This window comes from Taudactylus pleione, unplaced genomic scaffold (assembly GCF_031769625.1).
Source record: "Taudactylus pleione unplaced genomic scaffold, aTauple2 ptg003434l, whole genome shotgun sequence".
In the NCBI taxonomy this organism is placed as follows: domain Eukaryota; kingdom Metazoa; phylum Chordata; class Amphibia; order Anura; family Myobatrachidae; genus Taudactylus; species Taudactylus pleione.
Window position 1 is genome coordinate 52,343 of NW_028287785.1, and position 72,089 is coordinate 124,431.

The window sequence follows — 72,089 nt, forward strand, 5'->3', positions numbered from 1 at the left end:
AGGAGCTGCTCTCTGTATAGTGAGATGATGGGTAATCTGGTTCTAGTACTTACCCATAGTACTGGTATATAGGGGATAGTGGTTCTAGTCATAGGATAATAGGAGCTGATCTCTGTATAGTGAGAGGATGTATAGTGAGAGGATGGGGAATCTTGTTCCTAGTCCTTACCCATAGTACTGGTATATAGGGGATAGTGGTTCTAGTCATAGGATATAGGATCTGCTCTCTGTATAGTGAGAGGATCGGGGAATCTGGTTCTAGTCCTTACCCCTTGTACTGGTATATAGGGGATAGTGGTTCTAGATATAGGAGCTGCTCCCTGTATAGTGAGATGATGGGGAGCCTGGTTCTAGTCCTTACCCATAGTACTGGTATATAGGGGATAGTGGTTCTAGTCATAGGATATAGGAGCTGCTCCTTGTATAGTGAGAGTACGGGGAGCCTGGTTCTACTCATTACCCATAGTACTGGCATATAGGGGATAGTGGTTCTAGTCATAGGATATAGGAGCTGCTCTCTGTATAGAGAGAGGATGATGGGCCTGGTTCTAGTCCTTACCCATTGTACTGGTATATAGGGGATAGTGGTTCTCATCATAGGATATAGGAGCTGCTCTCTGTATAGTGAGGGATGTGGAGCCTGGTTCTAGTACCCATAGTACTGGTATATAGGGGATAGTGGTTCTAGTCATAGGATATAGGAGCTGCTCTCTGTATAGTGAGAGGATGGTTGCGTCTGGTTCTAGTACTTAACCATAGTACTGGTATATAGGGTATAGTGGTTCTAGTAAGAGGATATAGGAGCTGCATTCTGTATAGTGAGAGTATGGGGTAGTTTGGTTATTGTCCTTACCCATAGTACTGGTATATAAGGGATAGTGGTTCTAGTCATAGGATATAGGAGCTGCACTCTGTATAGTGAGATGGGGAGCCTGGTTCTAATCCTTACCCATAGTACTGGTATATAGGGGATAGTGGCTCTAGATATAGGAGCTGCTCCTTCTATAGTGAGAGGACGGGGAGCCTGGTTCTAGTCCTTACCCATAGTACTGATATATAGGGGATAGTGGTTCTTGTAAGAGGATATAGGAGCTGCTCTCTGTATAGTGAGCGATGGGTAGCCTGGTTCTAGTCCTTACCCATAGTACTGGTATATAGGGGATAGTGGTTCTAGTCATAGGATATAGGAGCTGCTCTCTGTATAGTGAGAGGATGGGGAGCCTGGTTCTAGTCCTTACCCATAGTACTGGTATATAGTGGATAGTGTTTCTAGTCATAGGATATAGGAGCTGCTCTCTGTATAGTGAGAGGATGGGGACCCTGGTTCTAGTCCTTACCCATAGTACTGGTATATAGGGGATAGTGGTTCTAGTTATAGGATATAGGAGCTGCACTCTGTACAGTGAGATGATGGGTAGCCTGGTTCTCGTCCTTACCCATAGTACTGGTATATAGGGGATAGTGGTTCTAGTCATAGGTTATAGGAGCTGCTCTCTGTATAGTGAGAGGATGGGAGAGCCTGGTTCTAGTCCTTACCCATAGTACTGGTATATAGGGGATAGTGGTTCTAGTCATAGGATATTGGAGCTGCTCTCTGTATAGTGAGAGGATGAGCCTGGTTCTATTCCTTACCCATAGTACTGGTATATAGGGGTTCTAGTCATAGGATATATGAGTTGCTCTCTGTATAGTGAGAGTATGTGGAGCCTTGTTCTTGTCCTTCCCAATAGTACTGGTATATAGGGGTTCTAGTCAGAGGATATAGGAACTGCTCTCTGTATAGTGAGAGGATGGGGTAGTATGGTTCTAGTTCTTACCCATAGTACTGGTATATAGGGGATAGTGGTTCTAGTCATAGGATATAGGATCTGCTCTCTGTATAGTGAGAGGATGTGGAGCCTGGTTCTAGTCCTTACCCATAGTACTGGTATATCGGGGATAGTGGTTCTAGTCATAGGATATAGGAGCTGCTCAGTGTATAGTGAGAGGATGTGGAGCCTGGTTCTAGTCCTTACCCATAGTACTGGTATATCGGGGATAGTGGTTCTAGTCATAGGATATAGGAGCTGCTCTCTGTATAGTGAGAGGATGTGGAGCCTGGTTCTAGTCCTTACCCATAGTACTGGTATATCGGGGATAGTGGTTCTAGTCATAGGATATAGGAACTGCTCTCTGTAGTGAGAGGATGGGGTAGTATGGTTATAATACTTACCCATAGTACTGGTATATAGGGGATAGTGGTTCTAGTCGTAGGATATAGGAGCTGCACTCTGTACAGTGAGATGATGGGTAGCCTGGTTCTAGTCCTTACCCATAGTACTGGTATATAGGGGATAGTGGTTCTAGTCATAGGTTATAGGAGCTGCTCTCTGTATAGTGAGAGGATGGGAGAGCCTGGTTCTAGTCCTTACCCATAGTACTGGTATATAGGGGATAGTGGTTCTAGTCATAGGATATTGGAGCTGCTCTCTGTATAGTGAGAGGATGAGCCTGGTTCTATTCCTTACCCATAGTACTGGTATATAGGGTATAGTGGTTCTAGTCATAGAATATAGGAGCTGCTCTCTGTATAGTGAGAGGATGTTGAGCCTGGTTCTTGTCCTTCCCCATAGTACTGGTATATAGGGGTTCTAGTCATAGGATATAGGAGCTGCTCTCTGTATAGTGAGAGGATGTGGAGCCTGGTTCTTGTCCTTCCCCATAGTACTGGTATATAGGGGATAATGGTTCTCTTCATAGGATATAGGACCTGCTCTCTGTATAGTGAGCGGATGGGTAGCCTGGTTCTAGTCCTTACCCATACTACTGGTATATAGGGGATAGTGGTTCTAGTCATAGGATATAGGAGCTGCTCTCTGTATAGTGAGAGGATGGGGAGCCTGGTTCTAGTCCTTACCCATAGTACTGGTATATAGGGGATAGTGTTTCTAGTCATAGGATATAGGAACTGCTCTCTGTATAGTGAGAGGATGGGGACCCTGGTTCTAGTCCTTACCCATAGTACTGGTATATAGGGGATAGTGGTTCTAGTCATAGGATATAGGAGCTGCACTCTGTACAGTGAGATGATGGGTAGCCTGGTTCTAGTCCTTACCCATAGTACTGGTATATAGGGGATAGTGGTTCTAGTCATAGGATATAGGAGCTGCACTCTGTACAGTGAGATGATGGGTAGCCTGGTTCTAGTCCTTACCCATAGTACTGGTATATAGGGGATAGTGGTTCTTGTCATAGGATATAGGAGCTGCTCTCTGTTTAGTGAGATGATGGGGAGCTTGGTTCTAGTCCTTACCCATAGTACTGGTATATAGGGGATAGTGGTTCTTGTCATAGGATATAGGAGCTGCTCTCTGTATAGTGAGAGGATGGGGGAATCTGGTTCTTGTCCTTACCCCTTGTACTGGTATATAAGGGATAGTGGTTCTAGTCATAGGATATAGGAGCTGCTCTCTGTATTGTGAGAGGATGAGGAGCCTTGTTCTTGTCCTTCCCAATAGTACTGGTATATAGGGGTTCTAGTCATAGGATATAGGAACTGCTCTCTGTATAGTGAGAGGATGGGGTAGTATGGTTATAGTCCTTACCCATAGTACTGTTATATAGGGGATAGTGGTTCTAGTCATAGGTTATTGGAGCTGCTCTCTGTATAGTGAGATGATGGTAAGCCTGGTTCTAGTCCTTACCCATAGTACTGGTATATAGGGGATAGTGGTTCTAGTCATAGGATATAGGATCTGCTCTCTGTATAGTGAGAAGATGTGGAGCCTGGTTCTAGTCCTTACCCATAGTACTGGTATATCGGGGATAGTGGTTCTAGTCATAGGATATAGGAGCTGCTCAGTGTATAGTGAGAGGATGTGGAGCCTGGTTCTAGTCCTTACCCATAGTACTGGTATATCGGGGATAGTGGTTCTAGTCATAGGATATAGGAGCTGCTCTCTGTATAGTGAGAGGATGTAGAGCCTGGTTCTAGTCCTTACCCATAGTACTGGTATATCGGGGATAGTGGTTCTAGTCATAGGATATAGGAACTGCTCTCTGTAGTGAGAGGATGGGGTAGTATGGTTATAATACTTACCCATAGTACTGGTATATAGGGGATAGTGGTTCTAGTCGTAGGATATAGGAGCTGCACTCTGTACAGTGAGATGATGGGTAGCCTGGTTCTAGTCCTTACCCATAGTACTGGTATATAGGGTATAGTGGTTTTAGTCATAGGATATAGGAGCTGCTCTCAGTATAGTGAGAGGATGGCGGTGTCTGGTACTAGTCCTTACCCATAGTACTGGTATATAGGGGATAGTGGTTCTAGTCATAGGATATAGGAGCTGCTCTCTGTATTATGAGAGGATGGGGAGCCTGGTTCCTAGTCCTTACACATAGTACTGGTATATAGGGGATAGTGGTTCTAGTCATAGGATATAGGAGCTGCTCTCTGTACAGTGAGAGTATGGGGAGCGTGATTCTAGTCCTTACCCATAGTACTGGTATATAGTGGATAGTGGTTCTAGTCATAGGATATAGGAGCTGCTCTCTGTATACTGAGATGATGGGGAGCATGGTTCTAGTCCTTACCCATAGTACTAGTATATAGTGGATCTAGTCATAGGATTTAGGAGCTTCTCTCTGTATAATGAGAGGATGGGGAGCCTTGTTCTACTCCTTACCCATAGTACTGGTATATAGGGGATAGTGGTTCTAGTCATAGGATATTGGAGCTGTTCTCTGTATAGTGAGAGGATGGGGAGCCTGGTTCTAGTCCTTACCCATAGTACTGGGATATAGGGGATAGTGGTTGTAGTCATAGGATATAGGAGCTGCTCTCTGTATAGTGAGATGATGGGTAATCTGGTTCTAGTACTTACCCATAGTACTGGTATATAGGGGATAGTGGTTCTAGTCATAGGATAATAGGAGCTGCTCTCTGTATAGTGAGGGATGTGGAGCCTGGTTCTAGTCCTTACCCATAGTATTGGTATATAGGGGATAGTGGTTCTAGTCATAGGATATAGGAACTGCTCTCTGTATAGTGAGAGAATGGTTGCGTCTGGTTCTAGTCCTTACTCATAGTACTGGTATATAGGGGATAGTGTTCTCGTCATATGATATAGGAACTGCTCTCTGTATAGTGAGAGGATGGGGAGCCTGGTTCTAGTCCTTACCCATAGTACTGGTATGTAGGGGATAGTGGTTATAGTCATTGGATATAGGAGCTGCTCTCTGTATAGTGATATGATGGGGAGCCTGATTCTAGTACTTCCCCATAGTACAGGTATATAGGGGATAGTGGTTCTCATCATAGGATATAGGAGCTGCTCTCTGTATAGTGAGGGATGTGGAGCCTGGTTCTAGTCCTTACCCCTTGTACTGGTGTATAGGGGATAGTTGTTCTAGTCATAGGATATAGGAGCTGCTCTCTGTATAGTGAGGATGGGGAGCCTGGTTCTAGTACCCATAGTACTGGTATATAGGGGATAGTTGTTCTAGTCATCGATATAGGAGCTGCTCTCTGTATAATGAGAGGATGGGGAGCCTGGTTCTAGTCCTTACCCATAGTTCTGGTATGTAGGGGATAGTGGTTCTAGTCATAGGATATAGGAGCTCCTCTCTGTATAGTGAGATGATGGGCAGACTGGTTCTAGTCCTTACCCATAGTTCTGGTATATAGGGGATAGTGGTTCTAGTCAATGGATATAGGAGCTGCTCCTTATATAGTGAGAGGATGGGTACACTGGTTCTAGTCCTTACCCATAGTTCTGGTATAGTGGTATTAGTCATAGGATATAGGAGCTGCTCTCTGTATACTGAGAGGATGGCGGAGTCTGGTACTAGTCCTTACCCATAGTACTGGTATATAGGGGATAGTGGTTCTAGTCAAAGGATATAGGAGCTGCTCTCTGTATAGTGTGAGGATGGGTACACTGGTTCTAGTCCTTACCCATAGTTCTGGTATATAGGGTATAGTGGTTTTAGTCATAGGATATAGGAGCTGCTCTCTGTATAGTGAGAGGATGGCGGAGTCTGGTACTAGTCCTTACCCATAGTACTGGTATATAGGGAATAGTGGTTCTAGTCATAGGATATAGGAGCTGCTCTCTGTATAATGAGAGGATGGGAACCCTGGTTCCTAGTCCTTACACATAGTACTGGTATATAGGGGATAGTGGTTCTAGTCATAGGATATAGGAGCTGCTCTCTGTATAGTGAGAGTATGGGGAGCGTGGTTCTAGTCCTTACCCATAGTACTGGTATATAGTGGATAGTGGTTTTAGTCATAGGATATAGGAGCTGCTCTCTGTATACTGAGATGATGGGGAGCATGGTTCTAGTCCTTACCCATAGTACTAGTAGATAGTGGATCTAGTCATAGGATATAGGAGCTGCTCTCTGTATAGTGAGAGAATGGTTGCGTCTGGTTCTAGTCCTTACCCATAGTACTGGTATATAGGGGATAGTGGTTCTAGTCATAGGATATAGGAGCTGCTCTCTGTATAGTGAGATGATGGGGAGCCTGGTTCTAGTCCTTACCCATAGTATTGGTATATAGGGGATAGTGGTTCTAGTCATAGGATATAGGAACTGCTCTCTATATAGTGAGAGAATGGTTGCGTCTGGTTCTAGTCCTTACCCATAGTACTGGTATATAGGGGAGAGTGTTCTCGTCATATGATATAGGAGCTGTTCTCTGTATAGTGAGAGGATGGGGAGCCTGGTTCTAGTACTTCCCCATAGTACAGGTATATAGGGGATAGTGGTTCTCATCATAGGATATAGGAGCTGCTCTCTGTATAGTGAGGGATGTGGAGCCTGGTTCTAGTACCCATAGTACTGGTATATAGGGGATAGTGGTTCTAGTCATAGGATATAGAAGCTGCTCTCTGTATAATGAGAGGATGGGGAGCCTGTTTCTAGTCCTTACCCTTAGTACTGGTATATAGGGGATAGTGGTTCTAGTCACAGAATATAGGAGCTGCTCTCTGTATAGTGAGATGATGGGCAGACTGGTTCTAGTCCTTACCCATAGTACTGGTATATAGGGGATAGTGGTTCTAGTCATTGGATATAGGAGCTGCTCCTTGTATAGTGAGAGGATGGGTACACTTGTTCTAGTCCTTACCCATAGTACTGGTATATAGGGTATAGTGGTTTTAGTCATAGGATATAGGAGCTGCTCTCTGTATACTGAGAGGATGGCGGAGTCTGGTACTAGTCCTTACCCATAGTACTGGTATATAGGGGATAGTGGTTCTAGTCATAGGATATAGGAGCTGCTCTCTGTATAGTGTGAGGATGGGTACACTTGTTCTAGTCCTTACCCATAGTTCTGGTATATAGGGTATAGTGGTTTTAGTCATAGGATATAGGAGCTGCTCTCAGTATAGTGAGAGGATGGCGGAGTCTGGTACTAGTCCTTACCCATAGTACTGGTATATAGGGGATAGTGGTTCTAGTCATAGGATATAGGAGCTGCTCTCTGTATTATGAGAGGATGGGGATCCTGGTTCCTAGTCCTTACCCATAGTTCTGGTATATAGGGTATAGTGGTTCTAGTCATAGGATATAGGAGCTGCTCTCTGTATAATGAGAGGATGGGAACCCTGGTTCCTAGTCCTTACACATAGTACTGGTATATAGGGGATAGTGGTTCTAGTCATAGGATATAGGAGCTGCTCTCTGTATAGTGAGAGTATGGGGAGCGTGGTTCTAGTCCTTACCCATAGTACTGGTATATAGTGGATAGTGGTTTTAGTCATAGGATATAGGAGCTGCTCTCTGTATACTGAGATGATGGGGAGCATGGTTCTAGTCCTTACCCATAGTACTAGTAGATAGTGGATCTAGTCATAGGATATAGGAGCTGCTCTCTGTATAGTGAGAGAATGGTTGCGTCTGGTTCTAGTCCTTACCCATAGTACTGGTATATAGGGGATAGTGGTTCTAGTCATAGGATATAGGAGCTGCTCTCTGTATAGTGAGATGATGGGGAGCCTGGTTCTAGTCCTTACCCATAGTATTGGTATATAGGGGATAGTGGTTCTAGTCATAGGATATAGGAACTGCTCTCTATATAGTGAGAGAATGGTTGCGTCTGGTTCTAGTCCTTACCCATAGTACTGGTATATAGGGGAGAGTGTTCTCGTCATATGATATAGGAGCTGTTCTCTGTATAGTGAGAGGATGGGGAGCCTGGTTCTAGTACTTCCCCATAGTACAGGTATATAGGGGATAGTGGTTCTCATCATAGGATATAGGAGCTGCTCTCTGTATAGTGAGGGATGTGGAGCCTGGTTCTAGTACCCATAGTACTGGTATATAGGGGATAGTGGTTCTAGTCATAGGATATAGAAGCTGCTCTCTGTATAATGAGAGGATGGGGAGCCTGTTTCTAGTCCTTACCCTTAGTACTGGTATATAGGGGATAGTGGTTCTAGTCACAGAATATAGGAGCTGCTCTCTGTATAGTGAGATGATGGGCAGACTGGTTCTAGTCCTTACCCATAGTACTGGTATATAGGGGATAGTGGTTCTAGTCATTGGATATAGGAGCTGCTCCTTGTATAGTGAGAGGATGGGTACACTTGTTCTAGTCCTTACCCATAGTACTGGTATATAGGGTATAGTGGTTTTAGTCATAGGATATAGGAGCTGCTCTCTGTATACTGAGAGGATGGCGGAGTCTGGTACTAGTCCTTACCCATAGTACTGGTATATAGGGGATAGTGGTTCTAGTCATAGGATATAGGAGCTGCTCTCTGTATAGTGTGAGGATGGGTACACTTGTTCTAGTCCTTACCCATAGTTCTGGTATATAGGGTATAGTGGTTTTAGTCATAGGATATAGGAGCTGCTCTCAGTATAGTGAAAGGATGGCGGAGTCTGGTACTAGTCCTTACCCATAGTACTGGTATATAGGGGATAGTGGTTCTAGTCATAGGATATAGGAGCTGCTCTCTGTATTATGAGAGGATGGGGATCCTGGTTCCTAGTCCTTACCCATAGTACTGGTATATAGTGGATAGTGGTTCTAGTCATAGGATATAGGAGCTGCTCTCTGTATACTGAGATGATGGGGAGCATGGTTCTAGTCCTTACCCATAGTACTAGTATATAGTGGATCTAGTCATAGGATTTAGGAGCTTCTCTCTGTATAATGAGAGGATGGGGAGCCTTGTTCTACTCCTTACCCATAGTACTGGTATATAGGGGATAGTGGTTCTAGTCATAGGATATTGGAGCTGTTCTCTGTATAGTGAGAGGATGGGGAGCCTGGTTCTAGTCCTTACCCATAGTACTGGGATATAGGGGATAGTGGTTGTAGTCATAGGATATAGGAGCTGCTCTCTGTATAGTGAGATGATGGGTAATCTGGTTCTAGTACTTACCCATAGTACTGGTATATAGGGGATAGTGGTTCTAGTCATAGGATAATAGGAGCTGATCTCTGTATAGTGAGAGGATGTATAGTGAGAGGATGGGGAATCTTGTTCCTAGTCCTTACCCATAGTACTGGTATATAGGGGATAGTGGTTCTAGTCATAGGATATAGGATCTGCTCTCTGTATAGTGAGAGGATCGGGGAATCTGGTTCTAGTCCTTACCCCTTGTACTGGTATATAGGGGATAGTGGTTCTAGATATAGGAGCTGCTCCCTGTATAGTGAGATGATGGGGAGCCTGGTTCTAGTCCTTACCCATAGTACTGGTATATAGGGGATAGTGGTTCTAGTCATAGGATATAGGAGCTGCTCCTTGTATAGTGAGAGTACGGGGAGCCTGGTTCTACTCATTACCCATAGTACTGGCATATAGGGGATAGTGGTTCTAGTCATAGGATATAGGAGCTGCTCTCTGTATAGAGAGAGGATGATGGGCCTGGTTCTAGTCCTTACCCATTGTACTGGTATATAGGGGATAGTGGTTCTAGTCATAGGATATAGGAACTGCTCTCTGTATAGTGAGAGGATGGGGAGCCTGGTTCTAGTACTTCCCCATAGTACTGGTATATAGGGGATAGTGGTTCTAGTCATAGGATATAGGAGCTTCTCTCTGTATAGTGAGAGGATGGGAACCCTGGTTCTAGTCCATACCCGTAGTACTAGTATATAATGGATAGTTGTTCTAGTCATAGGATATAGGAGCTGCTCTCTGTATGGTGAGGATGGGGAGCCTGGTTCTAGTACCCATAGTACTGGTATATAGGGGATAGTGGTTCTAGTCATAGGATATAGGAGCTGCTCTCTGTATAGTGAGAGGATGGTTGCGTCTGGTTCTAGTACTTAACCATAGTACTGGTATATAGGGTATAGTGGTTCTAGTAAGAGGATATAGGAGCTGCATTCTGTATAGTGAGAGTATGGGGTAGTTTGGTTATTGTCCTTACCCATAGTACTGGTATATAAGGGATAGTGGTTCTAGTCATAGGATATAGGAGCTGCACTCTGTATAGTGAGATGGGGAGCCTGGTTCTAATCCTTACCCATAGTACTGGTATATAGGGGATAGTGGCTCTAGATATAGGAGCTGCTCCTTCTATAGTGAGAGGACGGGGAGCCTGGTTCTAGTCCTTACCCATAGTACTGATATATAGGGGATAGTGGTTCTTGTAAGAGGATATAGGAGCTGCTCTCTGTATAGTGAGCGATGGGTAGCCTGGTTCTAGTCCTTACCCATAGTACTGGTATATAGGGGATAGTGGTTCTAGTCATAGGATATAGGAGCTGCTCTCTGTATAGTGAGAGGATGGGGAGCCTGGTTCTAGTCCTTACCCATAGTACTGGTATATAGTGGATAGTGTTTCTAGTCATAGGATATAGGAGCTGCTCTCTGTATAGTGAGAGGATGGGGACCCTGGTTCTAGTCCTTACCCATAGTACTGGTATATAGGGGATAGTGGTTCTAGTTATAGGATATAGGAGCTGCACTCTGTACAGTGAGATGATGGGTAGCCTGGTTCTAGTCCTTACCCATAGTACTGGTATATAGGGGATAGTGGTTCTAGTCATAGGTTATAGGAGCTGCTCTCTGTATAGTGAGAGGATGGGAGAGCCTGGTTCTAGTCCTTACCCATAGTACTGGTATATAGGGGATAGTGGTTCTAGTCATAGGATATTGGAGCTGCTCTCTGTATAGTGAGAGGATGAGCCTGGTTCTATTCCTTACCCATAGTACTGGTATATAGGGGTTCTAGTCATAGGATATATGAGTTGCTCTCTGTATAGTGAGAGTATGTGGAGCCTTGTTCTTGTCCTTCCCAATAGTACTGGTATATAGGGGTTCTAGTCATAGGATATAGGAACTGCTCTCTGTATAGTGAGAGGATGGGGTAGTATGGTTCTAGTCCTTACCCATAGTACTGGTATATAGGGGATAGTGGTTCTTGTCATAGGATATAGGATCTGCTCTCTGTATAGTGAGAGGATGTGGAGCCTGGTTCTAGTCCTTACCCATAGTACTGGTATATCGGGGATAGTGGTTCTAGTCATAGGATATAGGAGCTGCTCAGTGTATAGTGAGAGGATGTGGAGCCTGGTTCTAGTCCTTACCCATAGTACTGGTATATCGGGGATAGTGGTTCTAGTCATAGGATATAGGAGCTGCTCTCTGTATAGTGAGAGGATGTGGAGCCTGGTTCTAGTCCTTACCCATAGTACTGGTATATCGGGGATAGTGGTTCTAGTCATAGGATATAGGAACTGCTCTCTGTAGTGAGAGGATGGGGTAGTATGGTTATAATACTTACCCATAGTACTGGTATATAGGGGATAGTGGTTCTAGTCGTAGGATATAGGAGCTGCACTCTGTACAGTGAGATGATGGGTAGCCTGGTTCTAGTCCTTACCCATAGTACTGGTATATAGGGGATAGTGGTTCTAGTCATAGGTTATAGGAGCTGCTCTCTGTATAGTGAGAGGATGGGAGAGCCTGGTTCTAGTCCTTACCCATAGTACTGGTATATAGGGGATAGTGGTTCTAGTCATAGGATATTGGAGCTGCTCTCTGTATAGTGAGAGGATGAGCCTGGTTCTATTCCTTACCCATAGTACTGGTATATAGGGTATAGTGGTTCTAGTCATAGAATATAGGAGCTGCTCTCTGTATAGTGAGAGGATGTTGAGCCTGGTTCTTGTCCTTCCCCATAGTACTGGTATATAGGGGTTCTAGTCATAGGATATAGGAGCTGCTCTCTGTATAGTGAGAGGATGTGGAGCCTGGTTCTTGTCCTTCCCCATAGTACTGGTATATAGGGGATAATGGTTCTCTTCATAGGATATAGGACCTGCTCTCTGTATAGTGAGCGGATGGGTAGCCTGGTTCTAGTCCTTACCCATACTACTGGTATATAGGGGATAGTGGTTCTAGTCATAGGATATAGGAGCTGCTCTCTGTATAGTGAGAGGATGGGGAGCCTGGTTCTAGTCCTTACCCATAGTACTGGTATATAGGGGATAGTGTTTCTAGTCATAGGATATAGGAACTGCTCTCTGTATAGTGAGAGGATGGGGACCCTGGTTCTAGTCCTTACCCATAGTACTGGTATATAGGGGATAGTGGTTCTAGTCATAGGATATAGGAGCTGCACTCTGTACAGTGAGATGATGGGTAGCCTGGTTCTAGTCCTTACCCATAGTACTGGTATATAGGGGATAGTGGTTCTAGTCATAGGATATAGGAGCTGCACTCTGTACAGTGAGATGATGGGTAGCCTGGTTCTAGTCCTTACCCATAGTACTGGTATATAGGGGATAGTGGTTCTTGTCATAGGATATAGGAGCTGCTCTCTGTTTAGTGAGATGATGGGGAGCTTGGTTCTAGTCCTTACCCATAGTACTGGTATATAGGGGATAGTGGTTCTTGTCATAGGATATAGGAGCTGCTCTCTGTATAGTGAGAGGATGGGGGAATCTGGTTCTTGTCCTTACCCCTTGTACTGGTATATAAGGGATAGTGGTTCTAGTCATAGGATATAGGAGCTGCTCTCTGTATAGTGAGAGGATGAGGAGCCTTGTTCTTGTCCTTCCCAATAGTACTGGTATATAGGGGTTCTAGTCATAGGATATAGGAACTGCTCTCTGTATAGTGAGAGGATGGGGTAGTATGGTTATAGTCCTTACCCATAGTACTGTTATATAGGGGATAGTGGTTCTAGTCATAGGTTATTGGAGCTGCTCTCTGTATAGTGAGATGATGGTAAGCCTGGTTCTAGTCCTTACCCATAGTACTGGTATATAGGGGATAGTGGTTCTAGTCATAGGATATAGGATCTGCTCTCTGTATAGTGAGAGGATGTGGAGCCTGGTTCTAGTCCTTACCCATAGTACTGGTATATCGGGGATAGTGGTTCTAGTCATAGGATATAGGAGCTGCTCAGTGTATAGTGAGAGGATGTGGAGCCTGGTTCTAGTCCTTACCCATAGTACTGGTATATCGGGGATAGTGGTTCTAGTCATAGGATATAGGAGCTGCTCTCTGTATAGTGAGAGGATGTAGAGCCTGGTTCTAGTCCTTACCCATAGTACTGGTATATCGGGGATAGTGGTTCTAGTCATAGGATATAGGAACTGCTCTCTGTAGTGAGAGGATGGGGTAGTATGGTTATAATACTTACCCATAGTACTGGTATATAGGGGATAGTGGTTCTAGTCGTAGGATATAGGAGCTGCACTCTGTACAGTGAGATAATGGGTAGCCTGGTTCTAGTCCTTACCCATAGTACTGGTATATAGGGGATAGTGGTTCTAGTCATAGGTTATAGGAGCTGCTCTCTGTATAGTGAGAGGATGGGAGAGCCTGGTTCTAGTCCTTACCCATAGTACTGGTATATAGGGGATAGTGGTTCTAGTCATAGGATATAGGAGCTGCTCTCTGTATAGTGAGAGGATGAGCCTGGTTCTTTTCCTTACCCATAGTACTGGTATATAGGGTATAGTGGTTCTAGTCATAGAATATAGGAGCTGCTCTCTGTATAGTGAGAGGATGTTGAGCCTGGTTCTTGTCCTTCCCCATAGTACTGGTATATAGGGGTTCTAGTCATAGGATATAGGAGCTGCTCTCTGTATAGTGAGAGGATGTGGAGCCTGGTTCTTGTCCTTCCCCATAGTACTGGTATATAGGGATAGTGGTTCTCGTCATAGGATATAGGACCTGCTCTCTGTATAGTGAGAGGATGGGGAGCCTGGTTCTAGTCCTTTCCCATAGTACTGGTATATAGGGGATAGTGGTTCTAGTCATAGGATAATAGGAGCTGCTCTCTGTATAGTGAGAGGATGAGGAGCCTGGTTCTAGTCCTTACCCATAGTACTGGTATATAGGAGTTCTAGTCATAGGATACAGGAGCTGCTCTCTGTATAGTGAGAGGATGTCAAGCCTGGTTCTGGTCCTTCCCCATAGTACTGGTATATAGGGGATAGTGGTTCTAGTCATAGGAAAAGGAGCTGCTGTCTATATAGTGAGATGATGGGGAGCCTGGTTCTAGTCCTTACTCATAGTACTGGTATATAGTAAGTTATTTTCGGCTTCTGCAGGGTCCATATGGTATCCACAGGATATCTTTTGGGGGTATAGGCGATGGCACTTGTCATCGGGCACTGCATAGTTAAATCTTTAGTCCCAGGATGCACTGGGGCCCCCTCTCCTATACCCAGTCCCCTTGCCAAGGAACCTTCAGTTTCATAGGTGCCCGGCGGGAGTTGGGTCATTGCATGGAGGGGCTGTTAGAACAGCCCCAGAAGATCTTCAGAGCTGACAGCATGGACAGTCCTTGAAAAAAGCATGTTTGGACAGCTGCCGGAGGCTTCTTGTCCCCAATCCCTTTGCCCCTCTTGTGGTTTTGGGATTTGACTGTGGTACTTAGGGCTCTCCAGGGCCCTCCATTTGAACCCCTGGGCTCAGTGGACTTCAAATGGCTTACGGCTAAAACGGTGTTTCTTCTGGCTTTTTCTTCGGCCAGAAGCGTTTCAGATTTGGAAGTCTTTCTTGTTGCCTTCCGTTTCTGATTTTTTCACCAGGACAGAGCGGTGCTTCGGACTCACCTTGGTTTCCTTCCTTCTAGTTTCAACATTAATGAGGAAAGTATAGTACCAGCCTTCAACTCTCCAGACCTTTCGGCAGGTGAGGTCTCTTTGGATGTGGTACGTGCTCTCCGGATATATGTGGACCATACCAGTTCCCTTCTGAAGTCAGACTCCTTGTTTGTCCTCTATGGATGCCACATGAAGGGTTGGCCAGCCAATAAGCAAACTTTGGCTAGGTGGATTCGCTTGACTATCTCTGAGGCTTACACTCATGAGGGGCTTCCAATTCGGCCCTCTGTTACTGCTCATTCTACTCGGTCTGTGGGTCCTTCTGGGGCAGCTCGCTGTTCAGCTTTGTAAGGCGACCACATGGTCCTCTGTCCATACTATTGTGAGGTATTATGCTTTCGATACCTTCGCCTCTCAGGATGCTTCCTTTGGACGGCGGATTCTCCTTTCTACACATGAGCGTCCCCACCCTTTAAGGGACTGCTTTGTGACATGGACCCTGCAGTAGAAAATAAGAGAGATGGTAAGAACTTACATTTGTTATCTCTCTTTCTACTTTTTCCATAGGGTCCACAGAACTCCCGCCCTGTCGCAACTGTGCTTCGGATGGGCTACGCTCTGGTCACCGGTTTTTCAGTCTCCTTCTGTGTGAGAATGTGATCCTTGTGTGTTACAGACTTTCTTCTCTTGTTTTCAGTGTCACGTATACTAAGGGAGTGAAGGATATGCAGCAGGAGAGGGTGGTCCACAGTGTCAAAAGCAGCAGAGAGGTTGAGGAGAATGAGAAGAGAGTAGTGGTCCTTGGATTTGGCAGCAAGGAGGTCATTGCTGACTTTTGTGAGGGCAGTTTCAGTGGAGTGGAGAGAATGGAAGCCAGACTGAAAAGGGTCGAGGGAGTGGGAGGAAAGACAGGTGGTAAGGCGGCTGTAAACAATACGCTCAAGGAGTTTGGAGGCAAAAGGGAGGAGAGAGATGGGTCGGTAGTTAAAAAATCTACCCTTGATCCTAACCTTCTTTCTAAGTATGGGGGAAACAGGGGCATGCTTGAATGCAGAAGGGATAGTGCCAGATCAGAGGGAGAGATTAAGCAGGTGGGCAAGATGGGAGCAGGCAGAAGGAGAGAGACAGTAGGGTATGACTTCCTTTCCAGATACAGGGAAGAAGGATGTCCAAGTCTTTACAAGGGTTGGGGAGGGGTGATCCGGGAAAGGAGGAGGAGAGCTGGGGGACTGGTGGGATATGATGTCCTGATGTATGGAGTAAATTTTAGATGTAAAGTGGGTAGCAAAGTCGAGGGCAGAGAGCGAGGAGGGGGTGGACAAAGGAGGGGGTTGAAGGTGGTGAAGAGACGTTGGGGAATTGAGGACTTGGAAGAGATGAGGTTTTTGACTGTTTAGATAGGGAAAGGGCAGCACTGTAGGATGACAGCATAAATTTGAAATGGAGAAAATCTGCCTTAGAGCGTGATCTTCTCCACTGTCGCTCGGCGGTTCCTGAACACTTTTGCAGGTATCTGGTGAATTTGGAATGCCAGGGTTGCGGTGTAAATCTGTGAGGGTGAGTAGTGATCGCCGGAGCAACAGAGTCCAGATCAGAAGTAAGGGAGGTATTGTATAGGGAAGCAGCTTGTTCAGGGCAGGAGATAGGGGAGAGAAGAGAGTCCAGCTGGGAGGAAAAAGAAACTCAATAACTTCAATGTTACGGCTAGGCTGGGTAAACACCTAAATATTCTGTCCAACCATCCAACTTGTTGATTGGTTGGAATGAAAATCTGGTAACGTATGAAAGCAAATGACAATCAGCAATTTGCTCCCAAACGCCGGAAAATGGTTAAATGATTGAACTAAACAAATTGTTCAAACTTGTCTGACGTCATTTTCATCTGTTTTCTGGCATTTAGGAGAAAATTTATGATCATCAGTTACTCCCATACATTACCAGATTTTCATTCCAACCAATCATCTAGATGGATGGTTGGACATAAAATCTTTACGTGTGTACCTGGCCTAAATGAGATTATCAGGGTTGCTGTAACGAGAAGGAGAATTTAATTTGGGTGACCGACACGAATGTAGTATAGAGATTGTGCAGGGACCAGTGCTGGGGAGGGAACCTGTAGGTGGTTGTCAGGGAGGGAGTTTAATATGATGGGGTGACATGGACTGCGGTTTGGAGGAGGGATTAGCAGTGTGGTAGTAGGACCCAGGAGGGGGTAGAAGAGAATGAAAGTGGAGTAATGGGAGGGGAGATAAAGGAAGGAGTAGGTGGAGGAGACAAGGGGCAAATAAAGGATAAAGGGAAATAAAGACAGGGGGAGGCTGTAGATGGCAGTAATGAGCCTGTCACTCCTCTCTCCCCCTGTAGATGGCAGTAATGAGCCTGTCTCTCCTCTCTCCCCCCTCCCCCTGTAGATGGCAGTAATGAGCCTGTCACTCCTCTCTCCCCCTGTAGATGGCAGTAATGAGCCTGTCTCTCCTCTCTCCCCCCTCCCCCTGTAGATGGCAAAAATGAGGGTGTCTCTCCCCCCTCCCCCTGTAGATGTCAGTAATGAGGGTGTCACTCCTCTCTCCCCCTGTAGATGGCAGTAATGAGGGTGTCACTCCTCTCTCCCCCTGTAGATGGCAGTAATGAGGGTGTCTCTCCTCTCTCCCCCTGTAGATGGCAGTAATGAGGGTGTCTCTCCTCTCTCCCCCTGTAGATGGCAGTAATGAGGGTGTCTCTCCCCCCTCCCCCTGTAGATGTCAGTAATGAGGGTGTCACTCCTCTCTCCCCCTGTAGATGGCAGTAATGAGGGTGTCACTCCTCTCTCCCCCTGTAGATGGCAGTAATGAGGGTGTCTCTCCTCTCTCCCCCTGTAGATGTCAGTAATGAGGGTGTCACTCCTCTCTCCCCCTGTAGATGGCAGTAATGAGGGTGTCACTCCTCTCTCCCCCTGTAGATGTCAGTAATGAGGGTGTCACTCCTCTCTCCCCCTGTAGATGGCAGTAATGAGGGTGTCTCTCCTCTCTCCCCCGGTAGATGGCAGTAATGAGGGTGTCTCTCCTCTCTCCCCCTGTAGATGGCAGTAATGAGGGTGTCTCTCCTCTCTCCCCCTGTAGATGGCAGTAATGAGGGTGTCTCTCCTCTCTCCCCCTGTAGATGGCAGTAATGAGGGTGTCACTCCTCTCTCCCCCTGTAGATGGCAGTAATGAGGGTGTCTCTCCTCTCTCCCCCGGTAGATGGCAGTAATGAGGGTGTCTCTCCTCTCTCCCCCTGTAGATGGCAGTAATGAGGGTGTCTCTCCTCTCTCCCCCTGTAGATGGCAGTAATGAGGGTGTCACTCCTCTCTCCCCCTGTAGATGGCAGTAATGAGCCTGTCTCTCCTCTCTCCCCCCTCCCCCTGTAGATGGCAGTAATGAGGGTGTCACTCCTCTCTCCCCCTGTAGATGGCAGTAATGAGGGTGTCTCTCCTCTCTCCCCCCTCCCCCTGTAGATGGCAGTAATGAGGGTGTCACTCCTCTCTCCCCCTGTAGATGGCAGTAATGAGGGTGTCACTCCTCTCTCCCCCTGTAGATGGCAGTAATGAGGGTGTCTCTCCTCTCTCCCCCTGTAGATGTCAGTAATGAGGGTGTCACTCCTCTCTCCCCCTGTAGATGGCAGTAATGAGGGTGTCACTCCTCTCTCCCCCTGTAGATGTCAGTAATGAGGGTGTCTCTCCTCTCTCCCCCTGTAGATGGCAGTAATGAGGGTGTCTCTCTCTCCCCCGGTAGATGGCAGTAATGAGGGTGTCTCTCCTCTCTCCCCCTGTAGATGGCAGTAATGAGCCTGTCTCTCCTCTCTCCCCCCTCCCCCTGTAGATGGCAGTAATGAGGGTGTCTCTCCTCTCTCCCCCTGTAGATGGCAGTAATGAGGGTGTCTCTCCTCTCTCCCCCGGTAGATGGCAGTAATGAGGGTGTCTCTCCTCTCTCCCCCTGTAGATGGCAGTAATGAGCCTGTCTCTCCTCTCTCCCCCCTCCCCCTGTAGATGGCAGTAATGAGGGTGTCACTCCTCTCTCCCCCTGTAGATGGCAGTAATGAGGGTGTCTCTCCTCTCTCCCCCCTCCCCCTGTAGATGGCAGTAATGAGGGTGTCTCTCCTCTCTCCCCCTGTAGATGGCAGTAATGAGGGTGTCACTCCTCTCTCCCCCTGTAGATGGCAGTAATGAGGGTGTCTCTCCTCTCTCCCCCGGTAGATGGTAGTAGTGAGAGTGTTGTTGTATGTGTGATAGGGGGTGTGTCGCTGTCACTGGCGGGTCACGTGAGGAGGAGGGTCTTCCTCAGACTCGGATACTAGTGGTATAAAATCATGATTCTGAGCTGTCCCCGGCGCGGCGGGCGCCATGTTTGCTATATCCGGTTGTCTGTGGCAGTTGCTGAGCCGGATGTGCGCTGGGGGCTGGGCCCGGGTGACGTCCTTGTGGGCGTGGTGACAGTGCGGAAGCTGTAGGCGGAGCTTGTGCTGTTTATCTGTCTCCGTCACACAGACCAGGCCCCGACACCCGGGACCCCGACAACCCGACAACCCGACACCCAGCGGCCCCGGCTCCGGCAGACATGAAGTTCGTGTATAAGGAAGAACACGCGTTCGAGAAGCGGCGCTCAGAGGGCGAGAAGATCCGGAAGAAATACCCGGACCGAGTCCCGGTGAGAGCCGACAGCTTACTAGGACGGGGTGGGGGTGTACTGGGACGGGGTGAGGGAGCTGTGGGTGTACTGGGACGGGGTGAGGGAGCTGTGGGTATACTGGGACGGGGTGAGGGGGCTGTGGGTATACTGGGACGGGGTGAGGGGGCTGTGGGTATACTGGGACAGAGGGGTGAGGGTGGCTGTGGGTGTACTGGGACGGGGTGAGGGGGCTGTGGGTATACTGGGACGGGGTGAGGGGGCTGTGGGTATACTGGGACGGGGTGAGGGGGCTGTGGGTATACTGGGACAGAGGGGTGAGGGTGGCTGTGGGTGTACTGGGACGGGGTGAGGGGGCTGTGGGTATACTGGGACGGGGTGAGGGGGCTGTGGGTATACTGGGACGGGGTGAGGGGGCTGTGGGTATACTGGGACGGGGTGAGGGGGCTGTGGGTATACTGGGACAGAGGGGTGAGGGTGGCTGTGGGTGTACTGGGACGGGGTGAGGGGGCTGTGGGTATACTGGGACGGGGTGAGGGGGCTGTGGGTATACTGGGACGGGGTGAGGGGGCTGTGGGTATACTGGGACGGGGTGAGGGGGCTGTGGGTATACTGGGACGGGGTGAGGGGGCTGTGGGTATACTGGGACGGGGTGAGGGGGCTGTGGGTGTACTGGGACAGAGGGTGAGGGGCTGTGGGTGTACTGGGACAGAGGGGTGGGGGTGGCTGTGGGTGTACTGGGACGGGGTGGGGGTGGCTGTGGGTGTACTGGGATGGGGTGGGGGTGGCTGTGGGTATACTGGGACAGAGGGGTGAGGTGGCTGTGGGTGTACTGGGACAGAGGGTGAGGGGGCTGTGGGTATACTGGGATGGGGTGAGGGGGCTGTGGGTATACTGGGACGGGGTGAGGGGGCTGTGGGTATACTGGGACGGGGTGAGGGGCTGTGGGTATACTGGGACAGAGGGTGAGGGGGCTGTGGGTGTACTGGGACGGGGTGAGGGGGCTGTGGGTGTACTGGGACAGAGGGGTGAGGGGGCTGTGGGTATACTGGGACGGGGTGAGGGGGCTGTGGGTGTACTGGGACAGAGGGTGAGGGGGCTGTGGGTGTACTGGGACGGGGTGAGGGGGCTGTGGGTGTACTGGGACAGAGGGGTGAGGGTGGCTGTGGTGTACTGGGACGGGGTGAGGGGGCTGTGGGTGTACTGGGACAGAGGGTGAGGGGGCTGTGGTGTACTGGGACAGAGGGGTGAGGGTGGCTGTGGGTATACTGGGACGGGGTGAGGGGGCTGTGGGTATACTGGGACGGGGTGAGGGGGCTGTGGGTATACTGGGACGGGGTGAGGGGGCTGTGGGTGTACTGGGACGGGGTGAGGGGGCTGTGGGTATACTGGGACGGGGTGAGGGGGCTGTGGGTATACTGGGACGGGGTGAGGGGGCTGTGGGTATACTGGGACGGGGTGAGGGGGCTGTGGGTATACTGGGACGGGGTGAGGGGGCTGTGGGTATACTGGGACGGGGTGAGGGGGCTGTGGGTATACTGGGACGGGGTGAGGGGGCTGTGGGTATACTGGGACGGGGTGAGGGGGCTGTGGGTGTACTGGGACAGAGGGTGAGGGGGCTGTGGGTATACTGGGACGGGGTGAGGGGGCTGTGGGTATACTGGACGGGGTGAGGGGGCTGTGGTATACTGGGACAGAGGGTGAGGGGGCTGTGGGTATACTGGGACGGGGTGAGGGGGCTGTGGGTGTACTGGGACAGAGGGGTGAGGGGGCTGTGGGTATACTGGGACAGAGGGGTGAGGGGGCTGTGGGTATACTGGGACAGAGGGTGAGGGGGCTGTGGGTGTACTGGGACAGAGGGGTGAGGGGGCTGTGGGTATACTGGGACAGAGGGGTGAGGGGGCTGTGGGTATACTGGGACGGGGTGAGGGGGCTGTGGGTATACTGGGACGGGGTGAGGGGGCTGTGGGTATACTGGGACGGGGTGAGGGGGCTGTGGGTATACTGGGACGGGGTGAGGGGGCTGTGGGTATACTGGGACGGGGTGAGGGGGCTGTGGGTGTACTGGGACAGAGGGTGAGGGGGCTGTGGGTATACTGGGACGGGGTGAGGGGGCTGTGGGTGTACTGGGACAGAGGGGTGAGGGGGCTGTGGGTGTACTGGGACAGAGGGGTGGGGGTGGCTGTGGGTGTACTGGGACAGAGGGGTGGGGGTGGCTGTGGGTGTACTGGGACAGAGGGGTGAGGTGGCTGTGGGTGTACTGGGACAGAGGGTGAGGGGGCTGTGGGTATACTGGGACAGAGGGGTGGGGGTGGCTGTGGGTGTACTGGGACGGGGTGGGGGTGGCTGTGGGTGTACTGGGATGGGGTGGGGGTGGCTGTGGGTATACTGGGACAGAGGGGTGAGGTGGCTGTGGGTGTACTGGGACAGAGGGTGAGGGGGCTGTGGGTATACTGGGATGGGGTGAGGGGGCTGTGGGTATACTGGGACGGGGTGAGGGGCTGTGGGTATACTGGGACGGGGTGAGGGGGCTGTGGGTATACTGGGACAGAGGGTGAGGGGGCTGTGGGTATACTGGGACGGGGTGAGGGGGCTGTGGGTGTACTGGGACAGAGGGGTGAGGGGGCTGTGGGTATACTGGGACAGAGGGGTGAGGGGGCTGTGGGTGTACTGGGACAGAGGGGTGAGGGGGCTGTGGGTGTACTGGGACGGGGTGAGGGGGCTGTGGGTGTACTGGGACAGAGGGGTGAGGGTGGCTGTGGGTGTACTGGGACGGGGTGAGGGGGCTGTGGGTGTACTGGGACAGAGGGTGAGGGGGCTGTGGGTGTACTGGGACAGAGGGGTGAGGGTGGCTGTGGGTATACTGGGACGGGGTGAGGGGGCTGTGGGTATACTGGGACGGGGTGAGGGGGCTGTGGGTATACTGGGACAGAGGGGTGAGGGGGCTGTGGGTATACTGGGACAGAGGGTGAGGGGGCTGTGGGTGTACTGGGACAGAGGGGTGAGGGGGCTGTGGGTATACTGGGACAGAGGGGTGAGGGGGCTGTGGGTATACTGGGACAGAGGGGTGAGGGGGCTGTGGGTATACTGGGACAGAGGGGTGAGGGGGCTGTGGGTATACTGGGACGGGGTGAGGGGGCTGTGGGTATACTGGGACGGGGTGAGGGGGCTGTGGGTATACTGGGACGGGTGAGGGGGCTGTGGGTATACTGGGACGGGGTGAGGGGGCTGTGGGTGTACTGGACAGAGGGTGAGGGGGCTGTGGGTATACTGGGACGGGGTGAGGGGGCTGTGGGTATACTGGGACGGGGTGAGGGGGCTGTGGGTATACTGGGACAGAGGGTGAGGGGGCTGTGGGTATACTGGGACGGGGTGAGGGGGCTGTGGGTGTACTGGGACAGAGGGGTGAGGGGGCTGTGGGTATACTGGGACGGGGTGAGGGGGCTGTGGGTGTACTGGGACAGAGGGTGAGGGGCTGTGGGTGTACTGGGACAGAGGGGTGAGGGGGCTGTGGGTATACTGGGACAGAGGGGTGAGGGGGCTGTGGGTATACTGGGACGGGGTGAGGGGGCTGTGGGTATACTGGGACGGGGTGAGGGGGCTGTGGGTGTACTGGGACAGAGGGTGAGGGGGCTGTGGGTATACTGGGACGGGGTGAGGGGGCTGTGGGTATACTGGGACGGGGTGAGGGGCTGTGGGTATACTGGGACAGAGGGTGAGGGGGCTGTGGGTATACTGGGACGGGGTGAGGGGGCTGTGGGTATACTGGGACGGGGTGAGGGGGCTGTGGGTATACTGGGACAGAGGGTGAGGGGGCTGTGGGTATACTGGGACGGGGTGAGGGGGCTGTGGGTGTACTGGGACAGAGGGTGAGGGGGCTGTGGGTGTACTGGGACGGGGTGAGGGGGCTGTGGGTGTACTGGGACAGAGGGGTGAGGGTGGCTGTGGTATACTGGGACGGGGTGAGGGGGCTGTGGGTATACTGGGACAGAGGGTGAGGGGGCTGTGGGTATACTGGGACGGGGTGAGGGGGGCTGTGGGTATACTGGGACGGGGTGAGGGGGCTGTGGGTATACTGGGACAGAGGGTGAGGGGCTGTGGGTATACTGGGACGGGGTGAGGGGGCTGTGGGTGTACTGGGACAGAGGGTGAGGGGGCTGTGGGTGTACTGGGACGGGGTGAGGGGGCTGTGGGTGTACTGGGACAGAGGGGTGAGGGTGGCTGTGGGTATACTGGGACGGGTGAGGGGGCTGTGGGTATACTGGGACGGGGTGAGGGGGCTGTGGGTGTACTGGGACAGAGGGGTGAGGGGGCTGTGGGTATACTGGGACGGGGTGAGGGGCTGTGGGTGTACTGGGACAGAGGGTGAGGGGGCTGTGGGTGTACTGGGACGGGGTGAGGGGGCTGTGGGTGTACTGGGACAGAGGGTGAGGGGGCTGTGGGTGTACTGGGACAGAGGGGTGAGGGTGGCTGTGGGTATACTGGGACGGGGTGAGGGGGCTGTGGGTATACTGGGACGGGGTGAGGGGGCTGTGGGTATACTGGGACGGGGTGAGGGGGCTGTGGGTATACTGGGACAGAGGGGTGAGGGGGCTGTGGGTGTACTGGGACAGAGGGGTGAGGGGGCTGTGGGTATACTGGGACGGGGTGAGGGGGCTGTGGGTATACTGGGACGGGGTGAGGGGGCTGTGGGTGTACTGGGACAGAGGGTGAGGGGGCTGTGGGTATACTGGGACGGGGTGAGGGGGCTGTGGGTATACTGGGACGGGGTGAGGGGGCTGTGGGTATACTGGGACAGAGGGTGAGGGGGCTGTGGGTATACTGGGACGGGGTGAGGGGGCTGTGGGTGTACTGGGACAGAGGGGTGAGGTGGCTGTGGGTGTACTGGGACAGAGGGTGAGGGGGCTGTGGGTATACTGGGACAGAGGGGTGGGGGTGGCTGTGGGTGTACTGGGATGGGGTGGGGTGGCTGTGGGTGTACTGGGATGGGGTGGGGGTGGCTGTGGGTGTACTGGGACAGAGGGTGAGGGGGCTGTGGGTATACTGGGACAGAGGGGTGAGGGGGCTGTGGGTGTACTGGGACAGAGGGGTGAGGGGGCTGTGGGTATACTGGGACGGGGTGAGGGGGCTGTGGGTGTACTGGGACGGGGTGAGGGGGCTGTGGGTGTACTGGGACAGAGGGTGAGGGGGCTGTGGGTGTACTGGGACGGGGTGAGGGGGCTGTGGGTGTACTGGGACGGGGTGAGGGGGCTGTGGGTGTACTGGGACAGAGGGTGAGGGGGCTGTGGGTGTACTGGGACGGGGTGAGGGGGCTGTGGGTATACTGGGACGGGGTGAGGGGGCTGTGGGTGTACTGGGACAGAGGGTGAGGGGGCTGTGGGTATACTGGGACGGGGTGAGGGGGCTGTGGGTATACTGGGACAGAGGGTGAGGGGGCTGTGGGTATACTGGGACAGAGGGGTGAGGGGGCTGTGGGTGTACTGGGACAGAGGGGTGAGGGTGGCTGTGGGTATACTGGGACGGGGTGAGGGGGCTGTGGGTGTACTGGGACGGGGTGGGGGTGGCTGTGGGTGTACTGGGACAGAGGGGTGAGGTGGCTGTGGGTGTACTGGGACAGAGGGTGAGGGGGCTGTGGGTATACTGGGACAGAGGGGTGGGGGTGGCTGTGGGTGTACTGGGACGGGGTGGGGGTGGCTGTGGGTGTACTGGGATGGGGTGGGGGTGGCTGTGGGTGTACTGGGACAGAGGGGTGAGGTGGCTGTGGGTGTACTGGGACAGAGGGTGAGGGGGCTGTGGGTATACTGGGACGGGGTGAGGGGGCTGTGGGTATACTGGGACGGGGTGAGGGGGCTGTGGGTATACTGGGACGGGGTGAGGGGGCTGTGGGTATACTGGGACAGAGGGTGAGGGGGCTGTGGGTGTACTGGGACGGGGTGAGGGGGCTGTGGGTGTACTGGGACAGAGGGGTGAGGGGGCTGTGGGTATACTGGGACGGGGTGAGGGGGCTGTGGGTGTACTGGGACAGAGGGTGAGGGGGCTGTGGGTGTACTGGGACGGGGTGAGGGGGCTGTGGGTGTACTGGGACAGAGGGGTGAGGGTGGCTGTGGGTGTACTGGGACGGGGTGGGGGTGGCTGTGGGTGTACTGGGACAGAGGGGTGAGGTGGCTGTGGGTGTACTGGGACAGAGGGTGAGGGGGCTGTGGGTATACTGGGACAGAGGGGTGGGGGTGGCTGTGGGTGTACTGGGACGGGGTGGGGGTGGCTGTGGGTGTACTGGGATGGGGTGGGGGTGGCTGTGGGTATACTGGGACAGAGGGGTGAGGTGGCTGTGGGTGTACTGGGACAGAGGGTGAGGGGGCTGTGGGTATACTGGGACGGGGTGAGGGGGCTGTGGGTATACTGGGACGGGGTGAGGGGGCTGTGGGTATACTGGGACGGGGTGAGGGGGCTGTGGGTATACTGGGACAGAGGGTGAGGGGGCTGTGGGTATACTGGGACGGGGTGAGGGGGCTGTGGGTGTACTGGGACAGAGGGGTGAGGGGGCTGTGGGTATACTGGGACGGGGTGAGGGGGCTGTGGGTGTACTGGGACAGAGGGTGAGGGGGCTGTGGGTGTACTGGGACGGGGTGAGGGGGCTGTGGGTGTACTGGGACAGAGGGGTGAGGGTGGCTGTGGGTGTACTGGGACGGGGTGAGGGGGCTGTGGGTGTACTGGGACAGAGGGTGAGGGGGCTGTGGGTGTACTGGGACAGAGGGGTGAGGGTGGCTGTGGGTATACTGGGACGGGGTGAGGGGGCTGTGGGTATACTGGGACGGGGTGAGGGGGCTGTGGGTATACTGGGACGGGGTGAGGGGGCTGTGGGTGTACTGGGACAGAGGGGTGAGGGGGCTGTGGGTATACTGGGACGGGGTGAGGGGGCTGTGGGTATACTGGGACGGGGTGAGGGGGCTGTGGGTATACTGGGACGGGGTGAGGGGGCTGTGGGTGTACTGGGACAGAGGGTGAGGGGGCTGTGGGTATACTGGGACGGGGTGAGGGGGCTGTGGGTATACTGGGACGGGGTGAGGGGGCTGTGGGTATACTGGGACAGAGGGTGAGGGGGCTGTGGGTATACTGGGACGGGGTGAGGGGGCTGTGGGTGTACTGGGACAGAGGGGTGAGGTGGCTGTGGGTGTACTGGGACAGAGGGTGAGGGGGCTGTGGGTATACTGGGACAGAGGGGTGGGGGTGGCTGTGGGTGTACTGGGATGGGGTGGGGTGGCTGTGGGTGTACTGGGATGGGGTGGGGGTGGCTGTGGGTGTACTGGGACAGAGGGTGAGGGGGCTGTGGGTATACTGGGACAGACGGGTGAGGGGGCTGTGGGTGTACTGGGACAGAGGGGTGAGGGGGCTGTGGGTATACTGGGACGGGGTGAGGGGGCTGTGGGTGTACTGGGACGGGGTGAGGGGGCTGTGGGTGTACTGGGACAGAGGGTGAGGGGGCTGTGGGTGTACTGGGACGGGGTGAGGGGGCTGTGGGTGTACTGGGACAGAGGGGTGAGGGGGCTGTGGGTATACTGGGACGGGGTGAGGGGGCTGTGGGTATACTGGGACGGGGTGAGGGGGCTGTGGGTATACTGGGACGGGGTGAGGGGGCTGTGGGTGTACTGGGACAGAGGGTGAGGGGGCTGTGGGTGTACTGGGACAGAGGGGTGAGGGTGGCTGTGGGTATACTGGGACGGGGTGAGGGGGCTGTGGGTGTACTGGGACAGAGGGTGAGGGGGCTGTGGGTATACTGGGACGGGGTGAGGGGGCTGTGGGTATACTGGGACAGAGGGTGAGGGGGCTGTGGGTATACTGGGACAGAGGGGTGAGGGGGCTGTGGGTGTACTGGGACAGAGGGGTGAGGGTGGCTGTGGGTATACTGGGACGGGGTGAGGGGGCTGTGGGTATACTGGGACGGGGTGAGGGGGCTGTGGGTATACTGGGACAGGGTGGGGATGGTGGTGGGTATACTGGGACGGGGTGAGGGGGCTGTGGGTGTACTGGGACAGAGGGTGAGGGGGCTGTGGGTATACTGGGACGGGGTGAGGGGGCTGTGGGTATACTGGGACAGAGGGTGAGGGGGCTGTGGGTATACTGGGACAGAGGGGTGAGGGGGCTGTGGGTGTACTGGGACAGAGGGGTGAGGTGGCTGTGGGTGTACTGGGACAGAGGGGTGAGGGGGCTGTGGGTATACTGGGACAGAGGGGTGGGGGTGGCTGTGGGTATACTGGGACAGAGGGGTGAGGGGGCTGTGGGTGTACTGGGACAGAGGGGTGAGGGGGCTGTGGGTGTACTGGGACGGGGTGGGGGTGGCTGTGGGTGTACTGGGACAGAGGGGTGAGGTGGCTGTGGGTGTACTGGGACAGAGGGTGAGGGGGCTGTGGGTGTACTGGGACAGAGGGGTGAGGGGGCTGTGGGTATACTGGGACAGAGGGGTGAGGGGGCTGTGGGTATACTGGGACAGAGGGGTGAGGGGGCTGTGGGTGTACTGGGACAGAGGGGTGAGGGGGCTGTGGGTGTACTGGGACGGGGTGGGGGTGGCTGTGGGTGTACTGGGACAGAGGGGTGAGGTGGCTGTGGGTGTACTGGGACAGAGGGTGAGGGGGCTGTGGGTATACTGGGACAGAGGGGTGGGGGTGGCTGTGGGTGTACTGGGACGGGGTGGGGGTGGCTGTGGGTGTACTGGGATGGGGTGGGGGTGGCTGTGGGTGTACTGGGACAGAGGGTGAGGGGGCTGTGGGTATACTGGGACAGAGGGGTGAGGGGGCTGTGGGTGTACTGGGACAGAGGGGTGAGGGGGCTGTGGGTGTACTGGGACAGAGGGGTGAGGGGGCTGTGGGTGTACTGGGACAGAGGGGTGAGGGGGCTGTGGGTGTACTGGGACAGAGGGGTGGGGGTGGCTGTGGGTGTACTGGGACAGAGGGGTGGGGGTGGCTGTGGGTGTACTGGGACAGAGGGGTGAGGGGGCTGTGGGTGTACTGGGACAGAGGGTGAGGTGGCTGTGGGTGTACTGGGACAGAGGGGTGAGGGGGCTGTGGGTGTACTGGGACAGAGGGTGAGGGGGCTGTGGGTATACTGCGCCTTTGTGACTGAGTTGTCAGGTAGACTGGTTGGGTCTCTGGACGAGGTCAGCATGGTGAGTATACTACGCTATGGTGAGATTGGCATCGGGTAGGCTGGGTGGGGTCAGGGTGGTGGTTGGGTCTCGGGACAAGGGCAGAATGGTTGTATATTACGCCTTGGGATGGGGTTACTGCTACCTGTGTCATCCTCTAGTCATTTTTGTCGTTGGTCTAGGTAATTGTTGAGAAGGCCCCGAAGGCAAGAATTGGAGATCTGGACAAAAAGAAATACCTGGTCCCGTCAGACCTAACCGGTAATAAGTCACTTGTATTGCACCTTCCCCCCCTCTCCCCACGTAGCCTGTTCTCTCAATGTGGCCTCACCTGGGCGCTCTGCCTCCTGCACCTGTCAGACAAGCTGTAACCCTCAGCCGAGAACCTTCCTTAATACAATGTGATCCAGCAGGGGCAGCACGTGACAGCGGATCTCTAGTTACCTTCTCTTCTCTGGTCAGTCGGCCAGTTTTACTTTCTTATCAGGAAAAGAATCCATTTGCGTGCAGAAGACGCCCTCTTTTTCTTTGTCAACAATGTAATCCCCCCAACCAGCGCCACCATGGGGCAACTCTACCAGGTACGTTACTGGGGGGACTGAAGGTGTAGTGCTAGGATTGTATGTGCTTTAAGTACAGGAATAGTAGATACAGGACAGGATGGAGGTGTAGTGACAGAGCTGTGTGTGTGCGTGAGGTCAGTACAGGAATAGTAGAGAGATACAGGACAGGATGGAGGTGTAGTGACAGAGCTGTGTGTGTGTGGGGTCAGTACAGGAATAGTAGAGAGATACAGGACAGGATGGAGGTGTAGTGACAGAGCTGTGTGTGTGTGTGGTCAGTACAGGAATAGTAGAGATACAGGACAGGATGGAGGTGTAGTGACAGAGCTGTGTGTGTGTGAGGTCAGTACAGGAATAGTAGAGAGATACAGGACAGGATGGAGGTGTAGTGACAGAGTTGTGTGTGTGTGAGGTCAGTACAGGAATAGTAGAGAGATACAGGACAGGATGGAGGTGTAGTGACAGATGTGTGTGTGTGGTGTAAGTACAGGAATAGTAGAGGAATACAGGACAGGATGGAGGTGTAGTGACAGAGCTGTGTGTGTGTGTGGTCAGTACAGGAATAGTAGAGAGATACAGGACAGGATGGAGGTGTAGTGACAGATGTGTGTGTGTGTGGTCAGTACAGGAATAGTAGAGAGATACAGGACAGGATGGAGGTGTAGTGACAGAGCTGTGTGTGTATGAGGTCAGTACAGGAATAGTAGAGAGATACAGGACAGGATGGAGGTGTAGTGACAGAGCTGTGTGTGTGAGGTCAGTACAGGAATAGTAGAGGATTACAGGGTAGGATGGAGGTGTAGTGACAGAGCTGTGTGTGTGTGGGGTCAGTACAGGAATAGTAGAGAGATACAGGACAGGATGGAGGTGTAGTGACAGAGATGTGTGTGTGGTCAGTACAGGAATAGTAGAGAGATACAGGACAGAATGGAGGTGTAGTGACAGAGCTGTGTGTGTATGAGGTCAGTACAGGAATAGTAGAGAGATACAGGACAGGATGGAGGTGTAGTGACAGAGCTGTGTGTGGGGTCAGTACAGGAATAGTAGAGAGATACAGGACAGGATGGATGTGTAGTGACAGAGCTGTGTGTGTGGGGTCAGTACAGGAATAGTAGAGGAATACAGGACAGGATGGAGGTGTAGTGACAGAGCTGTGTGTGTGGTCAGTACAGGAATAGTAGAGAGATACAGGACAGGGTGTAGGTGTAGTGACAGAGCTGTGTGTGTGTGGTCAGTACAGGAATAGTAGAGAGATACAGGACAGGGTGGAGGTGTAGTGACAGATGTGTGTGGTCAGTACAGGAATAGTAGAGAGATACAGGACAGGATGGAGGTGTAGTGACAGAGCTGTGTGTGTGCGTGAGGTCAGTACAGGAATAGTAGAGAGATACAGGACAGGATGGAGGTGTAGTGACAGAGCTGTGTGTGTGGGGTCAGTACAGGAATAGTAGAGAGATACAGGACAGGATGGAGGTGTAGTGACAGAGCTGTGTGTGTGTGGTCAGTACAGGAATAGTAGAGAGATACAGGACAGGATGGAGGTGTAGTGACAGATGTGTGTGTGTCTGTGTGGGGTCAATACAGGAGTAGTAGAGAGATACAGGACAGGATGGAGGTGTAGTGACAGAGCTGTGTGTGTGAGGTCAGTACAGGAATAGTAGAGATACAGGACAGGATGGAGGTGTAGTGACAGAGCTGTGTGTGTGTGAAGTCAGTACAGGAATAGTAGAGATACAGGACAGAATGGCGGTGTGATGGAATGTGGGTAGGTGGATGGCGGGCGTTGTGGAAATTTTGGTAATTGATGTCGGGGGTGGTGTAGTTGTGGGGGTGGCGTAGTGTGGGGAGGTGGATGGCGGGGGTGGCGTAGTGTGGGGAGGCGGATGGCGGGGGTGGCGTAGTGTGGGGAGGTGGATGGCGGGGGTGGCGTAGTGTGGGGAGGTGGATGGTGGGGGTGGCGTAGTGTGGGGAGGTGGATGGCGGGGGTGGCGTAGTGTGGGGAGGTGGATGGCGGGGGTGGCGTAGTGTGGGGAGGTGGATGGCGGGGGTGGCGTAGTGTGGGGAGGTGGATGGCGGAGTGTGGGGAGGTGGGTGGCAGAGGTGGAGGAATGTGGGGAGGTGGATGGCGGAGGTGGAGGAGTGTGGGGAGGTGGATGGCGGAGGTGGCAGAGTGTGGGGAGGTGGATGGCGGAGGTGGAGGAATGTGGGGAGGTGGATGGCCGGGGTGGAGGAGTGTGGGGAGGTGGATGGCGGGAGTGATGGAATGTGGGGAGGTGGATGGCGGGGGTGGAGGAGTGTGTGGATGGCGGGGGTGATGTAACGTGGGGAGGTGGATGGCGGGGGTGGAGGAGTGTGGGGAGGTGGATGGCGGGAGTGGAGGAGTGTGTGGATGGCGGGGGTGGTGGAATGTGGGGAGGTGGATGGCGGGGGTGGTGGAGTGTGGGGAGGTGGATGGACAGGGTGGGGGAGTGTGGGGAGGTGGATGGACGGGGTGGTGGAGTGTGGGGAGGTGGATGGACGGGGTGGTGGAGTGTGGGGAGGTGGATGGACGGGGTGGTGGAGTGTGGGGAGGTGGATGGCGGGGGTGGAGGAGTGTGGGGAGGTGGATGGCGGGGGTGGAGGAGTGTGGGGAGGTGGATGGCGGGAGTGGAGGAGTGTGTGGATGGCGGGGGGTGGTGGAATGTGGGGAGGTGGATGGCGGGGGTGGTGGAGTGTGGGGAGGTGGATGGCGGGGGTGGTGGAGTGTGGGGAGGTGGATGGACGGGGTGGTGGAGTGTGGGGAGGTGGATGGACGGGGTGGTGGAGTGTGGGGAGGTGGATGGACGGGGTGGTGGAGTGTGGGGAGGTGGATGGACGGGGTGGGGTGAGTGTGGGGAGGTGGATGGACGGGGTGGTGGAGTGTGGGGAGGTGGATGGACGGGGTGGTGGAGTGTGGGGAGGTGGATGGACGGGGTGGTGGAGTGTGGGGAGGTGGATGGCAGGGGTGGAGGAGTGTGGGGAGGTGGATGGCGGGGGTGGAGGAGTGTGGGGAGGTGGATGGCGGGAGTGGAGGAGTGTGTGGATGGCGGGGGTGGTGGAATGTGGGGAGGTGGATGGCGGGGGTGGTGGAGTGTGGGGAGGTGGATGGCGGGGGTGGTGGAGTGTGGGGAGGTGGATGGACGGGGTGGGGGAGTGTGGGGAGGTGGATGGACGGGGGTGGTGGAGTGTGGGGAGGTGGATGGACGGGGTGGTGGATGGCGGGGGTGGAGGAGTGTGGGGAGGTTGATGGCGGGGGTGGAGGAGTGTGGGGAGGTGGATGGACAGGGTGGTGGAGTGTGGGGAGGTGGATGGACGGGGTGGTGGAGTGTGGGGAGGTGGATGGCGGGAGTGATGGAATGTGGGGAGGTGGATGGGGGGGTGATGGAATGTGGGGAGGTGGATGGTGGGGGTGGAGGAGTGTGTGGATGGCGGTGCAGGGGGGGGAGTGACAGTGTAGTAACAGTTCTCTTTGTCTCTAGGAACACCACGAGGAGGACTGTTTCCTGTATATCGCCTATAGTGATGAGAGTGTATATGGAATGTAGCCCCTTCCCCAGCGTGACTCTTCCCTCCCCTCAGACTGTCCTGTATCTCTGTGGTTGCCCTCTCTGGGGATAGGCTCTATGTCAGAGGGCAGTAACCGCTCCTTATCACCCCCTTCCCATGCCCCATTCAGGGCCATTCGTAATAAAATGATTGACAATGCTGTGTCTCCCGTGTATTATGTCTCGTGGTACCTCACTAAGGGTGACCAATGAATGGGCTCAGTGTGCGAAACAATGGCGCGTCCAATGCGCCTTCTATTCTGGCGAGCTGTAGGGAGCAGTCAGAGTACTTCGCTGATTCTTATCCCTAAACACCCCCATGTTCCCACAATGGTGAAATATGCTCTATTTTATATTTCTGTCTACCTCTCATATTATATATCTGAAATTATACCCACCTCATATTATATCCCTGCCACTATTCCCCCCCCTCATAGTATATCCCTGCCACTATCCCCCCCCCTCATAGTATATCCCTGCCACTATTTCCCCCCCCCTCATATTATATCCCTGCCACTATTCCCCCCCCTCATATTATATCCCTGCCACTATTCCCCCCCCTCATAGTATATCCCTGCCACTATTCCCCCCCTCCTAGTATATCCCTGCCACTATTTCCCCCCCCCTCATATTATATCCCTGCCACTATTCCCCCCCCTCATAGTATATCCCTGCCACTATTCCCCCCCCTCATAGTATATCCCTGCCACTATTTCCCCCCCCTCATATTATATCCCTGCCACTATTCCCCCCCCTCATATTATATCCCTGCCACTATTCCCCCCCCTCATAGTATATCCCTGCCACTATTCCCCCCCCTCATAGTATATCCCTGCCACTATTCCCCCCCCTCATATTATATCCCTGCCACTATTCCCCCCCCTCATATTATATCCCTGCCACTGTTCCCCCCCATCTCGTATATCCCTGCCACTATTCCCCCCCCACCTCATAGTATATCCCTGCCACTATTCCCCCCCACCTCATAGTATATCCCTGCCACTATTCCCCCCCACCTCATATTATATCCCTGCCACTATTCCCCCCCACCTCATATTATATCCCTGCCACTATTCCCCCCACCTCATATTATATCCCTGCCACTATTCCCCCCCACCTCATAGTATATCCCTGCCACTATTCCCCCCCACCTCATAGTATATCCCTGCCACTATTCCCCCCCACCTCATATTATATCCCTGCCACTATTCCCCCCCACCTCATATTATATCCCTGCCACTATTCCCCCCACCTCATATTATATCCCTGCCACTATTCCCCCCCACCTCATATTATATCCCTGCCACTATTCCCCCCCACCTCATATTATATCCCTACCACTATTTCACCCCCTCATATCCCTGCCACTATTTCCCCCCCCTCATATTATATCCCTGCCACTATTTCCCCCCCCCTCATAGTATATCCCTACCACTATTCCCCCCCCTCATAGTATATCCCTGCCACTCTTTCCCCCTCATAGTATATCCCTGCCACTATTTCACAGCCCTCATATTCTATCCCTGCCACTATTCCCCCCCTCATAGTTTATCCATGCCACTATTTCCCCCTCATAGTTTATCCCTGCCACTATTTCCCCCTCATATTATATCCCTGCCTCTATTCCCCCTCATAGTTTATCCCTGCCACTATTCCCCCCCCTCATATTATATCCCTGCCACTATTCCCCCCCCTCATATTATATCCCTGCCACTGTTCCCCCCCATCTCGTATATCCCTGCCACTATTCCCCCCCACCTCATAGTATATCCCTGCCACTATTCCCCCCCACCTCATAGTATATCCCTGCCACTATTCCCCCCCACCTCATATTATATCCCTGCCACTATTCCCCCCCACCTCATATTATATCCCTGCCACTATTCCCCCCACCTCATATTATATCCCTGCCACTATTCCCCCCCCACCTCATAGTATATCCCTGCCACTATTCCCCCCCACCTCATAGTATATCCCTGCCACTATTCCCCCCCACCTCATATTATATCCCTGCCACTATTCCCCCCCACCTCATATTATATCCCTGCCACTATTCCCCCCACCTCATATTATATCCCTGCCACTATTCCCCCCCACCTCATATTATATCCCTGCCACTATTCCCCCCCACCTCATATTATATCCCTACCACTATTTCACCCCCTCATATCCCTGCCACTATTTCCCCCCCCTCATATTATATCCCTGCCACTATTTCCCCCCCCCTCATAGTATATCCCTACCACTATTCCCCCCCCTCATAGTATATCCCTGCCACTCTTTCCCCCTCATAGTATATCCCTGCCACTATTTCACAGCCCTCATATTCTATCCCTGCCACTATTCCCCCCCTCATAGTTTATCCATGCCACTATTTCCCCCTCATAGTTTATCCCTGCCACTATTTCCCCCTCATATTATATCCCTGCCTCTATTCCCCCTCATAGTTTATCCCTGCCTCTATTTCCCCCCCTCATATTATATATCCCTGCTACTATTTCCCCCTCATAGTTTATCCCTGCCTCTATTTCCACCTCCTATTATACATCTGTCACTATATCCCCCTCATAGTATACATCTCTCACTATATCCCCCTCATATTATACATCTCTCACTATATCCCCCTCATATTATACATCTCTCACTATATCCCCCCCCTCATAGTATATATCTCTCACTATATCCCCCTCATAGTATACATCTCTCACTATTTCTACTTCAGGGTCCACAGGGTGACCTTGGGGTATAGCTGGATCCTCTGGCACCACGGAGTTAAAGCTTTTAGCTGCCCCCGGATCCCCGAAGTTCGGGTGGGTTCGGTTCTCAGGGAACCGAACCCGCTCATCCCTAGTTTAAGCTGGTGCCCGGCCGGAGTCAGGTTAAATTTCTTTTTACTTTTGTTTTTTTCTCCAGAGCGGCTGCGATGGGCTGTCTGTACAGACGCCCACGCTGCCGCCCCTTCTCCCTGCTGGCGCCGCGACTCCAGTACTGCACTGGGGATCGCGGCGGGGGAAAGCCAGAGTCTGTACTAGCCGGACTCTGGCTTCCCCCGGGACTGCTGCCGGAACACGCCGGGGAGATCAGGTAAGCCGCACACCGCTGATTAGCGGCGGTGCACGGGTTCCTTTTAAAAATGCAGTCCCATGCCCCCGGTCTAGGGGACAGACCGGGGGCGCTAGCGGTGGCGGCGGGCTCCCCCTCCAGTGGAGGCATACCCCGCCAGACCACTAGACCAACAGGGTAACGCGGCAAGCGGGATGCCGGCAACCCAGGGGTTAATATGCTAGCCAGGGGAGGAAGCCTTCCCTGTCTAGCGGCTCCTCCCCTCAGCTCAGCGCGCCTTTCAGCACGGAGTCTGGCGTCGCTGAGCTGCAGATACTCGGCCACTCCTCCTCTGAGGTCTCCAGCGGCCATTTTCTCCAGTGGCAGTGCAGATACTCTCAGGGAGCACGCGGACCGGTCCCCCTGTGTACCTCTCCCCCGACAAGGACAGTGTACACAGCACTATAGCCCTCCCAGTCACTGAATCTGGGAGGGTGATTGTAGTGGAAAGGTGCAGTGAGTATATCTTCCTGCATGGTATGTGACTATTACTAGTGCTGCCTGTCTGTGCTAATTTCTACTTACTGTCAGCTAATACCTATCCCTTTCCTTCTCCTACAAGCCCTACAGGTGTGCGAGGGAAGGGTGTTTCTACTGACCTCACCTATATAGATCACGTATTTGTGAGGTCCGTCACATACAGTTGTGTGCTACACAGTACCATATTGTGGGCTGTTGTCCAGCACACTGGTGAGTGCGCACGTTTTCTTCCTAAGTCATGTCTGAGGAGGAGATTGAGCACTCCGGGGCTCCGGTATTGTTCTCCTGCAGGCGCTGTTCTGCAGGAGTGGATAGGGAGGATTTGTCACAGGACGGCCTGTGCGGACGGTGCCAGGCGATCCCTGGTATGTCTAAAACTCCCATGTCGCAGGAGCCACCATGGGCGATGTTTTCCCAGGTGCTGGTGGGACCGACAGACGGTCCGCGATGGACGACTGCCGCCCCTACTAGGGCGTTGCCCCAGCCTACCATCCCCCATTCCCCGGGTGTCCCACAATTATTGCAGACTCCCCCGGGGTCTCAGCCTGTTGGTCCCTATGCGGGGTTGCCAATGTATATTCAGTCCACCCCTGTGGCACAGCCGGCTGTGGTGCCGTTTCAGGCTCCTGTGGCAGCTCCTCCACCCTGGGTGGATGCGCTTTCCCACACTGTCCAAGATTTGGCGGCAACATCTTCGGCTTTTCAGTCGATGTTGCGCAGTGACGTGCCCTCCAGGGCGTCTAAACGCACAGTTATGGCGCAGGCTGCGCATTTTTCGGACTCTGAGGGGTCCTCGGATGATGGTGAGGTGCAGGATGACTCAGCCTCAGATGCCTCAGTCCAGGAGGTAGACACTAAGTCTTCCATCAACGTGCGGGCTCTGGTTAGGGCGGTGCGGGCCATTCTGATTGAGGATGAGGCACCTGCTCCCAAGTCGAGGTATCCTAGTTTTAAAAATGCTAAGGTTACTTCTGCAGCGTTCCCCTTGTCTGATCAGTTGACGGATCACATGGCGGTGGCCTGGCAGACGCCCAGTAAGCGAATCCTGCCACAGAAACGGTTGGCGTCCAATTATCCGTTTCCGGAGGCGCATTGTAAGAAATGGGAAACTCCGCCTGTGGTCGATTCCCATGTAACACGCCTCATTAGGAGTGCTACTTTGCCATTGCCGTCTATATCCTCGCTGAAGGATCCTACGGACAGGAAGGTGGAGACTTGTCTAAAGTCTATTTACTCTCTCTCAGGGGCTGTAGCCCGGCCGTCCATGGCCATCTCCTGGGTGGCCAAGGCCATTGAGGGTTGGGCCAACGCCTTGGAGGATACATTTACGGATGAAGCTCCAGATGTCCAGAGGGCGTTGTTAGGACAGATGAGAGACGCCGCTTCCTACATTGGAGAAGCATCTTTGGATGCTAGCCTGCTGACCTCTAGGGTTTCGGCGGCAGCAGTGTCTGCTCGCAGATCCTTGTGGTTGCGGTCTTGGAGAGCAGATGCTGATTCAAAGAAAGGCTTGGAGGCCTTACCTTTTAATGGAGAGTTACTATTTGGTCCGGACCTGGACAAAATAGTAGATACCCTGGCAAAATCCAAGTCGGCCTTCCTCCCTTCTGCCACGACACCCGCTAAAGTCCGGAGCTCGGCCTTTCGCTCCTTTTGGGTTCAGGGCAAGGCAAAGGGTCAGTCCTTCCCGAGGTAGTCCGCAACCAAGACCGCCTCGAAGCCAAAGAAGCAAGCCTGGAGTGCTAGGCGCCCTTCTTCCAAGCAAGAAGATAAGCCTTCTGCGTGATGGGACGGGCCTCCCTCTGGGGGACCCCAGAGTGGGAGGCCGACTTCTTCAATTCGCCCAGTGCTGGCACAATACCACCACGGATGCCTGGGTGCGAGAAGTGGTCTCCCAGGGGTACGCCCTGTCTTTTCGGCACAGGCCGCCTCGCCAGTTTTTTTGCACGAGTCCTTCTCAGGACAAAACCAAGGCCTTGCAGGTTCAGGAGGCCATAGAGGCCTTGCTGACGGCGTGGGTCATTATACCCGTACCACAATCTCAACGTGGGATGGGGTATTACTCTACGCTGTTTCTGGTGCAGAAACCCAATGGCTCTCATCGCCCCATCCTCAATTTGAAGTCCCTGAACAGGTTTCTCAGGGTTCCCAAATTCAGGATGGAAACTTTGCGTTCCATCATTCTGTCGATGGAACCGGGGGATTATATGGTCTCCCTGGATATCCAGGACTCCTACCTCCATGTGCCTATAACAACATCGCACCAACGGTTTCTGCGGTTTGCTATTCTCCACAACCACTACCAATTCAGGGCTCTACCCTTTGGCCTCTCCACGGCACCAAGGGTATTTACCAAGGTGATGGCGGCTCACCTTCGGAGCCAGGGGATACGGTTGCTACCGTATCTAGACGACCTCCTCTTGCTGGCAAGCTCCCCGGAGGTACTGATCCAGCATCTCCACCTGGCGGTCGCTTGTCTACAGGCGCACGGGTGGTTGATCAACTGGAAGAAGTCCTCCCTCATCCCATCACAGCAGATGGTTCATTTGGGGGCCCTGCTGGACTCTCGTCAGCAACGGATTGTTCTGACTCCAGAGAAGGTCTCCTCCTTACAGCTGCGGATTCACAGTTGTCTGAGCAGTGACAGAGTGTCGGTGCACTCAGCGATGAGAGTTTTGGGGTCCATGGTGTTGGCATTCGACATGGTGGAGTTTGCCCAGTTCCATTCCAGGCCCCTGCAGAGGCTGATTCTTTCGGAATGGAACGGATTGCCACACAGGATCCGCTCTCAGATGCTGGTGTTGTCCTCGGAGGTGCGTCTGTCCCTGGCTTGGTGGCTACAGACTGCTCATCTCCTCGAGAGGCGCCCCTTTTGGATCCCGGAATGGGTTCTGCTCACGACAGATGCCAGTCTCCGGGGTTGGGGGGTGGTGACAGGCTCCTTGTCATTTCACGGTCGTTGGTCGGCGGAGGAATCGATTCTTCCCATCAACATCCTGGAACTGCGGGCAGTGTACAGAACCCTGCAGTCGTCCGGCACCGCTCTTCACGGAAGGGCCGTTCAGGTGCAGTCAGACAACGCCACCACGGTGGCGTACGTCAATCACCAGAGAGGGACTCGCAGTCTAGCTGCGATGTCGGAGGTGTCCCGCATCCTGGCTTGGTCAGAGCGCTATCTTCCAGCTCTCTCGGCGCTCTTCATCCCGGGAATCCTCAATTGGGAGGCAGACTTCCTCAGCCGTTACGACGTGCATCCCGGGGAATGGTCGCTTCATCCAGAGGTATTCCAACTACTCGTGGACAAGTGGGGGCTGCCAGAGCTGGACCTGATGGCGTCCCGTCACAATCACAAGCTGCCCGTGTACGGGTCAAGGACAAGGGACGCAGGCGCAAGTCTGATAGACGCGCTGTCGGTGAAATGGCTGTTTCACCTGGCTTACTTGTTCCCTCCGATATCTCTGCTGCCTCGAGTCCTGCGCAAGTTCAAGCAGGACGGAGCCACACTGATCCTGGTGGCCCCAGCGTGGCCCAGGAGGCCGTGGTACTCCGATCTGCGGAGCCTGTCCATCGACGCTCCGTACCTCCTACCTCAATGGCGGGACCTGTTGTCTCCGGGGCCTTGTCTTCACCCAGATCTGGGTCGACTATCTTTGACGGCGTGGCTCTTGAGACAGCCAGCTGAGGTCTCTGGGTTTTTCTAGCTCCGTTATTACCACCATGCTGAGGGCGCGCAAGCCTGCTTCTGCTAGGATCTACCACAGAGTGTGGCACACTTACTTTCAGTGGTGCGAGGCCAGAAAATATGATCCCCAGGTGTTCCGGGTTTCGCGTATTCTGGCTTTCCTTCAGTCGGGTTTGGATTTAGGATTACGTCTTTCCTCACTGAAGGTGCACGTGTCTGCTCTGTCGGTGTGGTTCCAGCGCAGGATTGCTGCTATGCCGGACGTACACACCTTTTTCCAGGGTGTTTTAAGAATCCAGCCTCCCTTTGTGTGCCACCTGTCGCCCCGTGGGATTTGGCGGTGGTTCTTCGGGCCTTACAGGGTCCTCCTTTCGAGCCCTTGGAGTCAGTGGAGCTCAAGTGGCTAACTTTTAAGACTGTGTTCCTCTTGGCAATTGCTTCTGCCAGGAGGGTTTCGGATTTGGGGGCGCTTTCCTGTCGTCCCCCTTTTCTGGTTTTTCATCAGGACGGAGCGGTGCTTCGCACTCGTCCTGATTTCCTGCCTAAGGTGGTTTCCAGGTTCCACATTAATCAGGAAATTGTTGTACCAGCCTTTCAGTCGCCTGATCTTTCGGCTGGGGAGACTTCTTTAGACGTTGTCCGTGCACTCCAGGTTTATGTGGACCGGACTAGTTCTGTGAGGAAGTCGGATTCTTTGTTTATCCTCTTTGGTTTTCACAAGAGGGGTTGGCCTGCCAACAAACAGACTCTAGCCCGTTGGCTTCGTTCTTTTATTATTGAGGCTTATATGCAGGAGGGTTTACCTGTTCCAGCCTCTGTTAAGGCTCATTCCACTCGGTCTTTGGGCCCTTCTTGGGCTGCTAGCCGTGGCGCCTCTGCTGTTCAGCTGTGTAAGGCGGCCACCTGGTCTTCCATTCAGACCTTTTTACTTTTCATAGTATACATCTCTCACTATATCCCCCCCTCATAGTATACGTCTCACTATATCCCCCCCTCATAGTATATGTCTCTCACTATATCCCCCCCTCATAGTATACGTCTCTCACTATATCCCCCTCATAGTATACGTCTCTCACTATATCCCCCCTCATAGTATACGTCTCTCACTATATCCCCCCCTCATAGTATACGTCTCTCACTATATCCCCCCCTCATAGTATACATCTCTCACTATATCCCCCCCCTCATAGTATACATCTCTCACTATATCCCCCCCTCATAGTATACATCTCTCACTATATCCCCCCCCTCATAGTGTACATCTCTCACTATATCCCCCCCTCATAGTGTACATCTCTCACTATATCCCCCCCTCATAGTATACATCTCTCACTATATCCCCCCCCTCATAGTATACATCTCTCACTATATCTGTGTACATTATGGGAAGTACAATATAGCAATTATGAGGCATCATAATAACATTTAATTGGTGACGCTGTGGAATAGTTAATCCCCTTCGGAGCTGCAGCGACAGACATTAGTAACTTGTGGCGCCGTGCGGTAATTACAATAGTGTGTTGATTTAGCCATTGAGGGATGAGCTTGGTTTTGGGACGTTCTGACACAGGGAATCATTTGCTATCCTGGAATGGGCACAGCCGGGGTCTTCTGTGTGCCGTGGTCAGTAATAGGCCGCAGGTCATCTTGGAATAACTTGCTTTTCCTGTAGAACAGAGGGAACATAAAGTTTGGAAATGTTATTACTGTTTAATCCCAATAGATATTTTGGTTAAATGTGTAATTTTCTGCAGGGACCATAGAGCACCACAGGGGAGAGATTGGGGTACAGGTGGTGGTTAGGAGGACTGGCCACCCACAGTTAGAGCTTTTCTGTCCCAGGATGTTCCGGTCCTTCCCCCCCCCCCCCCTCCCTATACCCCGCCCTCTCCATAGACGCTCCCCTCCAACTTCCTCAGCGGTGGAACCTGTTGTTTCAGGGTCCCTGTCTACATCCAGACCTGGCCTGTGATGGTGTGACTCTTGAGACATCCCTCCTAACGTCCAAAGGGATTTCTTGCTTCGTGGTCTAGACCATGCTTAGATCGCGTAATCCGACCTCTGCCTGGATCTATCACCGGGTGTAGCATACATACTTCCAGTGGTGTTATACCAGAAGCTATGGTTTTTCAGGTTTCTCGGATCCTTGCTGGATTGGATCTTGGACTCTGCCTGGCCTCTCTGAAAGTGCACTTCTCTGCTCTGTCCATCTGGTTTCAGGGCAGAATTGCTCCACTGCCGGATGTTCATACCTTCCTTCAGGGTGTCCTCCGTATACAACCTCCCTTTGTCCCTCCTCTGGCTCCGTGGGATTTGTCAGTGGTTCTCCATGCACTTCAGGGACCTCCATTTGAACCCTTGGACTCCGTAGAGGTCAGATGGCTCACTGCAAAGAATCTTTTTCTTCTCGCTATCGCGTCTGCCCATAGGGTGCTAGATTTGGGGGTTCTCTCCTGTCGCTCTCCATTTCTGTTCTTTCATTTGGACAGGGCTGTTCTTCGAACTTGCCCTGGCTTCCTTCCCAAGGTGGTCTCTCGTTTCCACATTAATGAGGAAATTGTAGTTCCGGCTTTCCAATCACAAGACCTCTCGGCAGGTGAGGCCTTCTTAGATGTGGTACGTGCTCTGAGGATCTGCGTGGACCGTACTGGTTCACGGATTCCCTCTTTGCCCTATGTGGATTCCACAGGAAGGGCTGGTCAGCTAACAGACTCTGGCCAGATGGCTTTGCATGACTATTTCACAGGCTGGCCTTTCTGTACTGGTCAGCGGTTTCCGTCTCTATTGCGTGAGAGTGTGATTCTTAAGTGTACCAGTCTTCCTTCTCTTCTATCTTGCTCCTGCCTTGGGCTTGTTGACAAAACTGAATTGCCTGGGACAGAGAAGCTTTAACTGTTGGTGTCCAATACTCCTAACCACCACCTATACCCATTGTCACCCCTGTTGACCCTATGGACTTTGAAGAAAGAGCGTTAACAAAGGTAAATCTACCATAACTCTCCTTTTCAAGGACATTTCATTGGAGCTAATAAGCCCCTCCTTCTTCACGACGCCTGCATTTGCTTGTATCATGACAAGGAGAGAAGGGCCAAACACTAGTCTATTCTCCAGCTGTCCTGCCTTTGCGTCCAGTGTCTGCGACCTCGCCCTCTGCCTGCTACCAAGTGTCTCTATGAAGCAGCCAGTGGGGTATTGGTATTCACCAACCAGGAGGGGTTGTAGCAGCGTGATCACACATACCCAGAAGTAAGCGCTTCAAGGTACTGATGTAGGACCCTGGTGGTGGCAGCGGAAGGAGTCGGTAAGAGTTGGTTACTGATGGTGAAAAGGAATCCCCAGGGGTGGGTTGCTCTGGAAGTGTATCGCATACCCCTTTCTGTACCCACTAGCAGAATAAGCCAATCCGTTCACACCCTTAATCCAAGCTCAGCTGCTCCAACTGCATGTCTGACCAGTGGAGATGAGCCCATAGATACTGTGACCACACCCAGTCAGGCTAATAGTGACTCTGTGGGAATATTCACTTGTATGGCCAAAACGCCACCCCAAAGTATGCGGGAACCCCTGCAGGGAGGACTGAAATACATGGGGGGACTCAATCACTGTGTTAAGCCCTCACCTTGTAGATCCTGCTGCAGTATTGCAGGGTCACTTTGCCCAAGTAACTGGCAGACAGACTTCAAAAACGCAATCCCCAGGACTGGTGGAGAGGTCATGGGGAGGGTAGCGCTTGATGAAGAAGTTGGCATGGAAGACCAAGACATGGCATTAATGAAAGGCCTTCCAGCAGATGTGGTCCTGGTAAACAAACTTGGTCCAGGTATGCAGACAGTTTGTCGTCCCCATTACCCAGAGTCAGGCTACGGTGGGAAGTGGGGTGGCCACAAGGGGAAGGAAGTGTTTGGGAAAACGTCAACCCTATCCCTACGGCCGGCACTTCCTACCGGTAACTGACCACACAATGCTCCTTGGGGGACAGACTGTTGCAATGGAGATTTGCTCTTCAGGTTTATGTGTTTGATATTATTCACAAGCAAAGATAGTTCCTCTGCACCATGGATGGTGCCTGGACAGGCGCCAGGACTCCCTGCATAGCCACCAGTCACCTGAAGATACTCCGGGACCAGGAGCCAAACCATAGGGACAGTGCCTATGGCAGCTCTGTATGTGCCCCCATGGTGAAAAAATAGGGACCAACTTTTTTGAGAGGGGTGTATATATGCTATTGTAGAAACCCTCTCCATGCTAGTGCATTGCATGCTTATACAGTGGAGATGAAGCGTGTAGGAACAATGACTGCAGGTCCTCCACAATCTCCAGACAGAGCTGGAAGCACCATTACAGGCCCCATCCTGGTGACACTCACCTAAGTTAACTTGGCCAAATTTCAGTAGAACCAATATAATAACATAACTCCACACAACGCAGAATAAGGTTCTATGGGCCTGATCAGCAATGAGCGCACAGGAGAGAACGCACGCACTCGGCCGAGGTTTTAGCTCTGCGCATACATCGCAGTGCGTGAACTAGCTATTGCGATGGGTACTGTGTTTGCAGAGGCTACGCCAACCCCGAGCACATTGATTCACAGGAAGTGGGTGGGGGGGGGGGGGGTTGGGTGTACGCGGCCGTGCTAGTGCATTGGGACGGCGTTGCAGGGGCGTGCATAAATTATCTTCTGCAATACCATACGCAGCCTGAGGCTTCATGGCGTGTGCTGAAGTTAGCGATTCCTGAGTGAGGTCTGACCTGCCTTACCTGTGCGCATGGGTCCGATGTTACAGATTATTTTGCTATGATGTCCAAGTATACGGATGTGAGTAAGGGGAAGTGGGCGTCCGTATGGTAAGCTGTGATCACAATGCAATTGCGCACATTTACATATCACCACTGATATTAGCACTTGCGCTGCGTGCGTTCTAGCAGAATAGCGATCCTGGCTGGCCCTGTGATCCCCTGATGCATATAGCCATCACCTGCGTATGAGAAACCAGAGAGTCCATAGCAGGTTGGGGCGATACATTTGCATCTGAGTGGGTGTAAGGGAGCAGCACCAGGGCCTGCACAGGTAGGATAAGCATGTTGTAGGCATGTAGCTATTCAGACGTGTGCGCACAGACATCCGGATGTTCTTAGCCACGTAGAAGCAGATTCTGAAAGCAAGAGAAGAGCCGCAGCTATGCCACGAAGTCAGCGGTACCAGGGGCTGGCGAAGGGGCGACTACTCTCCTACAACCAGTGCGCACTTGGCATCCACACTCAGTGAGTGTCGGGTGGTGGGGTAACGCCAGTGGTAGTGGTACATAACGGCATCCGCCATTACAGATGGGAGTTACACCATTCTTATACCAAATATGTACAAGGACACAAAGTGCAATGAGCTTATATCATTCTGCTTTGTAATGTACATAGAAGTAACATAAGATGCAATATTGTACATTTTCCTCTTCATAATCCATAGGGGACACAGACCATGGGTATAGGGTGAGCAGGAGGCGTCCAGGTAACAAATATTTACACTCCTCCTCCCCCAAACCCCACCCCCAGCAGCCTCGGCTCCTCCTCAAAACCCCGCCCCCAGCGGCCCTGGCTCCTCCCCCCTATACCCTGCCCTCAGCAGCCCCGGCTCCTCCTCCCCTGTACCCTGCCCCCAGCTCCTCCCCTAAAACCCTGCCCCCAGCAGCCCTGGCTCCTCCTCCCCTGTACCCTGCCCCCAGCAGCCCCGGCTCCTCCTTCCCTGTACCCTGTCCCCAGCAGCCCCGGCTCCTCCCCCCTATACCCTGCCCCCAGCAGCCCCAGCTCCTCCTCCCCTGTACCCTGCCCCCAGCAGCCCCAGCTCCTCCTCCCCTATACCCTGCCCCCAGCACCCCCGGCTCCTCCCCTATAGCTGAGGCTGGACAGATAACGCACTTCAGGCTCATTACTGCCTCACAGCTCTGAGGTCCTGTGTTTGATTCCCACTGCGGCCCTACCTGGGTGGAGTTTGTATATTCTCCCTGTGCTTGCTCCGGTTTCCTCCCACGACAGTCTAGATAGTGTTGTGTCCCAGTCTATATAGTGTTGTGTCCCAGTCCAGATAGTGTTGTGTCCCAGTCTAGTTAGTGTGGTGTCCCAGTCTAGTTAGTTTTGTATGCCAGTCTAGATAGTGTGGTGTCCCAGTCTAGATAGTCTTCTGTCCCAGTCTAGATAGTCTTCTGTCCCAGTCTAGATAGTCTTCTGTCCCAGTCCAGATAGTCTTGTGTCCCAGTCCAGATAGTCTTGTGTCCCAGTCCAGATAGTCTTGTGTCCCAGTCCAGATAGTCTTGTGTCCCAGTCTAGATAGTCTTGTGTCCCAGTCCAGATAGTCTTGTGTCCCAGTCCAGATAGTCTTGTGTCCCAGTCCAGATAGTCTTGTGTCCCAGTCCAGATAGTCTTGTGTCCCAGTCCAGATAGTGTGGTGTCCCAGTCTAGATAGTGTGGTGTCCCAGTCTAGATAGTGTGGTGTCCCAGTCCAGATAGTGTGGTGTCCCAGTCTAGATAGTGTGGTGTCCCAGTCTAGATAGTGTGGTGTCCCAGTCTAGATAGTGTGGTGTCCCAGTCTAGATAGTGTGGTGTCCCAGTCCAGATAGTGTGGTGTCCCCAGTCCAGATAGTGTGGTGTCCCCAGTCCAGATAGTGTGGTGTCCCCAGTCCAGATAGTGTGGTGTCCCCAGTCCAGATAGTGTGGTGTCCCCAGTCCAGATAGTGTGGTGTCCCCAGTCCAGATAGTGTGGTGTCCCCAGTCCAGATAGTGTGGTGTCCCCAGTCCAGATAGTGTGGTGTCCCCAGTCCAGATAGTGTGGTGTCCCCAGTCCAGATAGTGTGGTGTCCCCAGTCCAGATAGTGTGGTGTCCCAGTCTAGATAGTGTGGTGTCCCAGTCTAGATAGTCTTGTGTCCCAGTCTAGATAGTCTTGTGTCCCAGTCCAGATAGTCTTGTGTCCCAGTCCAGATAGTGTTGTGTCCCCAGTCCAGATAGTGTTGTGTCCCAGTCTAGATAGTGTGGTGTCCCAGTCTAGATAGTGTGGTGTCCCAGTCCAGATAGTGTTGTGTCCCAGTCCAGATAGTTTTGCATTCCTGTCCGGTAATTGGAAGTTCCTCAGCTCATTGGGACACTATTGGGCATATTCAGTTGGGCGCGAGGTAAATAACATCGCGCCCAATTTTGGAATACTGCCGGTATGCGCGCTCCTGATACCCGCGGTATCCCGTTTTAAAAAAAGTGGTTGTGGGGTTTTCAGCCCTGAAAACCCTGCGCCGCGTAAAAAGAAAAAAAAAAAGAATTCAGCACTTACCTGCCCGGGGGTCTCTGCGGCTCCCGGTGCCCTCCCCTCTGTCTTCTCACTGGAGAGGGAGGGGCAAGGGCTGCTGGGAGATGTAGTTCTCCCAGCACCCATTCCGAGTGGGGTCACAGACACGGGGGAGGGGGGCACAAAAACCGGGGGTCACACACACACAGTAATGAACACTCACACACACTGACATATACTCACCCTGCTGCAGAAGACACCGCTTCCGATGCTGGATGAAGAAGACACCGCTTCCGATGCTGGATGATGAAGAAGACACCGCTTCCGATGCTGGATGATGAAGAAGACACCGCTTCCGATGCTGGATGATGAAGAAGACACCGCTTCCGATGCTGGATGATGAAGAAGACACCGCTTCCGATGCTGGATGAAGAAGACACCGCTTCCGATGCTGGATGAAGAAGAAGATGAAGAAGACACCGCTTCGGAAGATAAGTAATTAAGGACTAATTAAGCTAATTGGTAACTTCCAGTTGCTTAATTAGTCCTCAGGGGGGTTACCGCCGGGGTGCCAGAACAAGTCCCGCTGATTTTTCACACTTGCTTAGGAGGTGAGTGAAAAATACCTCCCGGCGTGTAAAAAAACTTAGCTATTTGAATAGAAAAAACCCGCACCTGCTGGAAAAAACTCGCAGGTGCGGGTTTTTTGCTATTATCACACCCAACTGAATATGCCCCAATGTCTAATATTTCAGACCTTTGTCTGTCCCATACCGCAGCTAAATGTAGCGCCCGGCTTAACGGGATATGAGCTGTTCTTAGCTTCAGGGTTACCGAGGGCTACGGCCACACCACCCTAAATGCGCCCAATATCGTCTGATCTCAGAAGCTAAGCAGGGTCAGGTCTTAGTTAGTACTTGGACCTCCTGGGAATACCAGGTGCGGTAGGTTACAGACCCCTGAGGCTAGTGCTAGTGGTAGACGGTTTCTACATTCCCGTCTTTTGCACGGAGTGTGAACCTTCTACGGAGGGATCGCCCTTATAGGCACCTCATGGTTTATAAGCTCCTAGTCTCCTTCAATCATCTACCTGCTGCGAACTTTTAATTTTAGTCCCTTTCCTCGAAGGGAAGGTCCAAGGGCCAACCTTACTCAGGGCTCCGGGTTACCCTACCTACAGGCCTACAGACAGGGTCTGCGCTTCACTAGGCAGGAAACGGGGGAAGACAAGGAAGCTCTTTGGGGGCAATCATTGGGCCTGATTCAGACCCACTCGCGAGCGGCTGTCCGCTCGCAAGTGGGTCGATGTTATGCACTGAGCATGCGCACGACGGAGGGAGCTCCGTCGTGCGCATGCGCCAGACGCGACGAGCGAAGGAAAGTCCTTCGCTCGTTGTGTCCGATCAAAGGGGGCGTGCTGTCAATGTTGATTGACAGCACGCCCCCTTTGGTGGGCGTGCCGGGGGCGTGCCTCCCTGACGGGGGCGTTCCCACGGGAACGCCTCCCGTCAGAAGCCGGCCCACTGACATCACTAGTGATGTCAGTGGGAGTGATTTTGGCTCTGATAGAGCCAAAATCACTCCGGAGCTTGCGGTTGAAAACCTCAACCGCAGGCTCCGGCTCGCAATTTCGATGGTCGCGTACGGCTCTGAATGAGGGCCATTGTATGTATTAGCTTATTACAACGTAACTTTTAATAAACTTGTTAAGATATATGGATATTTATACCACCATGCAGACATACAGGAATAAAACATAGACTTCTAGCATTGTGCTTGGTAACAAGCAGCACCAATGTGTTAGCAAAATAATGAGAAGCAACAAAGTATTATTGGCAATATTATCAAAATATTTGACTAGTTATATCTTGTTAAATGCTTACTATAATAGCTTCTACCATCTTTCCCATACATTCAGGGTTCTCTCATTGCACTATATACACTAACGGTCCAATATGTACTAATTGTAACAGGAGATGCTCTCTAATTTTTTCGCGTCCCGGAGTATACTATGGGGCACGCTCACTCCCTGTATTATATACCTAGCACATCCCGGAGCATACTATGGGGCACGCTCACTCCCTGTATTATATACCTAGCACATCCCGGAGCATACTATGGGGCACGCTCACTCCATGTATTATATGCCTAGCACGTCCCGGAGCATACTATGGGGCACACTCACTCCCTGTATTATATGCCTAGCACATCCCGGCGTATACTATGGGGCAGGCTCACTCCCTGTATTATATACCTAGCACATCCCGGAGCATACTATGGGGCACGCTCACTCCCTGTATTATATGCATAGCACATCCCGGAGCATACTATGGGGCACGCTCACTCCCTGTATTATATGCCTAGCACGTCCCGGAGCATACTATGGGGCACGCTCACTCCCTGTATTATATGCCTAGCACGTCCCGGAGCATACTATGGGGCACGCTCACTCCCTGTATTATATGCCTAGCACGTCCCGGAGCATACTATGGGGCACGCTCACTCCCTGTATTATATGCCTAGCACGTCCCGGAGCATACTATGGGGCACGCTCACTCCCTGTATTATATGCCTAGCACGTCCCGGAGCATACTATGGGGCAGGCTCACTCCCTGTATTATATGCCTAGCACGTCCCGGAGCATACTATGGGGCACCCTCACTCCCTCTATTATATACCAAGCACATCCCGGAGCATACTATGGGGCACGCTCACTCCCTGTATTATATGCCTAGCACATCCCGGAGCATACTATGGGGCACGATCACTCCCTGTATTATATGCCTAGCACATCCCGGAGCATACTATGGGGCACGCTCACTCACTGTATTATATGCCTAGCACGTCCCGGAGCATACTATGGGGCACGCTAACTCCCTGTATTATATACCTAGCACATCCCGGAGCATACTATGGGGCACGCTCACTCCCTGTATTATATACCTAGCACATCCCGGAGCATACTATGGGGCACGCTCACTCCATGTATTATATGCCTAGCACGTCCCGGAGCATACTATGGGGCACACTCACTCCCTGTATTATATGCCTAGCACATCCCGGCGTATACTATGGGGCAGGCTCACTCCCTGTATTATATACCTAGCACATCCCGGAGCATACTATGGGGCACGCTCACTCCCTGTATTATATGCATAGCACATCCCGGAGCATACTATGGGGCACGCTCACTCCCTGTATTATATGCCTAGCACGTCCCGGAGCATACTATGGGGCACGCTCACTCCCTGTATTATATGCCTAGCACGTCCCGGAGCATACTATGGGGCACGCTCACTCCCTGTATTATATGCCTAGCACGTCCCGGAGCATACTATGGGGCACGCTCACTCCCTGTATTATATGCCTAGCACGTCCCGGAGCATACTATGGGGCACGCTCACTCCCTGTATTATATGCCTAGCACGTCCCGGAGCATACTATGGGGCAGGCTCACTCCCTGTATTATATGCCTAGCACGTCCCGGAGCATACTATGGGGCACCCTCACTCCCTCTATTATATACCAAGCACATCCCGGAGCATACTATGGGGCACGCTCACTCCCTGTATTATATGCCTAGCACATCCCGGAGCATACTATGGGGCACGATCACTCCCTGTATTATATGCCTAGCACATCCCGGAGCATACTATGGGGCACGCTCACTCACTGTATTATATGCCTAGCACGTCCCGGAGCATACTATGGGGCACGCTAACTCCCTGTATTATATACCTAGCACATCCCGGAGCATACTATGGGGCACGCTCACTCCCTGTATTATATACCTAGCACATCCCGGAGCATACTATGGGGCACGCTCACTCCATGTATTATATGCCTAGCACGTCCCGGAGCATACTATGGGGCACACTCACTCCCTGTATTATATGCCTAGCACATCCCGGCGTATACTATGGGGCAGGCTCACTCCCTGTATTATATACCTAGCACATCCCGGAGCATACTATGGGGCACGCTCACTCCCTGTATTATATGCCTAGCACGTCCCGGAGCATACTATGGGGCACGCTCACTCCCTGTATTATATGCCTAGCACGTCCCGGAGCATACTATGGGGCACGCTCACTCCCTGTATTATATGCCTAGCACGTCCCGGAGCATACTATGGGGCACGCTCACTCCCTGTATTATATGCCTAGCACGTCCCGGAGCATACTATGGGGCACGCTCACTCCCTGTATTATATGCCTAGCACGTCCCGGAGCATACTATGGGGCAGGCTCACTCCCTGTATTATATGCCTAGCACGTCCCGGAGCATACTATGGGGCACCCTCACTCCCTCTATTATATACCAAGCACATCCCGGAGCATACTATGGGGCACGCTCACTCCCTGTATTATATGCCTAGCACATCCCGGAGCATACTATGGGGCACGATCACTCCCTGTATTATATGCCTAGCACATCCCGGAGCATACTATGGGGCACGCTCACTCACTGTATTATATGCCTAGCACGTCCCGGAGCATACTATGGGGCACGCTCACTCCCTGTATTATATACCTAGCACATCCCGGAGCATACTATGGGGCAGGCTCACTCCCTGTATTATATGTCTAGCACGTCCCGGAGCATACTATGGGGCAGGCTCACTCCCTGTATTATATGCCTAGCACGTCCCAAAGCATACTATGGGGCACGCTCACTCCCTGTATTATATGCCTAGCACGTCCCAGAGCATACTATGGGGCACGTTCACTCCCTGTATTATATGCCTAGCACGTCCCGGAGCATACTATGGGGCACGTTCACTCCCTGTAGTATATGCCTAGCACGTCCCGGAGCATACTATGGGGCACACTCACTCCCTGTATTATATGCATAGCACCTCCCGGAGCATACTATGGGGCACGCTCACTCCCTGTATTATATGCCTAGCACATCCCGGAGCATACTATGGGGCACGCTCACTCCCTGTATTATATGCCTAGCACGTCCCGGAGCATACTATGGGGCACGCTCACTCCCTGTATTATATGCCTAGCACCTACCAGAGCATACTATGGGGCACGCTCACTCCCTGTATTATATGCCTAGCACGTCCCGGAGCATACTATGGGGCACACTCACTCCCTCTATTATATACCTAGCACATCCCGGAGCATACTATGGGGCACGATCACTCCCTGTATTATATGCCTAGCACATCCCGGAGCATACTATGGGGCACGATCACTCCCTGTATTATATGCCTAGCACATCCCGGAGCATACTATGGGGCACGCTCACTCACTGTATTATATGCCTAGCACGTCCCGGAGCATACTATGGGGCACGCTCACTCCCTGTATTATATACCTTGCACATCCCGGTGCATACTATGGGGCAGGCTCACTCCCTGTATTATATGCCTAGCACGTCCCGGAGCATACTATGGGGCAGGCTCACTCCCTGTATTATATGCCTAGCACGTCCCGGAGCATACTATGGGGCACACTCACTCCCTCTATTATATACCTAGCACATCCCGGAGCATACTATGGGGCACGATCACTCCCTGTATTATATGCTTAGCACATCCCGGAGCATACTATGGGGCACGATCACTCCCTGTATTATATGCCTAGCACATCCCGGAGCATACTATGGGGCACGCTCACTCACTGTATTATATGCCTAGCACGTCCCGGAGCATACTATGGGGCACGCTCACTCCCTGTATTATATGCCTAGCACGTCCCGGAGCATACTATGGGGCAGGCTCACTCCCTGTATTATATACCTAGCACGTCCCGGAGCATACTATGGGGCAGGCTCACTCCCTGTATTATATGCCTAGCACGTCCCGGAGCATACTATGGGGCACACTCACTCCCTCTATTATATACCTAGCACATCCCGGAGCATACTATGGGGCACGCTCACTCACTGTATTATATGCCTAGCACGTCCCGGAGCATACTATGGGGCACGCTCACTCCCTGTATTATATGCCTAGCACGTCCCGGAGCATACTATGGGGCAGGCTCACTCCCTGTATTATATGCCTAGCACGTCCCGGAGCATACTATGGGGCACGCTCACTCCCTGTATTATATGCCTAGCACGTCCCGGAGTATACTATGGGGCACGCTCACTCCCTGTATTATATGCCTAGCACGTCCCGGAGTATACTATGGGGCACGCTCACTCCCTGTATTATATGTCTAGCACGTCCCGGAGTATACTATGGGGCACGCTCACTCCCTGTATTATATGCCTAGCACGTCCCGGAGCATACTATGGGGCACGTCCACTCCCTGTATTATATGCCTAGCACGTCCCGGAGCATACTATGGGGCACGTTCACTCCCTGTATTATATGCCTAGCACGTCCCGGAGCATACTAAGGGGCACGCTCACTCCCTGTATTATATGCCTAGCACATCCCGGAGCATACTATAGGGCACGCTCACTCCCTGTATTATATACCTAGCACGTCCCGGAGCATACTGTGGGGCACGCTCACTCCCTGTATTATATGCCTAGCACATCCCGGAGCATACTATGGGGCACGCTCACTCCTTGTATTATATGCTTAGCACATCCCGGAGCATACTATGGGGCACGCTCACACCCTGTATTATATGCCTAGCACGTCCCGGAGCATACTATGGGGCACGCTCACTCCCTGTATTATATACCTAGCACGTCCCGGAGCATACTGTGGGGCACGCTCACTCCCTGTATTATATGCCTAGCACGTCCCGGAGCATACTATGGGGCACGCTCACTCCCTGTATTATATGCCTAGCACGTCCCGGAGCATACTATGGGGCACGTTCACTCCCTGTATTATATGCCTAGCACGTCCCGGAGCATACTATGGGGCACGCTCACTCCCTGTATTATATGCATAGCACCTCCCGGAGCATACTATGGGGCACGCTCACTCCCTGTATTATATGCATAGCACCTCCCGGAGCATACTATGGGGCACGCTCACTCCCTGTATTATATGCCTAGCACGTCCCGGAGCATACTATGGGGCACGCTCACTCCCTGTATTATATGCCTAGCACCTACCGGAGCATACTATGGGGCACGCTCACTCCCTGTATTATATGCCTAGCACGTCCCGGAGCATACTATGGGGCACACTCACTCCCTCTATTATATACCTAGCACGTCCCGGAGCATACTATGGGGCACGATCACTCCCTGTATTATATGCCTAGCACATCCCGGAGCATACTATGGGGCACGCTCACTCACTGTATTATATGCCTAGCACGTCCCGGAGCATACTATGGGGCACGCTCACTCCATGTATTATATACCTTGCACATCCCGGAGCATACTATGGGGCAGGCTCACTCCCTGTATTATATGCCTAGCACGTCCCGGAGCATACTATGGGGCAGGCTCACTCCCTGTATTATATGCCTAGCACGTCCCGGAGCATACTATGGGGCACACTCACTCCCTCTATTATATACCTAGCACGTCCCGGAGCATACTATGGGGCACGATCACTCCCTGTATTATATGCCTAGCACATCCCGGAGCATACTATGGGGCACGATCACTCCCTGTATTATATGCCTAGCACATCCCGGAGCATACTATGGGGCACGCTCACTCACTGTATTATATGCCTAGCACGTCCCGGAGCATACTATGGGGCACGCTCACTCCCTGTATTATATGCCTAGCACGTCCCGGAGCATACTATGGGGCAGGCTCACTCCCTGTATTATATACCTAGCACGTCCCGGAGCATACTATGGGGCAGGCTCACTCCCTGTATTATATGCCTAGCACGTCCCGGAGCATACTATGGGGCACGCTCACTCCCTGTATTATATGCCTAGCACGTCCCGGAGCATACTATGGGGCACGCTCACTCCCTGTATTATATACCTAGCACATCCCGGAGCATACTATGGGGCACGCTCACTCACTGTATTATATGCCTAGCACGTCACGGAGCATACTATGGGGCACGCTCACTCCCTGTATTATATGCCTAGCACGTCCCGGAGCATACTATGGGGCAGGCTCACTCCCTGTATTATATGCCTAGCACGTCCCGGAGCATACTATGGGGCACGCTCACTCCCTGTATTATATACCTAGCACGTCCCGGAGTATACTATGGGGCACGCTCACTCCCTGTATTATATGCCTAGCACGTCCCGGAGTATACTATGGGGCACGCTCACTCCCTGTATTATATGCCTAGCACGTCCCGGAGCATACTATGGGGCACGTCCACTCCCTGTATTATATGCCTAGCACGTCCCGGAGCATACTATGGGGCATGTTCACTCCCTGTATTATATGCCTAGCACGTCCCGGAGCATACTAAGGGGCACGCTCACTCCCTGTATTATATGCCTAGCACATCCCGGAGCATACTATGGGGCACGCTCACTCCCTGTATTATATACCTAGCACGTCCCGGAGCATACTGTGGGGCACGCTCACTCCCTGTATTATATGCCTAGCACATCCCGGAGCATACTATGGGGCATGCTCACTCCCTGTATTATATGCCTAGCACATCCCGGGGCATACTATGGGGCACGCTCACTCCCTGTATTATATGCCTAGCACGTCCCGGAGCATACTATGGGGCACGCTCACTCCCTGTATTAATGCCTAGCATGTCCCGGGGCATACTAGGGGCACGCTCACTCCCTGTATTATATACCTAGCACATCCCGGAGCATACTATGGGGCACGCTCACTCCCTGTATTAATGCCTAGCACGTCCCGGAGCATACTATGGGGCACGGTCACTCCCTGTATTATATGCCTAGCACGTCCCGGAGCATACTATGGGGCACGCTCACTCCCTGTATTATATACCTAGCACGTCCCGGAGCATACTATGGGGCAGGCTCACTCCCTGTATTATATGCCTAGCACGTCCCGGAGCATACTATGGGGCAGGCTCACTCCCTGTATTATATGCCTAGCACGTCCCGGAGCATACTATGGGGCACGCTCACTCCCTCTATTATATACATAGCACGTCCCGGAGCATACTATGGGGCACGCTCACTCCCTGTATTATATGCCTAGCACGTCCCGGAGCATACTATGGGGCAGGCTCACTCCCTGTATTATATGCCTAGCACGTCCCGGAGCATACTATGGGGCACGCTCACTCCCTGTATTATATACCTAGCACGTCCCGGAGTATACTATGGGGCACGCTCACTCCCTGTATTATATGTCTAGCACGTCCCGGAGTATACTATGGGGCACGCTCACTCCCTGTATTATATGCCTAGCACGTCCAGGAGCATACTATGGGGCACGTCCACTCCCTGTATTATATGCCTAGCACGTCCCGGAGCATACTATGGGGCACGTCCACTCCCTGTATTATATGCCTAGCACGTCCCGGAGCATACTATGGGGCACGTTCACTCCCTGTATTATATGCCTAGCACGTCCCGGAGCATACTATGGGGCACGCTCACTCCCTGTATTATATGCCTAGCACGTCCCGTAGCATATTGTGGGGCACGCTCACTCCCTGTATTATATGCCTAGCACATCCCGGAGCATACTATGGGGCACGCTCACTCCCTGTATTATATGCCTAGCACATCCCGGAGCATACTATGGGGCACGCTCACACCCTGTATTATATGCCTAGCACGTCCCGGAGCATACTATGGGGCACGCTCACTCCCTGTATTATATGCCTAGCACGTCCCGGAGCATACTATGGGGCACGTTCACTCCCTGTATTATATGCCTAGCACGTCCTGGAGCATACTATGGGGCACGCTCACTCCCTGTATTATATGCCTAGCACCTCCCGGAGCATACTATGGGGCACGCTCACTCCCTGTATTATATGCCTAGCACATCCCGGAGCATACTATGGGGCACGCTCACTCCCTGTATTATATGCCTAGCACGTCCCGGAGTATATAATGGGGCACGCTCACTCCCTGTATTATATGTCTAGCACGTCCCGGAGTATACTATGGGGCACGCTCACTCCCTGTATTATATGCCTAGCACGTCCAGGAGCATACTATGGGGCACGTCCACTCCCTGTATTATATGCTTAGCACGTCCCGGAGCATACTATGGGGCACGCTCACTCCCTCTATTATATACCTAGCACGTCCCGGAGCATACTATGGGGCACGCTCACTCACTGTATTATATGCCTAGCACGTCCCGGAGCATACTATGGGGCACGCTCACTCCCTGTATTATATGCCTAGCACGTCCCGGAGCATACTATGGGGCAGGCTCACTCCCTGTATTATATGCCTAGCACGTCCCGGAGCATACTATGGGGCACGCTCACTCCCTGTATTATATACCTAGCACGTCCCGGAGTATACTATGGGGCACGCTCACTCCCTGTATTATATGCCTAGCACGTCCCGGAGTATACTATGGGGCACGCTCACTCCCTGTATTATATGTCTAGCACGTCCCGGAGTATACTATGGGGCACGCTCACTCCCTGTATTATATGCCTAGCACGTCCAGGAGCATACTATGGGGCACGTCCACTCCCTGTATTATATGCCTAGCACGTCCCGGAGCATACTATGGGGCACGTCCACTCCCTGTATTATATGCCTAGCACGTCCCGGAGCATACTATGGGGCACGTTCACTCCCTGTATTATATGCCTAGCACGTCCCGGAGCATACTATGGGGCACGCTCACTCCCTGTATTATATGCCTAGCACATCCCGGAGCATACTAAGGGGCACGCTCACTCCCTGTATTATATGCCTAGCACGTCCCGTAGCATATTGTGGGGCACGCTCACTCCCTGTATTATATGCCTAGCACATCCCGGAGCATACTAAGGGGCACGCTCACTCCCTGTATTATATGCCTAGCACGTCCCGTAGCATATTGTGGGGCACGCTCACACCCTGTATTATATGCCTAGCACGTCCCGGAGCATACTGTGGGGCACGCTCACTCCCTGTATTATATGCCTAGCACGTCCCGGAGCATACTATGGGGCACGCTCACTCCCTGTATTATATGCCTAGCACGTCCCGGAGCATACTATGGGGCACGTTCACTCCCTGTATTATATGCCTAGCACGTCCTGGAGCATACTATGGGGCACGCTCACTCCCTGTATTATATGCCTAGCACCTCCCGGAGCATACTATGGGGCACGCTCACTCCCTGTATTATATGCCTAGCACATCCCGGAGCATACTAAGGGGCACGCTCACTCCCTGTATTATATGCCTAGCACGTCCCGTAGCATATTGTGGGGCACGCTCACTCCCTGTATTATATGCCTAGCACATCCCGGAGCATACTAAGGGGCACGCTCACTCCCTGTATTATATGCCTAGCACGTCCCGTAGCATATTGTGGGGCACGCTCACACCCTGTATTATATGCCTAGCACGTCCCGGAGCATACTGTGGGGCACGCTCACTCCCTGTATTATATGCCTAGCACGTCCCGGAGCATACTATGGGGCACGCTCACTCCCTGTATTATATGCCTAGCACGTCCCGGAGCATACTATGGGGCACGTTCACTCCCTGTATTATATGCCTAGCACGTCCTGGAGCATACTATGGGGCACGCTCACTCCCTGTATTATATGCCTAGCACCTCCCGGAGCATACTATGGGGCACGCTCACTCCCTGTATTATATGCCTAGCACGTCCCGGAGTATATAATGGGGCACGCTCACTCCCTGTATTATATGTCTAGCACGTCCCGGAGTATACTATGGGGCACGCTCACTCCCTGTATTATATGCCTAGCACGTCCAGGAGCATACTATGGGGCACGTCCACTCCCTGTATTATATGCCTAGCACGTCCCGGAGCATACTATGGGGCACGTTCACTCCCTGTATTATATGCCTAGCACGTCCCGGAGCATACTATGGGGCACGTTCACTCCCTGTATTATATGCCTAGCACGTCCCGGAGCATACTATGGGGCAGGCTCACTCCCTGTATTATATGCCTAGCACGTCCCGGAGCATACTATGGGGCACGCTCACTCCCTGTATTATATGCCTAGCACATCCCGGAGCATACTATGGGGCACAATCACTCCCTGTATTAATGCCTAGCACGTCCCGGAGCATACTATGGGGCACACTCACTCCCTCTATTATATACCTAGCACATCCCGGAGCATACTATGGGGCACGATCACTCCCTGTATTAATGCCTAGCACGTCCTGGAGCATACTATGGGGCACACTCACTCCCTCTATTATATACCTAGCACGTCCCGGAGCATACTATGGGGCACGATCACTCCCTGTATTATATGCCTAGCACATCCCGGAGCATACTATGGGGCACGATCACTCCCTGTATTATATGCCTAGCACATCCCGGAGCATACTATGGGGCACGCTCCCTCACTGTATTATATGCCTAGCACGTCCCGGAGCATACTATGGGGCACGCTCACTCCCTGTATTATATGCCTAGCACGTCCCGGAGCATACTATGGGGCACGCTCACTCCCTGTATTATATACCTAGCACGTCCCGGAGTATACTATGGGGCAGGCTCACTCCCTGTATTATATGCCTAGCACGTCCCGGAGCATACTATGGGGCACACTCACTCCCTCTATTATATACCTAGCACATCCCGGAGCATACTATGGGGCACGCTCACTCACTGTATTATATGCCTAGCACGTCCCGGAGCATTCTATGGGGCACGCTCACTCCCTGTATTATATGCCTAGCACGTCCCGGAGCATACTATGGGGCAGGCTCACTCCCTGTATTATATGCCTAGCACTTCCCGGAGCATACTATGGGGCACGCTCACTCCCTGTATTATATACCTAGCACGTCCCGGAGTATACTATGGGGCACGCTCACTCCCTGTATTATATGCCTAGCACGTCCCGGAGTATACTATGGGGCACGCTCACTCCCTGTATTATATGTCTAGCACGTCCCGGAGCATACTATGGGGCACGCTCACTCCCTGTATTATATGCCTAGCACGTCCCGGAGCATACTATGGGGCACGTTCACTCCCTGTATTATATGCCTAGCACGTCCCGGAGCATACTATGGGGCACGCTCACTCCCTGTATTATATGCCTAGCACATCCCGGAGCATACTATGGGGCACGCTCACTCCCTGTACTATATGCCTAGCACATCCCGGAGCATACTATGGGGCACGCTCACTCCCTGTATTATATACCTAGCACGTCCCGGAGCATACTATGGGGCACGCTCACTCCCTGTATTATATGCCTAGCACATCCCGGAGCATGCTATGGGGCACGCTCACTCCCTGTATTATATGCCTAGCACATCCCGGAGCATACTATGGGGCACGCTCACTCCCTGTATTATATGCCTAGCACGTCCCGGAGCATACTATGGGGCACGCTCACTCCCTGTATTATATGCCTAGCACGTCCCGGAGCATACTATGGGGCACGCTCACTCCCTGTATTATATGCCTAGCACGTCCCAGAGCATACTATGGGGCACGCTCACTCCCTGTATTATATGCCTAGCACGTCCCGGAGCATACTATGGGGCACGTTCACTCCCTGTATTATATGCCTAGCACGTCCCGGAGCATACTATGGGGCACGTTCACTCCCTGTATTATATGCCTAGCACGTCCCGGAGCATACTTTGGGGCACGTTCACTCCCTGTATTATATGCCTAGCACGTCCCGGAGCATACTATGGGGCACGCTCACTCCCTGTATTATATGCATAGCACCTCCCGGAGCATACTATGGGGCACGCTCACTCCCTGTATTATATGCCTAGCACGTCCCGGAGCATACTATGGGGCACGCTCACTCCCTGTATTATATGCCTAGCACATCCCGGAGCATACTATGGGCCACGCTCACTCCCTGTATTAATGCCTAGCACGTCCCGGGGCATACTATGGGGCACGCTCACTCCCTGTATTATATGCCTAGCACGTCCCGGAGCATACTATGGGGCACGCTCACTCCCTGTATTAATGCCTAGCATGTCCCGGGGCATGCTAGGTGCACGCTCACTCCCTGTTTTATATGCCTAGCACATCCCGGAGCATACTATGGGGCACGCTCACTCCCTGTATTATATGCCTAGCACGTCCCGGAGCATACTATGGGGCACGATAACTCCCTGTATTATATGCCTAGCACGTCCCGGAGCATACTATGGGGCACGCTCACTCCCTGTATTATATGCCTAGCACGTACCGGAGCATACTATGGGGCACGCTCACTCCCTGTATTATATGCCTAGCACGTCCCGGAGCATACTATGGGGCAGGCTCACTCCCTGTATTATATGCCTAGCACGTCCCGGAGCATACTATGGGGCACGCTCACTCCCTGTATTATATGTCTAGCACGTCCCGGAGTATACTATGGGGCACGCTCACTCCCTGTATTATATGCCTAGCACGTCCAGGAGCATACTATGGGGCACGTCCACTCCCTGTATTATATGCCTAGCACGTCCCGGAGCATACTATGGGGCACGTCCACTCCCTGTATTATATGCCTAGCACGTCCCGGAGCATACTATGGGGCACGTTCACTCCCTGTATTATATGCCTAGCACGTCCCGGAGCATACTATGGGGCACGCTCACTCCCTGTATTATATGCCTAGCACATCCCGAAGCATACTAAGGGGCACGCTCACTCCCTGTATTATATGCCTAGCACGTCCCGTAGCATATTGTGGGGCACGCTCACTCCCTGTATTATATGCCTAGCACATCCCGGAGCATACTATGGGGCACGCTCACTCCCTGTATTATATGCCTAGCACATCCCGGAGCATACTATGGGGCACGCTCACACCCTGTATTATATGCCTAGCACGTCCCGGAGCATACTGTGGGGCACGCTCACTCCCTGTATTATATGCCTAGCACGTCCCGGAGCATACTATGGGGCACGCTCACTCCCTGTATTATATGCCTAGCACGTCCCGGAGCATGCTATGGGGCACGTTCACTCCCTGTATTATATGCCTAGCACGTCCTGGAGCATACTATGGGGCACGCTCACTCCCTGTATTATATGCCTAGCACCTCCCGGAGCATACTATGGGGCACGCTCACTCCCTGTATTATATGCCTAGCACATCCCGGAGCATACTATGGGGCACGCTCACTCCCTGTATTATATGCCTAGCACGTCCCGGAGTATATAATGGGGCACGCTCACTCCCTGTATTATATGTCTAGCACGTCCCGGAGTATACTATGGGGCACGCTCACTCCCTGTATTATATGCCTAGCACGTCTAGGAGCATACTATGGGGCACGTCCACTCCCTGTATTATATGCCTAGCACGTCCCGGAGCATACTATGGGGCACGTTCACTCCCTGTATTATATGCCTAGCACGTCCCGGAGCATACTATGGGGCACGTTCACTCCCTGTATTATATGCCTAGCACGTCCCGGAGCATACTATGGGGCACGCTCACTCCCTGTATTATATGCCTAGCACATCCCGGAGCATACTAAGGGGCACGCTCACTCCCTGTATTATATGCCTAGCACTTCCCGTAGCATATTGTGGGGCACGCTCACTCCCTGTATTATATGCCTAGCACATCCCGGAGCATACTATGGGGCACGCTCACTCCCTGTATTATATGCCTAGCACATCCCGGAGCATACTATGGGGCACGCTCACTCCCTGTATTATATACCTAGCACGTCCCGGAGCATACTGTGGGGCACGCTCACTCCCTGTATTATATGCCTAGCACGTCCCGGAGCATACTATGGGGCACACTCACTCCCTGTATTAATGCCTAGCATGTCCCGGGGCATACTAGGGGCACGCTCACTCCCTGTACTATATACCTAGCACATCCCGGAGCATACTATGGGGCACGCTCACTCCCTGTATTAATGCCTAGCACGTCCCGGAGCATACTATGGGGCACGCTCACTCCCTGTATTATATGCCTAGCACATCCCGGAGCATACTATGGGGCACGCTCACTCCCTGTATTATATACCTAGCACGTCCCGGAGCATACTGTGGGGCACGCTCACTCCCTGTATTATATGCCTAGCACGTCCCGGAGCATACTATGGGGCACGCTCACTCCCTGTATTATATGCCTAGCACGTCCCGGAGTATACTATGGGGCACGCTCACTCCCTGTATTATATGCCTAGCACGTCCCGGAGTATACTATGGGGCACGCTCACTCCCTGTATTATATGCCTAGCACGTCCCGGAGCATACTATGGGGCACGTTCACTCCATGTATTATATGCCTAGCACGTCCCGGAGCATACTATGGGGCACGTTCACTCCCTGTATTATATGCCTAGCACGTCCCGGAGCATACTATGGGGCACGCTCACTCCCTGTATTATATGCATAGCACATCCCGGAGCATACTATGGGGCACGCTCACTCCCTGTATTATATGCATAGCACCTCCCGGAGCATACTATGGGGCACGCTCACTCCCTGTATTATATACCTAGCACATCCCGGAGCATAGTATGGGGCACGCTCACTCCCTGTATTATATGCCTAGCACGTCCCGGAGCATACTATGGGGCACGCTCACTCCCTGTATTATATGCATAGCACCTCCCGGAGCATACTATGGGGCACGCTCACTCCCTGTATTATATGCCTAGCACGTCCCGGAGCATACTATGGGGCACGCTCACTCCCTGTATTATATGCATAGCACCTCCCGGAGCATACTATGGGGCACGCTCACTCCCTGTATTATATGCCTAGCGCGTCCCGGAGCATACTATGGGGCACGCTCACTCCCTGTATTATATGCCTAGCACGTCCCGGAGCATACTATGGGGCACGCTCACTCCCTCTATTATATGCCTAGCACGTCCCGGAGCATACTATGGGGCACGCTCACTCCCTGTATTATATGCCTAGCACATCCCGGAGCATACTATGGGGCACAATCACTCCCTCTATTATATACCTAGCACATCCCGGAGCATACTATGGGGCACGATCACTCCCTGTATTAATGCCTAGCACGTCCCGGAGCATACTATGGGGCACACTCACTCCCTCTATTATATACCTAGCACATCCCGGAGCATACTATGGGGCACACTCACTCCCTCTATTATATACCTAGCACATCCCGGAGCATACTATGGGGCACGATCACTCCCTGTATTAATGCCTAGCACGTCCCGGAGCATACTATGGGGCACACTCACTCCCTCTATTATATACCTAGCACATCCCGGAGCATACTATGGGGCACGATCACTCCCTATATTATATGCCTAGCACATCCCGGAGCATACTATGGGGCACGCTCCCTCACTGTATTATATGCCTAGCACGTCCCGGAGCATACTATGGGGCACGCTCACTCCCTGTATTATATGCCTAGCACGTCCCGGAGCATACTATGGGGCACGCTCACTCCCTGTATTATATACCTAGCACGTCCCGGAGTATACTATGGGGCAGGCTCACTCCCTGTATTATATGCCTAGCACGTCCCGGAGCATACTATGGGGCACACTCACTCCCTCTATTATATACCTAGCACATCCCGGAGCATACTATGGGGCACGATCACTCCCTGTATTATATGCCTAGCACATCCCGGAGCATACTATGGGGCACGATCACTCCCTGTATTATATGCCTAGCACATCCCGGAGCATACTATGGGGCACGCTCACTCACTGTATTATATGCCTAGCACGTCCCGGAGCATTCTATGGGGCACGCTCACTCCCTGTATTATATGCCTAGCACGTCCCGGAGCATACTATGGGGCAGGCTCACTCCCTGTATTATATGCCTAGCACTTCCCGGAGCATACTATGGGGCACGCTCACTCCCTGTATTATATACCTAGCACGTCCCGGAGTATACTATGGGGCACGCTCACTCCCTGTATTATATGCCTAGCACGTCCCGGAGTATACTATGGGGCACGCTCACTCCCTGTATTATATGTCTAGCACTTCCCGGAGCATACTATGGGGCACGCTCACTCCCTGTATTATATGCCTAGCACGTCCCGGAGCATACTATGGGGCACGTTCACTCCCTGTATTATATGCCTAGCACGTCCCGGAGCATACTATGGGGCACGCTCACTCCCTGTATTATATGCCTAGCACATCCCGGAGCATACTATGGGGCACGCTCACTCCCTGTACTATATGCCTAGCACATCCCGGAGCATACTATGGGGCACGCTCACTCCCTGTATTATATACCTAGCACGTCCCGGAGCATACTATGGGGCACGCTCACTCCCTGTATTATATGCCTAGCACGTCCCGGAGCATACTATGGGGCACACTCACTCCCTGTATTATATGCCTAGCACATCCCGGAGCATACTATGGGGCACGCTCACTCCCTGTATTTTATGCCTAGCACGTCCCGGAGCATACTATGGGGCACGCTCACTCCCTGTATTATATGCCTAGCACGTCCCGGAGCATACTATGGTGCACGCTCACTCCCTGTATTATATGCCTAGCATCTCCCGGAGCATACTATGGGGCACACTCACTCCCTATATTATATGCCTAGCACGTCCCGGAACATACTATGGGGCACACTCACTCCCTGTATTATATGCATAGCACCTCCCGGAGCATACTATGGAGCACACTCACTCCCTGTATAATATGCCTAGCACGTCCCGGAGCATACTATGGGGCACACTCACTCCCTGTATTATATGCATAGCACCTCCCGGAGCATAGTATGGGGCACACTCACTCCCTGTATTATATGCCTAGCACGTCCCGGAGCATACTATGGGGCACACTCACTCCCTGTATTATATGCATAGCACCTCCCGGAGCATACTATGGGGCACACTCACTCCCTGTATTATATGCCTAGCACATCCCGGAGCACACTATGGAGCACGCTCACTCCCTGTATTAATGCCTAGCACATCCCGGAGCATACTATGGGGCACACTCACTCCCTGTATTATATGCCTAGCACATCCCGGAGCATACTATGGGGCACACTCACTCCCTGTATTATATGCCTAGCACGTCCCGGAGCATACTATGGGGCACGCTTACTCCCTATTAATGCCTAGCACATCTCGGAGCATACTATGGGGCACGCTCACTCCCTGTATCATATGCCTAGCACGTCCCGGAGCATACTATGGGGCACGCTCACTCCCTGTATTATATGCCTAGCACATCCCGGAGCACACTATGGAGCACGCTCACTCCCTGTATTAATGCCTAGCACATCCCGGAGCATACTATGGGGCACACTCTCTCCCTGTATTATATGCCTAGTACATCCCGGAGCACACTATGGAGCACGCTCACTCCCTGTATTAATGCCTAGCACATCCCGGAGCATACTATGGGGCACACTCACTCCCTGTATTATATGCCTAGCACATCCCGGAGCATACTATGGGGCACACTCACTCCCTGTATTATATGCCTAGCACATCCCGGAGCATACTATGGGGCACGCTCACTCCCTGTATTATATGCCTAGCACATCCCGGAGCACACTATGGAGCACGCTCACTCCCTGTATTAATGCCTAGCACATCCCGGAGCACACTATGGGGCACGCTCACTCCCTGTATTATATGCCTAGTACGTCCCGGAGCATACTATGGGGCACGCTCACTCCCTGTATTATATGCATCGCACCTCCCGGAGCATACTATGGGGCATGCTCACTCCCTGTATTATATGCCTAGCACATCCCGGAGCATACAATGGGGCACACTCACTCCCTGGATTATATGCCTAGCACGTCCTGGAGCATACTATGGGGCACGCTCACTCCCTGTATTATATGGCTAGCACATCCCGGAGCATACTATGGGGCACGCTCACTCCCTGTATTATATGCCTAGCACGTCCCGGAGCATACTATGGGGCAAGCTCATTCCCTGTATTAATGCCTAGCACATCCCGGAGCATACTATGGGGCACGCTCACTCCCTGTATTAATGCCTAGCACGTCCCGGAGCATACTATGGGGCACGATAACTCCCTGTATTATATGCCTAACACGTCCCGGAGCATACTATGGGGCACGCTCACTCCCTATATTAATGCCTAGCACGTCCCGGAGCATACTATGGGGCACGCTCACTCCCTGTATTATATGCCTAGCACATCCCGGAGCATACTATGGGGCACGCTCACTCCCTGTATTATATACCTAGCACGTCCCGGAGCATACTATGGGACACGCTCACTCCCTGAATTATATGCCTAGCACATCCCGGAGCATACTATGGGGCACACTCATTCCCTGTATTATATGCCTAGCACATCCCGGAGCATACTATGGGGCACGCTCACTCCCTGTATTAATACCTAGCACGTCCCGGAGCATACTATGGGGCACGATAACTCCCTGTATTATATGCCTAGCACGTCCCGGAGCATACTATGGGGCACGCTCACTCCCTGTATTAATGCCTAGCACGTCCCGGAGCATACTATGGGGCACGCTCACTCCCTGTATTATATGCCTAGCACGTCCCGGAGCATACTATGGGGCATGCTCTCTCCCTGTATTATATACCTAGCACGTCCCGGAGCATACTATGGGGCACGCTCACTCCCTGTATTATATGCCTAGCATGTCCCGGAGCAAACTATGGGGCACGCTCACTCCCTGTATTAATGCCTAGCATGTCCCAGAGAATACTATGGGGCACACTCACTCCCTGTATTAATACCTAGCACGTCCCGGAGCATACTATGGGGCACGCTCACTCCCTGTATTATATGCCTAGCACATCCCGGAGCATACTATGGGGCACGCTCACTCCCTGTATTATATGCCTAGCACATCCCGGAGCATACTATGGGGCACGCTCACTCCCTGTATTAATGCCTAGCACATCCCGGCGCATACTATGGGGCACGCTCACTCCCTGTATTATATGCCTAGCACATCCCGGAGCATACTATGGGGCACGCTCACTCCCTGTATTAATGCCTAGCATGTCCCGGAGCATACTATGGGGCACGCTCACTCCCTGTATTATATGCCTAGCACATCCCGGAACATACTATGGGGCACGCTCACTCCCTGTATTATATGCCTAGCACATCCCGGAGCATACTATGGGGCACGCTCACTCCCTGTATTATATATCTAGCATGTCCCAGGGCATACTATGGGGCACGCTCACTCCCTGTATTATATGCCTAGCACATCCCGGAGCATACTATGGGGCACGATAACTCCCTGTATTATATGCCTAGTACGTCCCGGAGCATACTATGGGGCACGCTCACTCCCTGTATTATATGCCTAGCACATCCCGGAGCATACTATGGGGAACGCTCACTCCCTGTATTATATACCTAGCACGTCCCGGAGCATACTATGGGGCACGATCACTCCCTGTATTATATGCCTAGCACATCCCGGAGCATACTATGGGGCGCGCTCACTCCCTGTATTATATGCCTAGCACATCCCGGAGCATACTATGGGGCACACTCACTCCCTGTATTATATGCCTAGCACATCCCGGAGCATACTATGGGGCACGCTCACTCCCTGTATTATATACCTAGCACGTCCCGGAGCATACTATGAGGCACGCTCATTCCCTATATTATATGCCTAGCACGTCCCGGAGCATACTATGGGGCACGCTCACTCCCTGTATTATATGCCTAGCACATCCCGGAGCATACTATGGGGCACGCTCACTCCCTGTATTAATACCTAGCACGTCCCGGAGCATATTATGGGGCACGATAACTCCCTGTATTATATGCCTAGCACGTCCCGGAGCATACTATGGGGCACGCTCACTCCCTGTATTATATGCCTAGCACATCCCGGAGCATACTATGGGGCACGCTCACTCCCTGTATTAATGCCTAGCACGTCCCGGAGCATACTATGGGGCACGATAACTCCCTGTATTATATGCTCACTCCCTATATTAATGCCTAGCACGTCCCGGAGCATACTATGGGGCACGCTCACTCCCTGTATTATATGCCTAGCACATCCCGGAGCATACTATGGGGCACACTCACTCCCTGTATTATATACCTAGCACATCCCGGAGCATACTATGGGGCACGCTCACTCCCTGTATTATATGCCTAGCACATCCCTGAGCATACTATGGGGCACGCTCACTCCCTGTATTAATGCCTAGCACATCCCGGAGCATACTATGGGGCACGCTCACTCCCTGTATTATATGCCTAGCACATCCCGGAGCATACTATGGGGCACGCTCACTCCCTGTATTAATGCCTAGAATGTCCCGGAGCATACTATGGGGCACGCTCACTCCCTGTATTATATGCCTAGCACATCCCGGAGCATACTATGGGGCACGCTCACTCCCTGTATTAATGCCTAGCACGTCCCGGAGCATACTATGGGGCACGATAACTCCCTGTATTATATGCCTAGCACGTCCCGGAGCATACTATGGGGCACGCTCACTCCCTGTATTAATGCCTAGTACGTCCCGGAGCATACTATGGGGCACGCTCACTCCCTGTATTATATGCCTAGCACATCCCGGAGCATACTATGGGGCACGCTCACTCCCTGTATTATATACCTAGCACGTCCCGGAGCATACTATGGGGCACGCTCACTCCCTGTATTATATGCCTAGCACATCCCGGAGCATACTATGGGGCACGCTCACTCCCTGTATTATATGCCTAGCACATCCCGGAGCATACTATGGGGCACGCTCACTCCCTGTATTATATACCTAGCACGTCCCGGAGCATACTATGGGGCAGGCTCACTCCCTGTATTATATGCCTAGCACGTCCCGGAGCATACTATGGGGCACGCTCATTCCCTGTATTATATGCCTAGCACATCCCGGAGCATACTATGGGGCACGCTCACTCCCTGTATTAATACTAGGGGTGTGCACCGGCCACTTTTCGTGTTTTGTGTTTTGGTTTTGGATCTGGATCTTTCTTCGTGTTTTGGATCTGGATTGGTTTTGCCAAAACCACCCTTCCGTGTTTTGGGTTCTGGGTTTTGAGTTTTGGATCTGTATTTTTTTTTAAAAAAAGCATAAAAACAGCTAAAATCACAGAATTTGTAGGTTTTTCTGCTCCTATGCTATTATTAACCTCAATAACCTTAATTTCCACTCATTTCCAGTCTATTCTGAACACCTCACACCTCACAATAGTGTTTTTATGTCCAAAAGGTTGCACCGAGGTAGCTGGATGACTATGCTAAGCGACACGAGTGGGCGGCACAAACACGTGACCCATCTAGGAGTGACACTGCAGTGGCAGACAGGATGGCATTGAAAAACTAGGCCCCAAACTGTACATAATGCAAAGAAAAAAAAGAGGTGCAAGATGGAATTGTCCTTGGGCCCTCCCACCCACCCTTATGTTGTATAAACAGGACATGCACACTTTAACAAACCAATCATTTCAGCGCCAGGGTCTGCCACACAACTGTGGCTGAAATGATTGGTTCGTTTGGGCCCCCACAAAACAAGCTGGCAATTAATCTGTCCCTGCACAAACTGGCTCTACGGAGGCAAGATGTCATCCTCATCCACCGATTCCTCACCCTCTTCAGTGTGTACATCCTCATCCTCACAGAGTATTAACTTGTCCCCACTGGAATCCACCACCACAGGTCCCTCTGTACGTTCTGGAGGCTGGTCTCCCTGGAAGAGCTGATAATTCATTTTGATGAACATCATCTTCTCCACATTCTGTGGAAGCAACCTCCTACGCCTTTCGCTGACAAGGTTCCCGGCTGCACTAAACACTCTTTCGGAGTACACACTGGAGGGGGGGCAACTCAGATAAAATAGAGCCAGTTTGTGTACAGGGGCCTCCAAATTGCCTCTTTTTCCTGCCAGTACAGGTATGGACTGTCTGACATGCCTACTTGGATGCTGTCACCGATGTAATCCTCCACCATTCTGTCAATGGTGACAGTATCATATGCAGTGACAGTAGACATGTCAGAAATTGTTGCCAGGTCCTTCAGTCCGGACCAGATGTCCAAACTTGGTCCTGCCTGCCCTGCATCACCGCCAGCGGGTTGCTTAGGAAGCTTAAGTTTTTTCCTGGCAGACGCAGTTGCGGGAGAAAATGAAGAAGGAGCTGTTGACGTGTCACGTTCCGCTTCAGCTGACAGTGTGTTCACCAGCAGGTCTTTGCACCTTTTGCAGGCTTGTGTCCACCGGAAAGAGAGACACCAATTAGGCTTTAAACCTAGGATCGAGCACGGTGGCCAAAATGTAGTGGTCTGATTTCAACAGATTGACCACCCTGGAATCCTGGCAAAGCGAATGAAGGGCTTCATCCACAAGTCCCACATGCCGAGCGGAATCGCTCCATCTTAGCTCCTCCTTCACTTTCTCCAGCTGCTTCTGCAAAAGCCAGATGAGGGGAATGACCTGACTCAAGCTGGCAGTGTCTGAACTGACTTCACGTGTGGCAAGTTCGAAGGGCTGGAGAACCTTGCACAACACGGAAATCATTCTCCACTGCGCTTGAGTCAGGTGCATACCCCCTCCTTTGCCTATGTCATAGGTGGATGTATAGGCTTGTATGGCCTTTTGCTGCTCCTCCATCCTCTGAAGCATATAGAGGGTTGAGTTCCACTGCGTCACAACCTCTTGCTTCAGGTGATGGCGGGGCAGGTTCAAGAGAGTTTGCTGGC

The 72,089-nt window shown here is 52.7% G+C and overlaps 1 protein-coding gene across 1 annotated transcript; it reads left to right on the plus strand.

Moving 5' to 3' along the window:
- The first annotated feature begins 19,443 nt into the window (after window positions 1-19,443).
- On the plus strand, window positions 19,444-33,084 carry GABARAP (GABA type A receptor-associated protein). The gene is made up of 4 exons (XM_088466532.1): window positions 19,444-19,680; window positions 28,981-29,059; window positions 29,261-29,379; window positions 32,859-33,084. Exons 1-4 carry the CDS (start codon window positions 19,591-19,593, stop codon window positions 32,922-32,924), a joined length of 354 nt encoding a protein of 117 aa, XP_088322658.1. The 5' UTR covers window positions 19,444-19,590; the 3' UTR covers window positions 32,925-33,084.
- The last annotated feature ends 39,005 nt before the right edge of the window (window positions 33,085-72,089 follow it).

Coding starts and splice junctions, on each gene's coding strand:
- GABARAP (XM_088466532.1), top strand. CDS start 19,591: ATGAAGTTCGTGTATAAGGAAGAACACGCGTTCGAGAAGCGGCGCTCA. Junction 19,681..28,980: donor AATACCCGGACCGAGTCCCG/GTGAGAGCCGAC, acceptor TCGTTGGTCTAG/GTAATTGTTGAGAAGGCCCC. Junction 29,380..32,858: donor CCATGGGGCAACTCTACCAG/GTACGTTACTGG, acceptor CTTTGTCTCTAG/GAACACCACGAGGAGGACTG.